Here is a 72,089-nt window from a genome sequence, read left to right as displayed (position 1 = left end):
TGAAAGAATTACTAACAGTCAAATTGTTTATTATCTCTAGGTATTTGTGAATCCTGGGAAGGGAAATTTCTCTCTGGTCAATAAGGCCACTGTAAGATATTATATCATAAAATTTAAAAACATAACCAATACTTTTTGAGCACCTGCCATTCTTTCAGACAAATATACATCAAAGTATTGCTTCCCTGATTCTGCTAGACCTAGGTGTTTGCTAGAGTACTTGCCCTTAGACATGACTTGAACCCAAACCACCAGCTATGATTTGGGTCCTGATGTTGAGTAGGCAGGGAGGTAGGAGAGATAAAGGCTTGGAACCCGGGGTATTGAGAAGAGATGGAAACCATTGGGAGGTGGGACATGGTAGAAGGTACCGGCATAGTTGAGAACTCAGCTCTCTTCTTTTTGCTTCCTGGTTTATGATATAGGTGGATTTTACATAATCATGAACTCAAAAGAATAAGGACTTCTAAACTATAAGCTGAAGTGAACCTTTGTTGTTGGTTTTATTTTTAATATGTATATGTATATGTAATGTTGGTTGTAGCAATTGGAGTTTACCAACACTACCTGCCATGGTTAGCTATATCAACTCCACCTAGCATCACTGGGAAGAGTTTTAAAGAGAGATTTTCTGCACTGGGTTGGAGTGGCGGCTCTAGGAGGAGTTCGTCTTCAGGAGTACCCTGCCCACTGTGGGCAGCACCATTCCTTTGGCAAGGGGTCTCAAACTGTATAACCTGGATAAACGCAGCTGAGCGCAAGCAAACAAGTGAGCATACTGCATGTATTTGCTCTCCCCTTGACTGTGTGTGTTTGGAGGCCCTGCCTTGATTTCCCCAAATGATAGGCTAAACCTAGAACTGTTAGGTGAAATAAGCCACTCAATCCCCTAATTTGCTTTTTGACAGGGCATTTTACCACAGCAGCAGGAACGAAACTAGGCTACGACACCACCTGCTTTCCAACAAACCAGCAGGCTAAGTGCCCAGACTGCTATGCCCCTGCTTTTACGGTTAGAAGTCTTCCTGGCTCAGCCTACACTTGCTGCCAAGGTGCTCTGAAAAAAATCATCATGTACTGCTTTGCAGATTCAAGGAAATGCTATTAGGAATTCCTTAAAAAATAAAAAGTAAATTCGATTTTTTTTTTCCATTGTGAGTTACAGAAACCACTCGTGGCAGTAAAAGCAAAAAAGGAGAATTTACTATAAGGCTGAAGAGGTGTCCCAGGAGGGCTGGGGACAAGGCAGGTGCAGTGGTTAAAGTGACTGCTACACAAGGTTGGAAATCAGAGTTTGGATTCCCAGAGTGCACAGAAATGCCAGGTGGACATAGCAGCCCACCTATAATCTCAGCGTCAGAAGGAAATAGAGGAGGATTCCCAGCATCGACCTCTGGGCCTCTGCATGCATTTATAAGCACATATGTGTGCCCATATACAGGTAAACACACACGCGTGTGCATATACACATCACACACACCACTCAGGAATACATGGGCGGCTGACCCAAAGAACAAATTGTATCAGGGTGACCATAGAAATACTTTCCGCTACTCCTCTTCATTCACCTGCTCGTCTTGTTTCCAACACAGCCTGATAATTCTTTGCTGTTTCAGTCAACATGGGAGTCAGATGCCAAAGATACACCACTTGAATGGATCAGCAGCGTCTGGGTGAAGTACCACTCTCTAGTCTAATCAACCGTTGGTAGACAATGAGTCATATCCAAGATGGCTCTTAAATGCCCTCTCCTGAAGGCAGAGAGACAGTGGGCAGTGTAGTGGCGAAGTCATCATGAGTCAGCCAACAAGACCAGTGCTTAGTCAGTTTGGAAGACAGATATGCTGGTTAAACTAAGTCAAGCAGGACCTTGCAGATCACAAAGTGTCCACCGGACATCTTTAAGAGAGCCGTATAATATGTTATATTAATCAAACTTTCTCAATTCAAACTTCTTTTTCTCAAAGATGTATTTTATATTATAAAATTAATGTCTTTCAAGTGACCAGAGATTATGACTGATTTTTTTTTTCCAAACTGCTTGTTCATGTGGCTGAGATTCAACAAACTAGGTCTGTGGACATTTTGAGTATCTTATGAAATGAGGGGGCATATGGGGACATCGGTGATTGTGTCATAGGAGATACACAAGGGAGAAATAAAGACTGTGACGTCCCCTCCTCTTATCTAACTGTCTCATTTTTTGAAGGCCCAGGAAAGCTGAGTGGCTGGTCCAAGGTCCCACAGCAAGTTGGACGTGAAGCTGAGGTCAGAATCCTGGTGTGTTAAGTACATGCAGGAATGGCGGAACGAGCTTGGATGCATTGGATGCAGAGATTGGATTTTCCAAATCCTTGCCAACCCTGCTTTGGGCTAACTGGCACGCGAGTACTGCAGAAGTGCCTGGATTTTATAATAAGGGGAGCAAGGATTTTGCATTACAGGTTCAGCAACTGAATCTGTGTTCACAGCCCAAGCAAGCTATGCCTTGAGAGACTCTGAGTTCACAGTCACTGCTGCCAGTGACAGCCGCAGACGCCTAAGCGCCAGCACTGAGTGTGTTCACACTGGGAAACTTGTGGAGTGTTTAATCCTTAATTTAAATCCTAATGATTATCCAGCCTATTTGAGAGTTTAACTCAGTCATCAAAGGTTAAACTGCCTCGGGGTTCTGCATTAAACAAGGCAGGAAATGAGTTCCTTAGCTCTGAATGCCAGTGGAAATCCACAAGGGTAAGGGAGAAACTGACTACCTTTGCTCAAGATCCCAAATCGGCGCTCCAAAGAAAGCCACATACGCTGGCAGCTCCAAGCCAAGAAAGGTCATCCCTGATGCCCAGGGAGAGAAAGCCATTCCATGAGGTCACAGGAAGTTCATGGGTGGATGGCAAATGCCTTTTGCCACCTGCCATCCCAACCCCAGTGCCTGTTTTGCCATCCAGTGCAGACAGGGGGAATGAACAGAGACCCCATCTTTGGCCCAAGTACAGCAAATGGCTTCCAGCATGAAGATATCACATGGTTCAAAACCTGTACCAAGGCCAATGTTTAAAGCCACCTTCATCTGGATGGTTTCTGTTGCCCAGTGGGAGGGGATCATTTAATGGAAAACACTCATCAAAATGATGAAATAGAGAACACTTTACCAAACATCAGCCTCCCAGTTCATGGACCCACGCAAGCAAAGAAGGAATGATTGCAGGAGATGAAAGATGTTGGCTGATAAAAAAGCTGCAACAGGAAGACTGTGCCCACAACCCCTTGAAATACTAAGTTCTGAAACAGCCTTAGAAAGCCTTAGAAGGAAAAGGAGTTTCTCAGGAGAGATGAGCGAGGATAAGGGAAGTGTACAAAAATGATCAAAATTCATTATATATAAATGTATGCAATTGTCTCAGAAGAGTCAATCTCCTTGATTCAGAATATCAGGCTCCCACCTCTATTGTCACTTTCTCCCATTGTTAGTCCTACCCTGTCCTATGAAGACCTTTGTCAGTCACTTTGCTCATTATCAGATATGGGAAAACTGGAGAAGATGGGATGAGCTTTGCTCGTGAATGATTAATAAGGCATTAGTAAGAAAACATGTCAGGTGCCCCAGAACTGACGGAGAATTCTGCACCATGTTCCGCTCTGCACCCAGCCCCTTAGGAGGGAAGAAGGCGGGTCCAGAAATGTCCCCTTCTCCCATCCCTCCTGAAATTGTATTACCAGGTACACTTGCTCTGTTGGAAAACTTTAAGTCAGTCTGTGAGGGTTTCATCTTTTTTTATTTATAAGTACTGCATGAGGCCACCACTATCACTATCTGGTGTGAAGTGTCAAGACCACCCCAAGCCAACAGCTGGGCCAGCTGAGGCAAGAGGACCCTCGTCCTTATTCTCCCTACACCTCCACCGCCGGCGGGTTTGATGGAGGAGGCAAACAGAATTAGCTTTGATCTTGCTTGATTTTAATTATACATTAAAAGAAAAAAAAATGATCCTTTCAAGGTTGTGGGGAAGGACAAGAAATACAGAAAGGAATCCCTCCTGGAAATTTCATCATAATTCTACCAAAAATTAAATAATTATCAGAGAGCCTTTCCTTCAGCCTCCTTACTATGAGCATCTTTACATGCATAGGTAACTGAGAGCTAACATTTGCTGAAGGCGACAGTGTACCCCAGACTCTGCCAATGATTCCCTTGTAATATTTCATTTTTTTTCTGGCCACAGCTCTAGTAATAAACATTGCTTATAATCTCCATATGTATTAAGGTATACGGTATAAATATAGTTCTATTTGCTGGGCTTTTCTTTCTTTTATTATTGAAACATTAGCATTTTCCAGTTTACTAAATTTTTTATGGGTGTCATCTTCACGGGCCGATGTTTAATTTCATTGTAAATTGTGAGTTTAATATGTGTGCAGTTTCAAATGCCTTTATTAAGGAATTATTTCCATTTTGTTTCGATGCATGCCCCATTTCCAAGTTCTTTTTAAAAAGATTTATTCCCCCTCCCCCTTCCTCTGTGTGTGTGTGTGTGTGTGTGTGTGTGTGTGTGTGTATTCACACACAACTGCCCCAGAGGCTAGAAGAGGGCCTCAGATTCTCTGGAGCTGGAGTTACAGATGGTTGTGATCTTCTTAACTTGGTTGCTGAGAGCCCTCTACAAGAGCAGCAGCCGCTCTTACCCACTGAGCCATCTCTAGCCCCTCCTGGTATTCGAAATTGTTATGCCATGACCTCGTATGGGCTCACATACCTGAATGTGGAGATCTTTCAACATATGACAACAGTAAAAAGTTTTAAGTGTGCAATGATGAAAAAGAAGTTCATAACCAAGCCGAGGAGTCCGTGGCAGCAGCCACACATTTTGTATCACGCAACTTCATGGCATCCTTGGTTCTGAGCTCAGAGCACGCATACCTTGTACTGCCACACAATGCCAAGCAATACGGACTGCGACACATGGGTGCGGAGGTGAGACGACAGTCTGTCTTTGCTGTTAAAACAGTTTTCTGCTCTTCTAGAAACAAAATGGCTTCATTATGGCAAAGACAATATTTCCTTACCGTCATTCCTAGGCACATAAATATCAAATTAGTATATCTTTGGGTGTTGGATCAGAATGTTTGATTTTAAAAATTTTCTGTGATAGTTGCTGATTTGAGGTTCACTCAAAGGTATCATTAAGTGAATTTTGGTTTGAAATTAAAAGAGAATTTCCAAAGATTTCTGAAATGGCCCTAAACATACTTCTGCCAGTTTTTTGGTACCACATATTTATAGAAAGCTTTGTTCTCAACATTTATGTTTATAAAATCAAAATATCAATTAATGTAGAAAATATTGAAGATGCTGTGGATGCTACAGTATCAAACATTTAGCCAAGATTCAATTATGTAAAAATAAACAAGTGTATCTTTCTCATTACTATGCAAATTTGCCTTTGTCTTTAACAGATGGCAAAATCATATGCATGCCAAAGAATTGTTTTATAATAAACTTCCTTAGGATTTATTATCAGGAAATGTTTGATTTATAAACCTATTTTAAAAACTTTTATATCTAGGGTCATGTAAAATTTTCTTGAAAAGGGGAGACATAAGTGGCAGCCCTGTTCTGTTTCACTTAGAACAGTATAGGATCGCAGTTCTCAGGGTCTGGCCACAGTGGTGTCTTTGGTCCATTTCCAATAAGCTAATTGCTTGATTTACAAGGACGACTCAACCCTGTGTTCAAGCATAGAACTAGAAATCACTCCCTAGTGGTGTGAGACCTTGAAGCCCGTAGTTCCAGAAAAGAGAGACATGGGTTGTGTGCACAGACATTTATGCCGCCTTTCAATCACCCAGCACACAGTATGGGTTCTGTCATCATCATCATCATCATCATCATCATCATCATCATCATCATCTCCTTCTCCTCCTTCTCCTCCTTCTCCTCTCCCTCCTCATTCTTCTCCTTTTTCTCCTCTTCATTCTCATCTTTGTCTTTCTTCTCCTCCTTGTTCTCCTCTTTCTCCTCCACTTCTTTCTTTTTCCTCTGCCTCCTCTTTTTTTAGATAGTCTATTTAAAACATGCCAGTAGGTATAAGTTGAGGTCCATACACCAGAGAATCTTTTGGGTACATAATTATCAGGCTAGGTGCTGTCCTGCCTCCACTGGAGACAAAGCAGGTGCTACCCAGCTCTGCTTTCTGGATGGAAAAGTCCAGGATCTGCATGGTGTCTGTGATGTCGGCCGGGCATGGGGTCTTTCACGATCTGAGCCGACTCGTTTTTAAGAAGGCTTGTGGAGAGAAAAGCTGTGGAAAGGCGTAACAAGTTGAATCATTGTCATAAACACGCTGTAACAGTTCAGCCACACCTGACTTTTGCTGGGCAGGAGGATGGAAGTAATGGGGGGAAACAAGAGAGCCAGAGAACATGGGCAGGGGAACGTGGGTCAGGACATCAAAAGGGAGAAAGAGAACTAACAAGAAGAACATAGAGTAGAAGGTGGGTTAGAAAGGAGAAGGGGAGCCAGGCGATGGTGGCCCACGCCTTTAATCCCAGCACTCGGGAGGCAGAGGCAGGCGGATCTCTGTGAGTTCGAGACCAGCCTGGTCTACAAGAGCTAGTTCCAGGACAGGCTCTAAAGCCACAGAGAAACTCTGTCTCGAAAAACCAAAAAAAAAAAAAAAAAAAAAAAAGGAGAAGGGGAAAGATACAGAAATGGAGACATAGAGATAGGAGCAAGGAAACAGAGGATGAGCATGCAAAAGGCAGACAGAGACTACAAGTCACAAAGTAGGGAAAAAAGAGTGACTGGGGCAGCTGGCACTGTGGTCACAATCCCAGTACTTAGGAGACAGAAGAAGGAATTTGAAAGCAGCCTGGGATGCACGCATCCAAGGCTATCCTGGGGTATATAGTGTTCCCTCTCTCTCACATCCCTCTTCTCTCTCACACACACAGACCCTAAAGCTGCACAAGGATGGAAGATGAGAACAAAGCCACAGAGAATAAGAAAACCACAGAAAGAAAAGCAAAGAAGTACAAAGAACAAACCAGGGAGATAAAAAGATAAAGGAAGTGGGAAGGGGATGCAGAAAGCAAATGGTAAAAGAGAAACAGAAGCAGAGGGAAATGCGGGGGGTAGGGGAGGAGTGCTCATATTTTCCATCATAGGTAAGGCCTCTGCGGGCACTTCCATGTGAAGCTGTTTCCTGCATGTAACATTTATCTGAGGTGTTTTCTCAGAAAATGCCAGTGCAAGTTGGAACAAATTTTAACGGGTTTATCCAGCTGTTTGCAGAACTGATCCTTGCAACTCAAGGCATTTTCACCTCCCTTAAAAAGCAGAAGACCCATCACTGTCAGGAGTTACTAACTATATTACCCCGCTGAGGTTAACATGGCATTTAAAAGTTTTAAAATTCTAATGACCTTTCACCCAGAATTTTCACCCATACCTAAAGGCTGTTTAACATGAGCCACCAAAACCTTTTTCAAAGTCTGCTATTGCAGCGCGAGCTGTTTGTGGATTGTGTGGTTCATCTTCACTGTCAACTTGGCTGGATTTACAACCCTCATGGAAACACACTCTGGCCGCATCTGTGAAGGTGTTTTCGGAAATGTTTGACTAAGGAGAGAAGACCCACCCTGAATGTGGGTGGCATCATTTCATGGGTGGGGGGTCCAAGATTGTGCAAAGAGGAGAAATAATCTGAGCATCAGTCTCCATCCCTTCTGGTTCCTGACTGTGGATGCAACATGAACGACTGATGTCCCCCTGCCTGTCTGCCATGTTGTCTCTACCATGACCGACTGTAGCTCTGAAATGTGACCCAAAATAAACCCTCCCTTCCTTCAGCCACTTTTGTGGTTTTTTTTCCAGAGGAACAAGGGATGTCAGTAACCGTTAAAGGTTGGTTGGTAAATTCAGAAAACATAAAGAGTTTAAAGTTGATTCATAATTCTACTAGCACCCACAGCTGCTGATTTCAATACATTAATAGCTTTCTTCCATTTATAAACTGATAATGATTACAAAGATAGTTGATAGATCAATGCTAGATAAGTACAGTTGGTGGCGGATAGAGACTAGATAGATGCAGCACTGGTTGATAGGTGGTAGATATAAATAGATCATTCAATCCATTTTATATGCAGATTCCCTGAATATAGTATATTGTATAAACCCTCCTGAAATGGGTCTCATTCTTCTACACAACACAGGCTCAAAAGATTTAGAGCAATAAATATGTCCCTTGGCCTTAGCTGAGTATTTCCAATGCTACAACACATAATGTTCTCGGCAGGTCTGAAGAGAAACTGAAATGTAGGGATGGTTCCTCTCTGCAACAGCTCAGATAGCAAATAGAGCAAGGTTGTCTGGTGTATTGGCTGGGCACCCACTCTCATAGTAAACACAATCCCTACCAGTTCTCCACTTACCTGGGGAAGGCTACAGATCTCTCAAATATGCATCTTTGAGCTGAGAAGGATCCTTCTTGCTGAAAAAAAGCAGACTCCAGGACTGTCAAGCCAGACAAGAGGACTGTGCATAGAGGTATTTTTAGAATCCTCATCCAGATGAGAGAAGGTGGAAGGGACTAGTTTTATACTTGGGTCCAGTGACAAGAAATGTATCCTATTGGAATCATCTTCTGCCCTGAGGTCTGGGGAGGAGACCTCATATTGATTGCAGGGCACTCCCTCAGCCACAGAAGTGTCTGTCACAGCTCACAGAAAGCAGCAGTTCAGGCTGTCATTCTTGCTCAGTGGAGCTGAAGCTCCCAGCATCATCCAGAGAGGAGGCCAGCACCTTGCACCATAGCCTAGCCTGCTTGCCATGGGTGCTTAAGAAGTTTTATGGGTGGAACGAGAATTAGAGCACTCTATGGAAGATCCCCACCCAGTGGTTCTCAGTGTGAGAAACGCTTCACAATCTCTTACCTCCTGTATGAATTAGAACCCGTGCTATCAGCCCCAACCTGGACCAACTAAATGGAATCTCTAGGTTGAGCCATTGAACCTTGTTAAGTTCCTTAAGACAGCTATGCTCTCACAAAATGAGCCATAACACCGGTCATTGTCCAAGGTGGTTACCCAGCTTCAGGGGATTGATTTTAGAACTCTCCCCCAATATAAAATTGACAGGTGTTCAAAAGCCTTGTACAAAACGGCAAAGCATTTGCATGTAACCTGAGTCACCTCCTATAGGCTTTACATATTCTCTGATTACTCATAATACATCAAGATAAACACTTTGTCTATAGCTGCCATGGTACATTGTTTAGGGGACAATACCTTTCAAAAGTCTCTTTAAACTGAATAAAGACATGACATTTTTCTGGATACATATTTGCATTTTACTGAAATACAATTTGTAGGTACGAAGAATAGTCTGCTCGGGATTCCCCCTTGGTGATTTATTCTGGTTTGAGATCTCCTCTTTCCTCACCTTGTAGAGAGAAGAAATGTCTTTGGTGATTTAAAATGCAGAGAGGGAACTGGGGATGTAGCTTAGTGATGTGGCAGCTGCCTAGATGTTCAAGCCCTTGAGTTCTATCCCCAACATTCAATAGAAGATAAAAATAAATGCAGGGAAAGAGGAGAGAGGGGACTCTGTCACAAAGGTTTCAAAGATTCCTTTCAGTTTAGGCTTCCAGTAGTCTGAGACTAACATTTAGGAAGAGAAGAATCACTTCTTGGTAGGCACTTGGTATTTCTGAACACTCCTCGTAACAGAATTCTACCCAAACAATGCATTCCAGTTCCTCTATTTGGAGTGCCCAAACACCAGGACGTCAACACCCCTGGAAAAATAGTTCCTGAATTTAGTCTGATGACTTGAAATCCAGGGGATTTTAGGGGACCCACAGTTTGACAGCACAGTAGGGGAGAATGTAGCTAGGAGGACATCACTAACAGGCGCACACCAGCAGACAGTGGCAACATTAAAACATTTAGCTACACAGGGGCTAAGTGCTTCCCAACACTCTGTCTGCTTTTATCTCCCTAAGGTCTCCCTCCTGGGCCACTCCCATACCAGCTGCTAAATTATTCTAGCCAACACAGTCATTCCCCCTAAGAAACATTTTCTTTGCCTGAAACTGGGAGGAATTCCATCAAGGAAGCAGGAGCTGTGTTCATTAAGCTGGGCTTTCTCTTTGCCGTGTTTCCAAGGGAAATGCCCCCTTGAGTTTCCCTCTTGTATACGCAGGCAGCTCCGGTGACCATTGCTAGGCAACGTGTCAGCATAAATATTTCATCAGTGAAAGAAAGCCAGGTTCCGAGAAGCCATCCTCCAGCTCCCCTAGCGCTTCTGCTCTCCCTTACAAAAGAAACGGGGTGGAAGAGGACAGAAACTGACTAGCCCTGTGTTCCCTGACATCTATGACAAGGCATTGATGACAAAGGAACCGAGTGGGGGGAAAAATCAAAATCCAGACAACAGCAATAGCTGAATCAGAAAGTAGACGGAATTAGGATGACGCCGGGTTGCTCTGATGAAGTAACTTTGACTGCGTGGCTGAAAGAATGACTATTCGTTGCTTAGTTTTGAAGACTGAGAAACCCAAGATCAAAGTGCCAAGGTTTATTTCTTAGCAGAAACTTTCTCCTGCCTGGCAGATGGCCACATGCTTGGTAGAGGAAAAACATGGGTGTCTCTCCTTTTCCTAATGAACACAGTAATCTAATCGCAGGGGCTGTATCCTTACGAGCCCATCCAAGTCTAATTACCTCCCCCAGAGGACTCATTTTCTAATGCCACCACATTGGGAGTCGGGGGCCACAACATGCATTTCAGGGCATAAACAGTCAATAACAAGAATTAACGGAAGATTTCAAATGATGTTTATCAGTAGTTTGTTCTAAAACATAGCCAAGTATACTACAATGGAAATAGAAAATTTAGTGCTGTTAAGCACTGTTATCTCAACTATTTTTTTAAAGACCTATCAAAGTATGTGACTGACAGAAATCTGGATCATAAGCAAAAAGATCAAGAGTCACTTTTTTCTTTTCAGAGAAATTAGGACCATAATAGACAGAATTCTAAGACGGGCCCTTTGGTTCCCATTCCTGTGCGCATGTACGGGCAGATCTTCTCTGAGAAGTGTGGGCAGGAGCTACAAATAAATGTGTATCCCTCCTGTGGTTCCAGTTTACATTTTGTTATATTGTATATATTACATTGCAAAAGAAATTGGATCAAATGGATGGAGCTAGAAAAAACTCGTTCTGAGTGAGGTAACCCAGACCCAGAAAGCCAAACATGGTGTGTACTCTCTCATAAGTGGGTATTAGGAGTAAAGTACAGGATAGCCAACCTACGATCCACAGCCCCAGAGAAGCAAGATAACAAAGAGGGCCCAAAGAGGGGTGCATGGATTTTCCTGAAAGGGGGAAATAGAAGAGATCTCCTCAGTAAACTGGGGACAGGGAACTTGAGGGAGCGGGTTGGGTGGGACAGAGGGAGAGAGTAACACACGAGACATCTTGATGGGTGGAACCATTCCAGGGTTAGGGAGAAACCTGTTGCCAAGAAAACTCTCAGGAGTTCACAAGGATGACCTTAGTTAAGACTCCTATCAATAGTGGAGAGTGTGCCTGAACTGGACATCTTCTGTAATCAGATTGGTGACTACCCTAATTGTCATCAGAGAGCCTTTATCCAGTAACTGACGGAAGCACATGCAGAGAACCACAGCCAAGAACTGGACAGAGCTCTGGGAGTCCTCCTGGAAAAAGGGAGGAGGGATTGTATGAGCCAGAGGAGTCAAGGTCATGATGGGGGAACCCACAGAGACAGCTGACCTGATCTCATGGGAGTACAAGGACTCAGAACAAATAGTTAAAGAACACATAAGCCCTCTGTATGTGTGTGCACTTGTGTAGCTTGGTCTGTTTGTGAGGCTCCTGGCAGTGAGATCAGGACCTGTCTGTTCCAGTGCTTAGCTGGATTTTGGGGACCTGTTCCCCATGCTGAATTACCTTGCCCAGCCTTGATGCAGGGGGAGGAGTGGTCCCACCTCAACTTGATGTGCCAGGCTTTGTTCAAGTCCATGGGAGGCCTGTCCCTTTCTGAATGGAGATAAAGGAGGAGTGGATGGAGAGAGGGAATAAATAGGAAGGGAGGGAACTCCTGGGAGGACAGGAGGGAGGGGGAACTGTGGTTGGTATGTAAAATAAATGAAAAAAGTTAATCAAATAAAATTTAAATATTAAATAAGTATAATTAAGGTATTTTAAAACACCAAAAAAGGTTGAAATGATAAAAAAATTTAAAAGAAAGAAATTGTGTCATTAAGACCTCTGATGAGGTGAGATGCTCAAATATAAATAAGACTATTCTGGTGGGCTTTACCCCATCAGGTGAGCTCTGAAAAAGGTTTAGAGGTTGAAGATGAAGGAAATCAGAGTATCCATGCTGGCTTGGAAGAAATCAGGACATCTGACTAGAGGAGACAGCTAAGGTGAGGCTGTGATGACTCACAGAAACTGAGAAAGTAAGATTTCATTGTTTTTAAGCTATGCTTATAATAATTAGTTACATGGTATAACTGTTACCTCTTTCATTTTCATCAAAAATTAAAGGCAAAATTGAAATTCCATTTTGAATAATAGGTAATTACATACATGCATACATACACATATACATAGACACATGGGTAGATATACACATATATAATATATCCACATGCACATATACATATTATGTTGTGTAAATTCCATCATTATCATCCTTAGATAAAGGAAACTTGTCCTTTTCCTAGCTTCTGATTCTCACAAATGTTTTTTCCAACCCTTGCCAAATAAGAGTTTTATCATGACATTAACTCTATTCCGAAAGAAGCACACCTAAAGAATGGAGCTTCCCCTGGAGACAGGCCAAGAAAGGAGATTGCAGTATCCTAAAGAATAGTTTAAAAAGTACGACGAGATGGATATGATTGTGTGTCCATCATTGCTTAGCTTGCATAGAACACATAACACTCATAACGGCCTAGTAACTGAAGACAGATTAAACTGCGGTTCACATAGGGAATACCATGTATTAACTTTAATTAATACAGTTCCATGTTTATCAATATGGTAAGATGTTTGTAGCATCATGTTATGAGTAAAAATGATCTTTAATCACTTAGAATGCAATCTCAGCTTGCTTAAAAAGCTAGGTGGGAATACACATGTGAGGACCCAGAGAAGGATCCAAGAGAAGACATGAGGATGAACGCCGATGTGAGAAGCACGTCTCTGTGCACCAGCACCTTCCTTATGGCTTATCTGAAATGCCTATTGTTTCTCCAATGACAACTGATGATATGTGCAAATGTTTTAAATGCAGAACAAAGAATTAACTGTCCGTTTAATTAAAGACACAGAAGACCCACCAGGTTGCTCATTAAAGAGAGATTTGGGTTTCTGTTTAACTACTCCATAATCCTTTGACTTTTTTTGAGTTTTGCTTACTGGTGGTAAGATTCCTGCTTCTATCCAGATGTTAGCAATGCTACATCTATTGGTTCATATTAGGAGAGGGTTCATTTCCAGAATGTGCAAGTCAGCCATCTTTTCCTTAACACTGACAGCATATTTTCTGAGCGTAAACCTCCGGTTGTCAGTAACTGTGGTTGCCACAAAGCAAGTAAGAAAAGCATAGAGATGCCCATCCATGCTTCCCTCACTACACTCCAAGGAGAAGAAAGCCATTCCCACTGATGTAGGGATCCCTCCAGTGATCTTCTTTAGATCTTGAACTGATACATTTGTAATAATCTCCCTCTTCGGGTTCCAAATCTTCCACCTACAGTCAAAGACATCAGATGAACAAGCATTGAAAGTCATAAAATTATTGAGTATGTTGTTCACCAAGGATCCTCATGGTGAGGTAAACCTACGGTTAGAAGAAAACACATCTGTGTGTGATTCTTGGGGCAGGAAGGTGTCTACTGTGATGGTCTGAATGTTTTGCCACCAGCTAGATGGTTTCTACCAGAGATTCTCTACTTGGGATGCTTTGGGTGTCTGGAAAACATTTGCAGTGTCTAGAGAGATCTGGGGTTGAGGGCATCCTACAGATGTTATGGTTAGAGGCCATGAATGATGCTAAAGTTTACAACTCTACTTTCCAGCCCCAACTTTTGATTAGTGTTGAACTTGACAAACTCAAACCAAAAAGTCACACCCATACAAGACTGGTGGTGTCAAGGGCTTGATGAGGTGCAAGCATGGCTTCCTGACAAGCTCCTAACACCCATACACAGAGCAGCAGGGAGGGCCAGAGCCACCAGGTGCAGACTTATTCTCCTGCCTCCTAACGCTAGGAAATAAAACTGATCAGACCGGACAACAGGCAGCTGAGAACAGCTCACTGAGGTGGGCGAGCCTGGTGGTTGTTGCAGCCTGTTCCTTGGGAAGGGAAGAGATTTTCAAGCAGAGCCACTTGGGGAGATAGAGGGCAAGATTCATCAAGGCCATAGAAAGTAGAACCTGAGGAGGCTAGGACAAAGCTGCACAGCACGTCCCGAGTCTGACATTTTACTGGTCCACACATGTAAGGAAGAAATACATAACAAAGGAGAAAGAGCTATCAGCAGGGAGTGCACAGGCCATATTCCAGGGAAGCAACAGAGGTGTAGTATATATCCCATCAGGGCTGAAAGAACTATTTATGCATGTGACACTAGGTAAGGGCCTCAGAAGCACACAGATTTAACCAAAACTGCTTCAGACTAGGCCTAACAAAAGTTCATAGCAAACCTAAAAAGTATCAACTTACTACACATAAAACAAAGTCCTACTTGAAGTAACACAAAGTAATTTAGCTACCAATGCATAAAAATGAGACTATCTATGACCTAATCAAAACTTACCAGACGTGCAAGGAAGCAGGAAAGTATGGCCTGAAACTACCAGAAGAAACACCAGGCAATAGAAAAGGATCCAGAAGTCACGGAGGTGACAAACATGGGAGATAAGGACATTAAAACTGTAGTGTGAATCGGCGGGGCTGCGTCCCGCCACCCGCCGCTGGCTAGCTTTACACCCGAAATAATTACACGGAAACTGTATTCTTTTAAATACTGCCTGGCCCATTATCTGTAGCCTCTTATTGGCTAATTTTTACATCTTTCTTTAACCCATATTTAGTAATCTGTGTAGCACCATGAGGTGTGGCTTACCAGGAGAGATCTTAACCTGCGTCTATCTCGGAGAGGAGAAGCATGGAGACTCACTATGGCGACTGCCTGAAACATCTCCCCAACTCTCCCAGAATTCTGTTCTGTCTATTCCGCCCACCTAATTTTCTGTTCTCTTAAAGGGCCAAGGCAGTTTTCTTTATTAATAATGAAAGTAACACATAAACACTCCTCCATCATAAAACAGTTTTTATAAGTATGTTCTATACGTTCGAGCAAGTAGAGCAGAATTTGACTGTGTTGGCAGTTTTGCATCACACTGACACAGTACGAACAGCAAACAACTTAAAGAGAGGAAAGATGGATCTGGGGTCACGGTTTCAGGGGTTCCATGCCACTGTCACTTTGCCCTTTGTCTTTGGGTCTGCAGAGAGGCTGCGGGGGAGGAATACATGTCAGAGAAAAGCTGCTCACCTCCTTCCAGCCAGAAAGGAGAGATGAGTGAGGAGGAGAGGAGTCAGGGTACCATTATCCCATCAAAGATAGACCTCCATTGAATTACTTCTGGCGAGACCGCATCCCTTGGTCTCCACCATCCCCTGTAATGTCATCAGCTGTGGCCCAAGCCTTCAACACATGAGTTTTTAGAGGATCTATAAGACCCAAACAATAATAATTACCAATACTAAGAATGCTAATAAGGCATACAAACCAAGAAGGCCATTTATTTATTTTGAATGTGCTGGGGATGGGGCATAGACATGCCATAGCATGAGTATAGACGTCAGTAGACAACTTGGGGGTTCTCTCTTTCCACCACGTAGGTGCCAGGGATTGAACTAAAGGTTTAAACAAAGCTGCCTTTGCCCACTGAGCCATTTTGCCAGCATGAAGAGTGCCATTTTATTTCCTCTTATGAACATGGCATCTGCCTGCCAAGATTACAATAAAAGAACACCATAGCCTATCTCTCTTGCAGCTCTCGTTCAGCAGACAAGAGGATGGAGAAATAATGGAATATGATAGACTATGAGGGATGTCCATTGGGATTTTAGTCAGAGTGTCAGCGGAACAAAAAGGTCAGGGGTGGCACCTAGGGCAGGGATTACATTAAGGAGTTTATCCATGGGGCTAATAAAATATTTCATTAAAAAAAAAAACTTCTTTAAGTCTCAGGTATTTATTCTATGCCAAGAACTCTTAAGAGCTTTGGAACCAAATGTATAAAAATATACAACAATGAGCACACCCCCTCCCTGGTTCTTGGAGGTAACATTCATTAACTGTTTAAAACGTTACACCATTTTGCTCTTACCACACGTCTGCAGTTGCTACTTTCACACATAGTTATAGAACACAGCAATTCCCTCTTTTTAGCCCTGTCTGTGCCCCTTCTTTTTGACAAATGACTAGAGCTCTTTGCCCTGAAGCATCAGAATATATTTCCTTGACCCAGTTTTAAAACCTGACCACATGACTTGCTTTTAGCGTCTTGGGGTTACAATGGTTGTAATAAAACACCAGAACCAAAAGCAGGTTGGGGAGTTAAGGGTTTATTGGACTTACACTTCCACACTGAAGGAAGTCAGGACAGAAAAACAGGGCAGGAACCTAGAGGCAGGAGCTAATGCAGAGGCCATGGAGGAGTGCTGCCTGTTGGCTTGCTCCCGCTGGCTTGCTCAGCCTGCTTTCTAATAGAACCGAGGACCCCCTGCCCAGGGATGGCACCATTCACAATAAGCTATTCCCTCTTCCTGTCAATTACTAATTTAGAAAAATGCCTTACAGCTGGACCTTATAGAGGCATTTTCTCAACTGAGGGTCCCTCCTTTCAGGAAACTCTAGCTTCTGTCATTGACATAGAACTAGCCAGCACACTTGGCCGATGAAAGGTTAACATACACGTGACTGGAGTCTTGCAAAATGCTTAAGCTCATTTTCCTGTAAGCCAGAAGCGGGAGCAAGACAAATGGCACAGCAGCATCCCTCCTGACCCATAGACGTTGATAAGAAGAGTTACCAAACTGAACTCTCTCCAGATCTGCTGGACCCCACCCAATCCTGACGAGAAGGCCCCCAACTTCTCAGGTTTTTTCTATTACAGTGACATGAAGAGCAATACACATTCAATCGAAATTTGTTTTGGATTTTGGATCATGACTTTTCCTGGACGAGCAATATTCAACACAGTTCTTTTGAAAGATCTTTGGCAGAGGCAGCATACTGTCTTGCCAAGCTACCAAGTTTAGCAGTTTAGGAGTGCTTAATGCATCTTTTAAAAACATTGTTTATTTGTGTGTGTGTGTGTGTGTGTGTGTGTGTGTGTGTATGTTTGTGTATGTGTGTGTGTGTGTGTGTGTGAGAGAGAGAGAGAGAGAGAGAGAGAGAGAGAGAGAGAGAGAGAGAGAGAGGGAGGGAGGGAGGGACGGAGGGAGGGAGGGAGGGAGAGATATTAAGTGTATGTATGTGTACCTCATGCATGCAGATGTTCATGGAGGCCAGAAAAGGGCATCAGATCCCCTGAAAGTAGACTTATAGGCAGTTGCAAACTGTCTGGTGTGGGTACCGGAAACTGAACCTATGTCTTTACCACTGAGCCATCCCTCCAGTTCCTCATCGTAAGCCGAGAAGCACATATTAAGGTTGATATTGCGCGCTATTTTGTATTTCCAGTTTGTTAGGCAGCAATGCCTGACTGATACTGATCATGAGATACAGAGGTGGAAGACAAGCAACAGAGCTAGAGTAGGGCCCTCAATAAACAGAACAAGGACTTGTGCTTCTATCTACCGGAATCAAGAGCTCTCATTGTCTACATTACTGCTTTCCTGTATTTCATTCCAACATGAAGCTGGTCTGTTGGCACACCCTTGTGCTCTTAACTGCTTGGAAGTATGGATCGGGAAAATTACTTGAGCCCAGAAGTTACAGACTAGTCTGGGTTTTCCATAAGGCAGTCATTTCTGGAAAGATCATATATACAGTATAGTAGAATTTTTTAATAACAAAAAAATAAATAAAAATGCCCTTTAGTTCCTAAAGTAAAGAAAGCAACGTGCCATCTGGAGGAAATAACTTATGATTATTAAAGCAATAATTATGAAAACTATGGCAGAGAGGTCAGCATTAGAATGTTAACCTTTCAAACTGAAAAATACTTTGTATGTCATTCCAAAGTAAAACTGTATGCAAATATATGTATGTGTTTGCCCAACTACAGGCATGCGAACAGACCAAGGAAAACATATATAAAATGAAATCAATTTCATACAGTTGCAAGACTGGGAATGTGTCTTAGTATTTAAAATTGCCATCAGTTATAACACAAAGAGTGGCTAAGCGGACATACAGTCAGCTCTGGAGTTGCACTTAATCCACTCAAAGGACTTACGCAGCCACCCACCACCACCTTATCCTCCCTCCCCGGGCTCCAGGCCATCTGGATATTGTAAAGATTCACTTCCCCAATCCAGTTAGCAATGGACATCAGAGGGTGGCATGACCCTTAAAAGCTCCAACAAAGGGCTGCCAAGGCTTAGACTCGCCCTTAGGATAAAGCTGTAAAGAGAAGACCCCATTACCCAAGCTACATTTGACAATTAGGACAGAGTTTACCATGAATACATTCTCAGATCAAACCCACAGCTAATCTAGCCTCTCATTGTAAACCCAATTAGAGAAGGGAAGGGGGACTGAGTGTGGGACTCTGGCCTCTTCTACCTTTCCAGAAGTCATAAATAACAGTGTCAAGACATGCCATACACGTTATCTCATTTTCTCAAGACATGTCATTGTCCCATTTTCTATGTGGTAGAGCCAAGCTTCCGGGAAGATATTTGCACTATTAATTGACCTTGGTGGCAATATTGGACTAATTGGGAAAGCAAGCAGATACTTACTGCTGCCCCACCCCCTGCCCCAGGCAATTATATACAATTCCCCAGTGTACCTGCAGGTGTATTGAAAAAGAAAACAAACAAAAACAAAAAACCACTGATTCAAGGGTATATGGAAGTGACGTTAGTTGTAGCTTTTGTTGGTGTAACAGAATTTCTAAAACTTGACATTTTTATAATAGAGGGGATTTGGGGGAGTTATAGTTCCAGAGGCTGGGATATTCAGGGATGTGACTCTGCATCTGCTTGACAGAAGGGCAATTAAGTTCTTGCAGGAGAAGGAACACGCAGGATGACCTTACTTTTAAGACTGCAATCTATTTGTAACTCATCCAGCCTCAAGACAGCGAGGACTTACCTGTGAGCCCGTGGGCATGACATTAGTCTGTCCGTGAGAAGCTCTCTCCCATGACCTAAACATTCTCTCCTGCTAACACCACCTCATGTCATCTGAGATCCTATTCCAACATGAAGCCGGCCCAGCTACTTAGGACAATGAAGAGGGAGGGTTGCTTGAAGTCAGGAATTCCAGGTCAGCTAAAACAAAACAAACAAACAAACAAACATCCAACATGAAGAAGCAATTCATAGTCACTCCATGGTAGCCTGGTACCCAAGACAGACCATAGCGAGCTCTTCCTTAAGCCACAGTCGCAGCAGCTTTGCTACCTCCCCCCTTCAACTCCACCTCTCCGGAGCAAGCGTGGATCCCTTAAAGGCATGTCTGAGCATGGAGGTCCTGCCAAGCCTTCATGGAAACATTGGCACAAGGCATAGGTCTTTACATGTTTCCTTTGCACTGTTCCCAACCCCCGACACCGCTAGAAGAGCTTAAAGTTTACCCTGTAGCTACCCAGGGCTGCTTCCAGATGCCCTGGTGTTAAAATTCCTTTTCTGAAAGAAATATAAATGTTTACCCCTCCTTCTAAGGTCCCAGCCACAAACCTAGACTCCACTGAAGTTCACCCAAGGAGAACCAATGATTTTATTAGAATGAAGGGGTTATGAGCAGGAGCATAGCTGACCTTAAAGTAGCCACAGTAGATGGTTTGCACCCAGCAGGGATGATGGTTACTCATAGCTGCATACACTTAATCCCCTTCTCTCATTCTCCCACACCCCCCCCCCCACGTCTAGCCCCTCTCCCAATACCATGTGCAATCAGGCCAGAACCATGTTCCATTGTTTGGAAGGGGAGGTTGAATCCTCAGATGGAGGTCCTGTGGCTCCCCCTCCCACTCCTATGAGGGAAGAGAAACTGTCAATAGGACCAGCTTTGATGGTCTTTTGTGAGCAGGCCCGGCAGAAATCCTGAAGATGAGGGCTGGCTGACTTGGAGGATAGTCCTGCAGAACTTCCCTACACACAGCTCAGGTTCCAAACTTTCCATGAGCTCAATGCCCCTCCTCTCGGTGCCCTGGGGAAGCAAGCTCCTTTCCATTTTTCCAATGACACATATTGGTTAGGCACTGGAGAAAGCAGGATAAAAATTCTCTCCGTGTGCACTGTAAACTTTGGCAGGACATGCTGTCATGTCAGTCTTTGGCTGTTTACATTCAGTCTCCCCTACTTTGTTGTTATTTCTTTGGAGAGCAAGGACATTTTCCCTTGGAGTCATATTCGTTCCTTCTAGCAACTACGCTTGCACAATACAGGGTTAGAGCTCACCGAATGAGGTTTCTAAATGGACCTTAATAATAAGCCCTAGACAAAACGGCTAAAGAAACCTGACCATTCATGAAGTGCCCACTAAATGCCAGGTGTCGGGCTAGGCACGTTACCTCATGGCCACTTCTGTTATTTCATTTAATTGCTATGGTAATTATATAAGTCACGTGCGATCGACCTTCTTTGCAGACAATGATGAGGTTCAGGTAGAGTCAGTGACTTGCCCGTGATTTGTGGAACCAGCACCCTGCACAATAAGAGTCCCTTCCTCTGTCGGTGCGACTCAAAAGTCGGCCCTCAGGTCCTCTCTCTGAACCATGCTGGTCTCCGTGTTGCAAAGGGCTACACATTCCTGCATGCTTTGGTTGAGGCAAGACCCTTCAGTTTTCACCCAAAGCATGGGTTACCACCACCTATGTCCTGATCTCCATTCTGCCTTGTACACATGTACAAAAAAGTGCTTGCTAAGTCACAGAGAACGTACGGGAGCCTCCTGTAAGATGACTCCCGGTGCTATTGTATGAATTCACATATTTTCTGTCTTCACCTTCTCTCAGCAAGCACTGCTAATCAGCCATCCTGGCTGGGCCTCATGCTAGCTGAGGTCCCACAAGTCCTGGAAGACAGGACCTCTGATGTGAGGGATGGTGACCGGCCTAAGGAAAAAGTGCCTGAGCTTAGGCCAAGGACAGCTTTTATTAGTCGAGAAGAATAACTCGGGCTGACAAACTACAGATTCGAATGAGTGGGAGAGGGAAAGCCATTAAAGACCAGGAATTTTAGAAAATGAAGTGATAAGATTTCTGAAGCCAGCCTTTTAGATGTTTCTAAGCACTCTATAAAATAAGTCACAGCAATTCTTATCTATTTGTTTGACTTTAATGATAGAATATATTGCCTTTTTCTTCACTTTAGGAGTAGCGTGAGCTTCTGGTCACTGAAAACTGAGATCCTTGCCTGTAGTCTGTGAGTCTACTCCATTACCCCGCAGTCCTGTTCTCTGAGAATGGATCCCAGGTCTCAGCTGCAGCTTGTAGTGCTTAAGAGGGAAGAGGAAGCCTGAGAGGAGCCGAGGAAAGGAGCCGGGCCTAACATGGAGGGTTCAAGGAGAAGGTTCCATTTCATCCCTCAGTCAAAGAGAACTGGAGCCCCAGGCAGGAGGTGTGAGGAGGAGAGAATCCAATCCTAACAAGCAGCTTTGCAACCATGCTCTAGTACTGCGAGAATAAGGCTTGCTGCCCCTTAAAACCTTCTGCTGAGTAAGAGCAGCTCAGAAAGCAAATCCCTGGCACCCTACGAGCTTCAAAAGGCACCCTATAAAAACAGGAAGGACTTAGAATGGGCAGCGGGAGGGAGAGAGGGGATGGAAAGCGAGCAGAGCGTGGTAGCAAGAGCAGGTAGGGTCTAACAGCAGGGGGAGGCAAGAACAACTCAATTCCTGACCCACAGGGCATAATTCACAAAACTATCTGAAGTCCAGATAAGAAACAAAGTATGTCAGCCCCACAGAGGAACTTCTGCCAGTAAACTACTCTGTAGGTGGCTTCTTACACTCAGCTTCGGGTAAGTGGCTGTGGTTTGCCGTGCCCTAGGTAGCTTTAAAACCCTGGAGTAGCCCTGATGGAGCAAGAGTGCACACAGCAGGCATACAGATGGGTGGATCTGACAGCCTAAAATTTAGTAGTCTGTCACATTAAAAGAAAAACGACGGTATAAAATAAAAGGTAAAATCAGAAGGAAAATTTGGTTCACAAAGCTGTCGTTAATATTTTCACTTATTCTTACAAAAAAAACTGGAGACAACCCAATAATGCAACAATAAAATTTTTAGATTAATTTTTAAAATTTAATTTTAATTATAAATTAATTGTAAAATATAAGTGTGTTATCTTCCCCATTCCTTTTCCTCCCCATAACCCTTCCAATGTACATTCTTTACTCTCTCTCTCTCTCAAATTCGTGGCTTTTTCTTAAATTATTGTTTTATATATATATGTGATATTTATGTGTATCTATACACATAATAGATAGATGATAGATAGATAGATAGATAGATAGATAGATAGATAGATAGATAGATAGATAGATAGACAGTCATATGTGTGTGTGTCTTTAAATCTATAAATACAGCCTGCTCAGTCTGTATGTACTAACAGGTGTATGTTTGTATGTTTTCAGGGTTGACCACTTGATACTGGGCAACCAACTGGGGGCTATTCCTTGAAGACTATTTATTTCTATTTCTTCTGCTCTCAGCATTTGTTGGCTGCCTGAAGTTCTTTGTCTAGGGTTAAAGCCTCATGAGATTGCTCCCTTCCATGACAGCAATCTCTTGGTGTTCAAACTTCCCGTTCCTCTGGCTCTTACAACATTTCCATCTCCTCTTCCCTCACTAGACCCCTGAGCCTTAGCTACAAGAGTTATGTTGTAGATCTATCAGTTGGACTGAGCACTGCGCAGCACCTTGTGCTCTGTATTTTGATTGGATGTGTTATTTTTGTAATGGTTTCTGTCTGCTGCAGAGACACTGAGAATAATAGATTTTGAATAGGTAGCTATAAAGAGACTGATAAATGTCCATAAATGCATAAATAAGGGCAGGGGAGCAGACTATGGCATTTTGAAAATCATGATCTGATTTTGCCTATGTGATTATAAAAATACTATGCATGGAAACATCTGGTGTGGGTGGAGGGGACCTGTCTTTCATTATCCCCTTGGGCAAAGGTTCTCACCCCAAAGCCAAAGAAAACACTTTCCTACATCAGCGAGCAATGTTCCTGATGGAACTCACCTGGACATGCTTTGTCTTGCCTTCAGCCAGGCCCAGGAATAAGTTTGTCTTTCTGGGGCAAGTTGGGGTGGAGGTACTGTTTTTCTTTTTGAAGTCCGATAATAGATGCAGCTGCTACAAGCTCCCAACTGGAAATCCCCAAATGACACAGGCTCTGCTCAGCTGTTTTCTCCCTTCTCTGGAACCTGCTGTGGTCCTAAGTTCTGCCCTGTGTGGGAGGTGTGGCTAACATGGGCGTAGAAGAGGCAACACTGTGCCTGCCGAGAAAGTTCCCTGAAGTTTTCTGAAGAGACTCAGACTGGCCTTGGGCAATCTCTGTCCTCATGAGGGTATAACACAAAGCAGACATTCCACAAATGTGACTTAAATTATATTAAAATCATAAGCAACTTTTATGTATCACCGCCTTCTGTGTATCCCAAATCAATGCCACATAGGAGCCAGAGTCTGTTCCAAAGACCAAGAAAGAAAAAACACTCCATTCAACTCTTCTTTGCCTTTCTGGGAGGGAAACACCAACCAGTTGTCAAACACTTGTGCAATATATTCTTTCTAGTGCAGGACACCCCCCCCCCTTGCACCAAGAGCATATCTTTCTGGGTCAATGGCATCATTACATGCTAGAAGGTGGGGGATGGGAGGTGACCATATGTGCACCAGCCTGTGAGAACTGTAAACACACAAGACAGTCACATCCTAACAGCCTATGAACCCAGAATAAACAGGGTGGTGAGGACAAACTACTTAGGCCACAGGGAGAGGCTGAAGAACCACAGGAGGCAAAGCTCTCAATGGAGCTAGTTAGAAATGCAAGTAGGCACACTTCCTTCCTAAAGGAGTCTTACGCTGTGCAGAAAGATACATCCATGTGTTTACAAACAGTTCCTCCACTGATTCTGGTCCTGACATGAGCAGGGCAGGCATAAAAGCTATTAAATGAGACACGAAGAAGAGTCTTGCATCTCGGTCTCAGGCACACTTTAGAATCCACAGAATCTTTCGTGCATCCCAACTCCCACCCTGACTATCAAATTGGGGCCATGCATTTGGGAACTCCTACTCTTCTGGGTTGCTATTGACACCAATTAGCATGTTGCTTTGAGGACCCAAAACCATGCTCTATTCTTGCTAAGAACCAAGAGAGGCATTTTACCGTCCTCCATGCAAGGAGAATATGCGTTGCAGATTCCTTGGAAGGGAGGCACTATATACAAAGTGCTCCAGGGACTGCACAATGACTGGAGCCCCATGGCCTGTAATTATATCACCAAGAGCTCAGATAAACCAAACCTGGAAGGTCATGGCCTGCGATGCCCTAGCCTCCCAATATGCCCCCGTGTAGCTGCTTGCAAACACTGCAGTAACTATCAATCTAGTCCATAAAACTCGGGTTTGCAAGAAATGTAGTTTTATTTTACCACAACTCAGCACATATTCTGTTTGAAACCTCATTCCGCTTGAAGGCAGAAAATGCAATTTTAGTCGATTTGGGGGGCGAACTTAACATGTCAAGTTTCGAGGCAGACATTTCCACTTTCCTCCCTGCCTTCTCCCAGGAGTGGCATCACAGTCTGGGGAGCCTTGTGCAGCATCTCAGAGATGGCCCTGGATGAAAGGAAGGAATTCGTTCTCTCTCCGTCCCCGTTTGGAAGTGGAGAAGCATTTGCTGAGCCAGTGTGATGCACCAGGCCTCTCTCGCGGAGGAGCTTCAATCATTTATCTAAGAGAAGGATCCAGCCCTGCTGGCTTTAGAAGCTCCACAGAAAGCACCTGCTCCCCAGCCCCCTCCTCAGGAAAGAGGACCGCTAGCCTCTTCCTTCTCTGATTTCTTTATCCATGGAGCCCACGTGTGTAGCGTTTGAGCCCCTTGATGGCCCTGTGCTCTGCCTCAGTTGCACGTCGCACCTCTCTGTCGCCGAGACAGTCAGACTTAGGACTGATGGATTTCTGTGATGCTTTAACAAGTTAGGTGGCAGGCAGATGATGCCATTGATTAGCCCCCTCCGTCCTCATGAGTGATGCCTGAGAAGTCACAGGCAGTTGTGAGCTGCCTGGCCTGGGTGCTGAGGACCAAACTCATGTTTTCTGCGAGAGCAGTCAATGACTGAACCACAGAGCATCTTCCCAGTCTCGGAATCTACTCTTATAGGGACAATAATCACTGGATTGGGGATGATATTAACTCAGCATGACTCATTTCAACTTGATTGCAAAGACCCAGTTTCCAGAAATAGTCACATTCCTGGGTACTAGGAACTAAGACTTCTATGTATCTTTGTAGGAGATATAAGTCAATTTACCACCCTGCCTTGAAGATAGATGATAGATAGATAGATAGATAGATAGACAGATAGATAGATATTATATATAATAAATATGAATTAATCACCATCTCTTCCCTCTCTTCCTCACTCACTCTCTTCCTCCCATTATTCTTTATTCTACAGACCAAAACTATTTGTAACTCTAGCGGGGTGGGGGGAGGAGCTTTGGTAGCTAATCTGCTACAACTTCTCTTCATTGTATGTAATCCATGGTTATTATTCATCGCTGTGATGCCTTTGTCTCTTGGTTTCAGGACTGTCCCTCCACAGAAGTCATGGAGGTCACCACTTTAGGGGCAGGAAAAGAGGGGGGTCCTGAGGAAATGTATAGAGAGAACCGCACATCGCTCAATATCCTCCTGATGCATATAATTTTCATCCAGAATATTTTTGCTGAGTCTTCCTGGGTTTTCACTAGTACTTTGGCTTTTTGTCTGGAGGTCCTTTGACTTTGGGAATTCCCATAAAGAGAAAGGATACAATATGAAAGGCTATGTGTTTAGAAAAGACTCCCAGCCCAGTAGAGGTGGGGGAAGCCAGAATACCATAGCTCAATCTAAAGACAAAGGTGTCCCCCCTCATGGTGTTCCCAGGCATGAGAGAATCACTATGACTACAGATCACCCAGGGAGAGCCTGTGGTCCTATCTGGAGGCCTACTTCAAGGGATGTGGCTCAGGTCTCCAAGATGCTTTTAAAATACAGGCATCAATGTGAGCCACATAAATCATCATCATAGCCATTTCAGCCTTTCCAGCAGTTGTAAATACAAGCTCTCTCTTGACAAATATAAAAATCGCATGGCCTTTAGACTTACTTGAAATTTCAAAGTAGCTAAACTATGCTGAAAGGCGGTTTTGACACACAGAGAGGTCCGTCCAGCTTAGGTAGGCTCCGCTCCTGATCTGCTTTACGACGGCGCAGAATTAGCCAGATAACATGCCACCCTGTAAAAGCAAGGCTGAGGCTAGGACTTTCCACCCCTTCCCAGGCTACAAAGAGGGAGTTGCTTCTTCTCAGGCTCTGCCGCTTGACTCGATGGTGGGAGTAAGCCAGAGCTCCCAGTGATCCTGTCGTCAGGAGGACACAGTGTCGCAAGCTGTGGCACTCATGTACCATGTGTGGAGTTTTTAGACATAGCATCCTCATCAACGGAGGAACGTCTGTAAACTCTTGACCCTGTCCATCATCCATCATGAGTCTCCCCTCCCCTCCGTCCCCTCCCCTCCCCTGTCGTCCCCTCCCCTCCCCTCTCCTCCCCTCCCCACCAAATTCAGTTCTCTCTCTCTCTCTCTCTCTCTCTCTCTCTCTCTCTCTCTCTCTCTCTCTCTCTCTCTCTCTCTCTCCTACATCTGAGGATTCTAACCTTCCCCACCAGGGGGCGTGTGCTCTCTTCCTGTCCGGTGATGCGCATTCTCTTGGGCCTATAAAGAAGTCTGAGAGAAAGGGTCCTAGGGGGATATGTTTGGAAGCTAGTGATAGGGGCACAGGAGATGAATGGAAGAGGATCTGACAAGAAAGAACAGAGTTTTGCAAAGGACCTCGGGAGAGATGTCAGCAGCATGAAAATTCACTGAGTGTTGAAGAGGCCCTGGGCAGATTATGTCTAAGGGAGATAGGAGAAAACACCAGACATGTCAAAGACATGATCCAAGCCTTGGGTCTGCTGCTGACCCATGGGATTAGTCAAATCATCCAACGAAAGCAAACCTCAGTGTCGTCATATGTAGTAGGAGCCAGACCACTAAGAAGTAAAATGGGGTTGGGGGAGATACTTCCATGTGAGCATGCTCACCCAGGGCTGACTTCCTCTCCATTCTTTCCTTTCTTTGCACAGTAACCTGTTAATAGTAATCAATCCACTCACACTTGGGATAGAGAAACCAGGCTGAATCCAGTTAAGAAAGAATCTCATTTCTCTGTTGTTTCTTCCCCCAGCCTTTCCTGCGGGTGACTCTGAGGTATTCTTGTCCCAAAGCCAGACCGACTACTCCCAAACATCTTTGACCTTGGGGATCTCCACCCATGAACTTGTAGTTAACCGGTGGGGTTGATGAGATCCCGGTGAAAAGGACCACTCGGGATGGATGTGGCAGCTGTTCTGTCTCTGAAAGCATCTTGACTGCACATAGCTTCGGAGGGGGTTGCGGATGCTGAGCCCGATCCAAAGCTCCATCCAGAAGATGACAGATTGCTGCTGAGCTTCCTCCACCCCAGCCAAGTAGATGAAGTCGGTTCCATCACAGAGGGAGGGAAAGATGTTCCCTTGGGAGACTCATTACAAATACAGTTCTGGGTGAATGAAGGAGTTAAGCCTGCTGTTAACCTTTAGAAGCAGGAAAAAAAAAGAAAAGAAAAGAAAAGAAATATGGTTGAGGTCTCCAGTTAGGAGTTTCTTTTTAAAAAAAAAAAAAAATCTGTCAGATTTAATTAAATCATCAAAAGTGCCTTTTAAAGGGCTCTGTGTGGCTGTCCTGCATGGTCGAAGGAACTCGATCCAAAAGGCAGGCAGGACTTTGGGGGCAAGCCAACTTCTGTCTTTCCCAGGCAGAGAACACACGTCAGCCCAGCGATACTCATCATCATGAGGCCCCAGAAGGCCATCAGCTGCAGAGTTGGCCACAGGTTCTGAGGCTCAGTAGGGTGTGGGAATTCTGCCAAAAAATCCAATACCCGTATTTCTCTCCCATGAACTGGCCTAGACTTGGTCTACATTGTTATCTCTGCATTGTGTTGATGGAGTTCCTAAGCTCCAGCCTCCCTTCCTTTCTTAGTCCCTCACAGCACACCAGCAAAACAACAGACCAGGCCTCAAATTCCATTGTCTGACTCCAAAGGCACCTATTTAATGAGACGTCTCTCTTGTCAAAAAATAAACTCTCAGATACCTATTATTATGTTTCCTTTATGTATATCTATTATTTCACAATAATACATGCATGTAAAATCATCATAATAAATACTTATTTGTGAGCCTGGCACTGTTATAAGCACTTTGCGCATCTCCAAAATATAAAACAGATAAAAATATTAATAAAAACTCAGTGTGAAACCACATCCATCACATCCAACATGCCACTTCCCAGACAGTCCTGCATCCCTCTAGTCTAAGCACGCGGTTGGACCTCTGGGGTTCCACTGTGGTTGCGAGGGGCTGTGTGATTCATTCTGACTGTTTTACAGGATTAGCCTCCAAGCTGACTTGCTACCCTCTTCATCAGATCAATTGTAACCACTTGCAAAAGACAATCACAAATGGGCCTGTTGACTGTTGACCTTCCTTCCTTCCGAGGAGGGTCTGGGAGGGTCATGAGATCCTAACCCAAGTATCCAGCCACTTCTGCCAATAATCTGTATGCAATTCTGCTTCAGCTGCAGATAACTTTAGAGAGGAGCTAGAGTATATAGGCTGGGAAGGACTGGGGTGGGGACAAGGTGCAAGTGGCCAAGGGGGAGTTAGCATCCACTTCTCTGTAAGGAAGCCTAATAAACTCATTGGTTCTCCAGGGTGAACTTTGGTGGAATCATACCTTGGTTTGTTGTTACGACCATTGGAAGAGAGAGTTGATATTTACATCTCCCTCAAGGAAGAACACTGGCCAGTGAGTTTTGAGCTTAAGAGATAGACATTATCAAAGGCTGGGCTGTTTTGTTGCTGATACAGACCTTCCAGCGAGCTCCCCTGTAATAGTTCATTGGCATGAGTACACGATCAGGCACATTCATTTTTTATTGTAAGCAATATTGCTTGAGTTATCAGCTACTACAGCCTATTTTAGTCTCTTTTACTACATCAATATACTCATAGGCTAGCTCCAAAAGCATCTCCATTCTGTGCTACCAGAATGTTTCAGTCAACAGCCCACATAAACAGTGATGGTCCCTTAAGATTGTACTACCTGGGATGTAGCCATTTTAGCTGGCGTAAGAGCACTCTCTGATGTCTTCACAATGGTGAAATCACCTAACAATGCATATTCAGGACATGCCCCCATCACTAAGCAGTAGATGACTAGACAATTATAGTAGAATAAGGCATGAATGTGATTTTAGAATTTTCATTCTGTTTCTTTTGTATTATGTATTTTATTTCGTATAACCCTCTTTTCACAGAAGTTCAGACAAATAAATACACAAAAGAAATTTATAACACTATGAGAAAAGCATCATAATTAGAACAGCATATTTAAATCAATTCTGTTTTCCCATTTAAACCCCTGCTATGCCAATTCTTCGGCTTTTTCTTTGTTCTGCTGTATCTTGCTTAGACAGTTCCTCTCTCCAGCCACACCTTACAGTGTTCCTCTTACATTCAGAACCAGAGAGGCAAAGAGAATGGCACAGCATCCATCTAGCCAAACAAGAGAGATCTGATGAAGGAAGCCTCTCCATGACTGCTATTGATGCTTAGTTAGAGGAGGACTTGGGAAAGGTAATAGTGACAGTTGGGACCTCTTAGCTAACTACATGAACAAGTAGCCACACAGTTCTGTCACAAGGGCTGCAACTACATGGCTACTGTATGTAAACCTGAAGCAAGATATGTCCTGAAAAAGTTACTATGGAAAATGAACCCGTGGAGCAGCCCTTATGTTGGGGGGGGACAGAACCAGCGTATCAGCTAAGGTTCATCATTCAGCTACACAAATGCAACTAAGGCTTAGCCAAATAGAGAGCTATTGCCCCAACACACACACACACACACACACACACACACACACACACACACACACACACCAAGGTTTCCAGAAGGGAGACACCAGGCATAGTTTCATCATCATATCTTATTCTTATAATTAGTAAAATAGGAACAATGCGCACTTTCTAGAACCACCATTAGAGCTCAGTGGCAAGGTACTTTGAGTCACATCTTGTCCATAGTAAATGAATACAGTAAGTGTTTGCTAGATAAATATGAAACCAACCCTTTTGCAAGAAATCTGGGAAGGTGGGTATATTTCAGCTGGGTAAATTGCCATGTAGAACAAATCAGATTTCTAATAATAAGGATGAAAGATACTGGTTAGGGGCATCATAAGTCTGCCACAGCTAGTAACGTGGGTAGGGGCCAGAGGTTGAGGAGGATGGGTGAGGTAACAAGAGAGGAAAGAGTCAGAGGGCTATCTCGGACAAAATCCTTAGAGTTGGATGTACTTAGGAAATAAAGACCATTGCATCACCCAAAGTCTTGGTCTGAAAGGGACCAAGCAGGTGCGGGAGGAGAAAAATACAACACAACAGATAATAAGAACTCCAGCAGAGTAAATAGTTCTACTCTACTGGCCAAGTACTTGATGGACTAGCTTACTTAGCGTTCATATGAACCTTGGAAATATGACATAACTCCTTCCATGTGACAGATGATAAAATTGAGATTTAGAACTCAGTAAATTGCTCCAACCCATGACCTATAACACAACCACTGGATGTGAACCTAAAGCAAACTGTGTCCTGGAAAAGCAACCGAAGCTGTGTGGCAATCCTCATTTGAGGGGATCAAACCCAGTATATCAGGTAAGGTTCATCATTCAACTACAGAAATTCAAACTAAGGTTTAACCAAATAGGGGGTTATTCCCCATAACAAAGACACCAGAAGAGAGGGGTAGCCAATGATGCCATCACCGCCACGGGTCTTGCTGTTAGCCCCTACTCCTCTCAGGTTTCCTTCAACTGTGTTAGCAAAGGATCCCTCTTTACCATAGAGTGAACATCTGCAGGTACTCGAGGTCCTCTTTGTAACACAACAGCTGTCCTCACTACGAGATGCTTAGATGCTGGGGGCACCTGCATTCTGGCGGCTGCCAGCTAATGGTATTGGAAGAAGGTGCAGACGTAGGCGGGGCTTGGATGAGGTACATCATCGACAAGAAATCGACCAGGTGACCCAAGGTTGGTGTTTAGAGGCCTAGTGAGGGAGCCTATGCTCCTCAGTGTGTTGACTAGCTGAAGTTCTATGCTGGATCCGTACCAGGAACTGAAGCTGTACTGGGAAAAGAGACGACATGGCTATGAAATTCAAGGCTAGATCACAGCTGTGGTGTAGAATAGAGAACCAGGTGTAGTTCAGAGATGCCAGCGAAAATTAGGGGAGTTGGGAGCAAGGGTCAGGGCCCTGGAACAAAGGTGGCTCCCATCCTTCTGGGAAGGGAACAAGAGGGCATGGAGGAAGCTCTCAGGAAGGAGGTCTGGCCTGGCTTACCTTCCTTCCTAGTTGACATTCAAACTACGAAACTGGACTGGGAGCCTGGAACACCCTGTACTGAGTTTTTAGTTGTTCTATCCAAAGGTGGAAGCCATGACAGCTGGGGCACTTAAGCAGCAGTAGCAATTTTCCAATTTCTAGGAAAGCCATTCAGTATCTTAACAACTATCTTTACAAGTGCTTCTGGGGAAATGTCAGCCTGAATACAAGCTAGATTTCACACACACACACACAAACACACACACACACACACACACACACACACCAAAAGGACCCTGCCCTGCTCAGGAAGGTGCAGGAAAGGCATTTTGAGAGTCACCTAAGAAGGCGAAAGCTCAGGGGCTTCTCAGAGTTTCCTCTTCCCTTCTTGCTCCCAGGGAGGCAGGAGGCAGTTCTGACGCGGTTGCAAGGTACCTGGGGACAGTGACACGAGTTGATTCATCTCCATCATGCTCTGTTTTCCAAGATTCCTGTTCATGAGTACACATGAGCATGTGTGTGCACATGTGTCTGTGTGTGTACCCATATGTATGTACACTTGTGTGCGTATATGTCGAGGTCAGAGAATGATGTCAAGTGCCCTCCTCAAACACCCTCTACTTTATTTGCTGTGACAGGGTCTGATTCTTGAGCTCACTAATCCTGCTAGACTGCCTGGCAAACAAGCCCAGGGATCTTCCTGTCTCTACCTCCCCAGAACCGGGATTACAGGCTCAGACCGCCGTACACAACTTTTTATGTGGGTGCTGGAGATCTGAGTTCAGGTGCTTGCTTGCACGGCAAGCGCTTTGCCAAGTCATCTCAGTACCCTATTTGTTTCCATTGCTAGCTCATAGAGAGTCAGAGTTGTCTGGATTTGTGTCTGCTTGCCTGTTGCTGTCCTCTTAGCTTTCCATTTCCAGATATTTAGGGAAACCAGGCAATTGTTCGGGAACTGAAAGACAGACGCAGGTGAGCACTGGAGCCCCCGCCTTCCTGGAACAGGTACTTAGAAGTTACATCTCTTATCCTCTGCTAATTGCCCCATTTCATTAAACCTTGGGGCTTTTTATAAAGCCCCAACTCTGTTTCTGCCCTGGCATCTTCATTTCCACCTCCACAAGCCCCTTTTCCACCAACAGCAATTTCAAAATTGATCTTTTCAATGATTCTGCACTTAAATCAGCTTCTGAACTCTAAAGGGTGAGAACATGTCTCTTACTCAGACTAAAATAATGCACCCGTTGACCATGCTAGAGGCATGCAAAGTCTACAGCCTGGATGTTATCCATCAACTTCCTCTGGTGTTCTCCCACTTGCCTGCAGCTTCATCCTCTGTGCATCAGGAAAAGTCTAACACAACACCGTCCTGATATTTCCTTTTTTCCAAAAGACTAACAACTCTCCACCAGAGTAGTGACCTAACTTTGGTCTCTGCTTTAACCTTTCCATCATTCACCCTGTGACTCTTTCACTCTTGACCTTGGAACTCCAGTTCAGTCATGGGAGAATACCACAACTTTATCTTGTCTATTTTGCCCTCCTGTCTGGAGAGAGCTCACTCCATCTCCATCTGTCAAATCCTATTTGTCCTTCATGAGGATGGAGTATCTAAATCTCACCCTCTGCAAACATCTCTCCAAGTCCTCCGGATGGCAGGTTTAGCCTCCCGGTTCTTCTTTCACAATGTGCCACTAGCCCAGCTTGTTTCCTCCCACATGGCTACTCTTTGCTGTTTCTTAAAAGCAACTTGCTCTGTTGTGTTTTAGCAACCCTGTATATGCTTATTTCTGGATTATTTTTATCTCTGATCTGTTCCAACAACTCAAACTCGTTGTCAGGAATGGGTCTCGATCGTCATGGTTTGGATATGGGATGCCCTGTGCCTGCTCATGTGGTAAGCATCTGGCCTGCAGATGTTGCTCCTGATTGGGGAGACTATAGAACCTCTTAGAGGTTAGAACCTCACTGGAAAGGGGCCTTGAGACTGATAGCCCAGCTCCAGTTCCTTTCCACACACTGCATCCACATGTTCCCATTTCCACAGAGTCATTTGACCTTGTGCCTTCTCCGCCATGATGGATTGGATCCTCCCAAACCATGAGCCAAAATAAATCCTCCCTCCCTCTAGTTGGCTTGTCAATTACTTGGTCACAGTGATGAGAGGATTGATGGATATATTGACTTTGGCTGCATGTTACAATCCACTGGGCTATGTTCAAGAAGCTCAGTATCGCACACCACAGTCTCTGGGTATGGGAATCCAGACATCTGTACTTTTTAAATCACCTAAATGATATCAATGTACCACCGTGGTTAATACCTTGCTCCAGAGACACTTCAGGCTCTCAGCCTATCCCACCCAGGGTATTGATATTTGTATCTCCCGGACTTAGTATCATGCCTATAATTAAATGGCTATTTGTTGGATGGATGAATAGATGAATGAATGGACAGACACATTGTTGGAAGAGGAGATGGGAGGAAGGAAAGAAGAATGGAAAAAAGGTGAAGGGAGGAAGGAAGGGACAGAGGCACAGACAGAGTGATGAAGGAATGTGGAGGAAAGAACTATAGTTAGCTGCTCTTAGAATCGGTCATGGCTGTTTGTACTTCTAGACTTACTCAGGAAGGAAGGTGTTCATTGTGCCCCTCTAGGGAAGCAGCTCCTTTACAGCCGGTAGTGCTGGGGTGAATATCTGGACAAACAGACCCGGAGCTTCACTCAGCCCTCTGTCTCTCTCCTGGGGAAACTCTCCAACTCTGTGCATAAAGAGCAGCTTGATGTAGACCCAATGAATCACTAATAAAAATGGAGTTAGTCAGGACAGGCTCTAGAAACTACAGGGAAACCCTGTCTCGAAAAACCAAAAAAAAAAAATGGAGTTAGTGGCAATGGATAGCCTCCTAATTTTCAGAGGAATTTGAATACTCTGTTTTCAGCTTTGCTTCTACAAATCTTAAAATCTGAATCTCTACTACAACCATTTTTCTTATAAATATTGTTAAATCAATTTAATAATTAAGCATAACAACAAACTAATAGAGAAAACCTTTAGAATATGTGAAGGCAGTGTCTGGAGATTGCGTCTTTGGGTTATATTGATGGTTATATTGATTCCTTTTACCTCTCTCTCTCTCTCTCTCTCTTCCATTCTTTCTCCTTCTCTTCTTCCCTCCTCTTGTCCACAAATATTTATTTGTCATATATTCCATGCCAGACATTGTAAAAGCGTAAAGGCAAAATATAGAGTCTATATTACAGAGACAGTCTTTTCCCACGTGAAATTTACTGGGACAATTTGAATATTTCATTATTTGTATAAAGTATTAGACATACCATGGCTTCCAGAAATCCTGCTTCACCTACAAGGTTAAGAAGATTGACATACTAAAAATTTTCACCCAGGCTCATGAAAACAATAGATGCCCTGAAGTCTCCCGGGAAGTTGCTTGGGGCTGGTGAGCGAGCTCAGATAGATAAGACAGGCCCAGCTAGGTCCTGCTAGAATGGTCCTTCTTGGGGACTTACTTTGCCTTTGGGAATCAGCCAGGGTGATTGTGAAGATCCCACAGCCCCAGAAGTCAGGCCTCCAGGTCATTAGACCTCTCTGGCCTCCCTGGGGTTGGACTTCCCACCATCACAGCATCCAGGCACCTCAGAGGTCCCACCTCCCTTTCTGTGCCCATGACTCACATACTTCATAAATTACAGTATGTTTTTCTGAATATGCATGCCGCCTCCAGGGTTCCTATGTTGAAATCCCTGTTCCCAATGATTACTGGGAGGTGGGATCTGTGGAAAAGGGATGGGTCTTGAGGATGGAGCCCTAATGAATGCCAGTTTATTAGGCAGATATAATAGAGGGACAGACAGAATAGAGTAGCACAGAGCAGAAATAATGGGATTTGTTGGATTCACTCACACAGTTGGAGCTGGGCAGCTGAGCATTAACTGTCCGAAGGCTGCAGAGACAGAGAGCTCAGTAGCTGTTCAGTCTCAAAAGCCTGGTGCCTTACTACCTCCACTCCAGCACTGAAGGTCTGGAAGGCCCTGGGGGGTCGGAACTATTCAGTCTGTGTTTAAAGCCTGGGGCATCTGGTGTTCACAGGTGGCAGGAAGCAAGGGAGCTTCCAGACACATGCAGCATGGGTCCTTTCTTCTGAGGGCCTCCACCCTAGTGCATGGTGCTGATCACCCGCAGGTGGGTCTGTCCACTTCAGTTCCATGGCAGATGTCAGTCCTCTCTGAAAACACTTGCAGATGCATGCAGAGGTTCCCTTCACAGAATAGGTATCTCTGAGACCCATCAAGTTGGCCATCAAGACCGAACATCACGGTGACTTTAGAAGAGACCTCAAAGGGCCTTTTTGTCCCTTCCACCATGAGGGGACACTGTGGGAGGGCCCCATCTGTGAACCTGAAAGTGGACCTTCTTCAATCTGCTGATACCTTGATCTTAGAGCTATCGATTTTCAGAACCATAAAAAAATAAATGTCTATTGTTTTAAACCTTCAACATGCGTGTTATGTTATAGCATCCTAAATGGACAAAGACACAAAAATCATTATTCCATGAGAGTACAAGCAAGAGAGAGAGAGAGAGAGAGAGGGAGGGAGGGAGGGAGGGAGGGAGAGATACTGAGAGAGAGAGAAAATATAGAAAACAAACCCAGAGAAAGCACAAGACAATCAGGCATGCAAGATAGACAAAGTCTCAGCCCAGATTTGTAAATATACCACTCACCAGCCCAAGCGGAAGTAGTCACTCATTTCTGGTATGAAGCAGGCCTCATCCAAACCTGTTTCCCATCAGAATCAAGGCCCAGACCTGAACTCCAGGCTTTAGAAATTCTGGCATTTCTATTTAGCTGTTCCTCTATCTGGCTTTTCTGTCCTAAAATCTATTTGATTCCAAAAAGCCCAGCACTGGACTTCCAGATATCTGGAGCTATTTTGAAAGTCCTCCCTACTTCTGAGATACGTGTAGTGTCGGTTAGAGGGGGCGTGGGACAGCCCCTTCCTCATCAGAACCTTATGGCCAATATCTCTGAATTGTATCAACTCTTCCGCAGCCACACTCCGACCTCAAACAAGACTGGAATTTTTTAACTTAGGGATTTTCTCAAGCCTCGGTTGCTTCCTTCTCTGTTTGAGGAAGTGTTCATGATGGTAGCTCTCTTTCCCAAAGACTCCTCACCATATCCTCATGGGGAGTCTTTCCTGATCTTGGAGTCCAGACTTCAGTGTAATTCACCTGCCAATTCCCTATAGTACAAAAAGACCACTTCTAACTTCCAACTGCAATGCAAAGCAAGAAAGCAGTCTTTCTCAGATGACACTACAGTCAGGTCATTCGTGGAAGACCCATCATTCAAGTCCATGAAGGAGTGGAATCTTCCAGAGGCCACTTAATTGCATTCTTATAGACTATGACATTTTAAACATTAATACACTCATAAAAAGAAGCTAGAAGAAATTTGGATTAATCAAAGGTTGGATCCCAGAAAGAGGACACGTTATGGAGATGGATGGCTTAGGTTAGGTAATCACGGAGAGATATGCATTCAATCAAGAAGGTAATTTTTTTCTTTTATAATATATTGATTCTTTGGGAATTTCACATTATGCACCCCAATCACATTCACCTCTGAGTCCCTCCATATCCTCACCTCACCCCTGCAGCATCCTCCCACCCCACCCTCCAAAAAAATCAATTGAAAGCAAAACAAAACAACAACACCAACAACAAAAACCCACCTTACTCATCCATCTTTCCAACACCTCTTCATTCATCCTACTGGCATTGGGAGCTGCGGTGTGTCACATAGTACACCCTTTTGTCCCATCAGCTCCACCCACACAGTGTTCATTGCAATGAGTTATTGATCTGGCTCAAGGCCTATGATGCACCATCATTACCGGATCCTCCCCCCAAAGTCCTCTCTCATATCCTGCTTTTGCCCTGAGTCATGGGCATCCTGTGGTTATTGTCCCACACGACCAGTCCAAGAAGGTGATTTTTAATCTCCAGCCCTGGAGAGAGACTCTAAAACACTAGAATCCCATGGGAATGCTGCAGGGCAACAGAAATTCTATAAAAGTTTGCCTCATAAATTAGTCTACATATTCTATTGTTTCTCATATACATTCAAGATTATGTTCTCCAGAGCACCGGACTGAGCTCCCAAAGTTCTGATGAGGAGCAGAAGAAGAGAGATCATGAGAAAGAAAGTCAGAACCATGAGGGATGCGTTCACCCACTGAGACGGCAGGACAGAACTAATGGGAGACCACCAAGTCCACTTGGAATGGGACTGATGGAACATGCGACCAAATCGGACTCTCTGAAAGTGGCTGATGGTGGAGGCTGACCAAGGAGCCAAGGACAATGGCGATGGGCTTGGTCTCTACGACAAGGATGGGCTCTGTGTGAGCCTTGTCAGTTTGGTTGCTCACCTTCCTGGACCTGGAGGGAGTTGGGAGGACCTTGGACTCAACATAGTGTAGAGAACCCTGATGGCTCTTTGGCCTGGAGAGGGAGGGAGTGGGGGTATGGGTGGAGGGGAGGGGAGGGATGAGAGAGGAGGAGGGGAGGAGATGGCAATTTTTAATAAAAAATAAATAAACTGGAAACAAAAAAAAAAAGATTATGTTCTCCAAATGTTGCTAGTATCAGAGTCTGCTAGTACACTATATGCTAACTGATCAATTTCATATAATAATTAAATTGTGCATTCACCTGTGTTAAAGCACAGAGATGCACATACAATGGAGGATATCAATAATAAATTAGAAAAATGTTTCAATTTTTCATTTTACTTTCTTTAGTATTAGCCTCAGATTCCTGGTAGGTAGGGAATTGTATCTCTCTGTGTTTCCTTGCCAGTCCCTCCCCCATGTTTATATTATTTATATTCATTTATGAATTGGACTCCTTTTCCCTCACAGTTCATCAGTAATATGGCTGTCATGTGCATCTCTAACACCCACTCTTCCCAACTGACCTTTCTTCAATCCTCCTGCTGGCGAAGCGGGTCTGAGAGGACATGCTGTTGACTTCCTTTGACCCTTGGCTCTCTGCTGGCTAGGCCAATGTGAACCTCTGGTTGGAGGACTAGGGAACGGGAAAGATGAAGTCAGGATCCCTAGCAGGATGCCTGGACCACTGAAAGCCACTACAGTTCTCCTGGCATATGACTCAGTAACTAGCTAACGGCTCCCAGTCTCCAGGGCTGGGGAAGGTGAAATCACAGCTACACCTCTAACCCTGGTTTCTGTGCCACCTCTCTGCACCCACACCTTTGTAAATGTCCTTTTCTTGAATGATCTTCCTCTCAGTGTGCCAGCTTTTCTGTGGCTGCTATAAGTCCCTCCTTGCCCATTTCCCACAATGCATACCAATCCTCTGAGCTTCTTATGTATTTCTTGCAAAATGGTGCTGTTTAGTATGCATCTATTTGAATTTTCCCACAAATGCTACTGAGTTTCATTTGGCTTCTTACCTTTTTTCCTTATTGCAGTTTCTTAAAAGGTTCATGCCTGTAACTATGGCTACAGCTAATCTGTTGTTTTACACGGATACTCCATATGCCGCCGCCTGCACATCGACTTATCTAGTGGCTCAGAAGATAACACCCACTTGGTCCCTGTTATACCCAAATCCGCGAAGTCCCCCGAAAGCCAACAAGGAGACCGTGTCTTATATGTAAAAGCAAAGAGCCTTTATTTTATGCAAGTTTGCAAACTCGGTCTCTCTGCATGTCCAACATATTGGAATAAACAGGGAGTCCCAAGCTCAGGTAGAGTTGGGTTTTTATAGTAGTAAAGGTGGGGGTGAGCGATTTCTGAGCTTCAGGACCCCTGATTGCTGACATTTGTCTAGGAGTGTCCTGGTGAGTGTGTGCTGGCAGGTGATCCTATCTACAGTGGTTGGAACATTGGGCAATTCCTTTGGATGGCCTGTTCTTGGGTGGTATTTGGGTAATCTCAGTTTGTGGTTCTTCCTGCAACCAGGTATTTTCTTCAGGGTAAACTACTGAGACTCGGGCCTCTATTAAAGTTATTGATTGCTGAGTCCTACACTGGCAGGTGATAATGGTTGGAAGTAATCATTCCTTTGGGTGATCTGTTTATATTTAGCTTATAATGGCTGGCATGATACAGCCCCCAGTTTCTTAGCACTATAGCCAAAGCCAAAATGAATATATGCCTCCTGGAGAGCTGTGGAAGGAATATCTGTGGATGCCACAGCAGGGTACAGAAATGCTGAGTCATGCTGCATACAACTACTTCACTACAGAGAACCCTTTGAGTTCTGCAGAACACCCGCACTTGCCAGAAGTCTCCAACGTTCCCATCTTGGCATCTTCACCAACACCGGACCTTTCCAGAATTTCTGTCTTTTTAAACCTACTTAGATAGGAAGTGTCACATTGGTTTGTAATTTGCTTTTCTTTGATTATTCATAATTTTGACTATCTCCTGAGATTCTGTTGGCTTTCTCTTCCACAAATTATATGTTCACATCCTCTGAATTGTCTTTTTCTTGGGTTGCAGTCTTTCTTACGTGCCCACATGCAGTTTCCTATGTATTTTTATATACACTGTTGGCATCAGTTAGCTAATATTTTATATGAAGCATAGGTGCTAAAAGTAAATTAATTTGTTGGTGAGTTACAGGGGTTTGTTTGATTTTGTTTTGGGCTTGTTTGTTTTTTTGAGACCATGTCTCCAGCCCAGGCTGGCTTTGAACTCTCCACGTAGCCAAGGATCACCTTGAACTTCCAAAATTCCTACCTCCACCTACCAAGTGCAGAGATTACAAGCACGTGCCACCATAATTGGTTTCACACAGTGCTGGGGTTTGAACCCAGGGCTTCGGGCATCCTAGGCAAGTTCTTTATCAGCTGAGCTACAGCTCCAGTTCCTAAAGACTTTTCAGTCAACGTATCCACAAAACGATTTTGGAAAAGGCAGATAACTTCCATCTTCTCATCTCTATCATAAAGATATCAGTGATAAAACCATGCCCTAGATTTGTGACTAGAATTAAATAGAACACTGTCCCTACAGTGTCCATGATGGCCGATCTTTACAGATGAAGGTCACCTTAAGGACAATCTCCAGCTTAGTTAAAAAAACAGACATCCTGCTGGTTGGGCTGCTGCTTCAATTTGGAGGTAATTCATGGGTTCTCAGAATGTGCCTGCATTGAAGCAGAGCTCCAACAGGGCTCTCCCTAACTTCCAGGAACCCCAGCTCTGATTAGCATGTGACAGGGCCCTAATTACAGAGGAACTCAGAGGGACAGGGAGAGAGTCTCCTGGAGTCTGTGGGCAAGCTCTCCCCGCATCCATTTTGTCTCTACTGATTAGTGTATGAATGGGGCATTGATTATCAGGCCATGCCATTGTGTGGCCTTTCAATGGAGTGGCCCCATGCAGGGACTTATTAGCAATTAAGCCTTGAATAAATGTTTTGCAAATGGAGTCTTTCCAGATGAATAGAAAGGGCTTTGGGAATTGAGAAACACTCACTATGTAGGGGCCATCAAGGCCACGTGCTTTTCCACTTCCACATAATTGTGTGCTTGTCCATTTCAAGGCCGTCAGGGTCCCATTTGGTGGAGAAAAACCAGTTACAAAGCTTGCCTGCCATGAGTTGTCTCCTTTCCTGGAGGAAGATGGATAACTTCTGGATTGTCTTGAGCATTACCCATCCCGGATGCATACCCTCGCTCAGATTCTGCTTCACAGGCAGGGTGGAAGGCATGGGCCCCCAATTTCTCACACATGCTGCTTCTGTATGCTGGGAGGTTCCTTCAGGTTTTACTTAGATTTGATCTGGGTAACAGTTCGTGGTGGGGAGGGGTCTTCTTCTCACCCGTGGCAGGACTTGAAACTGTAGCCCTATGGATAGAATCTTCAAGTCAGGTCCTTCTTTGCTGTGGAAGGCTGCCCTGGTGATTGCTGGATGTTGAGCGAAATCCATGGCTTCTCCTCATTTGATGCCAACCAAAAATACGTGTAGCTTCTGCCAAGTGTCCCTGTGGGACTCAATTCAATTGCCCCTGTTGAGAACTGCGCAACCAAAATCCTGAGCCTCCTGGTGATCAAAGATGCCAGCTGCTTCCTAAGACAGATTTCATTCAGTCTTGTGACATTAGTGTACACAATTATATGGCTTTTCCACAGACATGTTGAACATGTAACACTCATTTACTAAACAGCCAGTGTAAGCCAGGTCTCAGACTAGCCCATGCACATACAATATTTTAATTAATCTGCACAGTATATTAAGGAACTTGTTCTATTGACCCTGTTTTACAGATAAAATGTTACCTATTGGTGGCATTTCAATAGTCCTAGCTACAAAGCTGAATTTTCAGCTTTGAATTCAGGTATCTTTGACTCCCAAAGTTCAGACTTTGAACTGAAAGACCCCCATTCAATAATAGCAGCAGTAACGCCATTTTGCAAGGCATGAAATTTTACCAGCACAAAGGACAGGGAAGATTAGTTAAAGTTCAGTTCAGAGAAACAAGGGCAATGAGGGGCCAAGCAGGATATCTGTGGTTGGACATCTGGGCCCTAGCCCGGGGACAGAGACAGTTGGTACCCGAGATATGGCTAAGTCAGCACTAACATCTGGTTACTTGGAACGCCCCGTAGCTGTTTCCAGACTCCCCCACAACTGTCTCCAGGTGCCCCGACTTGAACCCCCGCCCCATTCAAACTAACCAATCAACGCTGCTTCTCGCTTCTGTACCCGCGCTTTTGCTCACCGACCCTATAAAAACCCACTGCTCCAGCCTAAAGGCGCGCTAGTCCTCCGAGAGACTAAGTCGCCCCAGGTACCTGTGTATCTGAATAAAGCCTCTTGCTTGTTGCATCCAAAGAGTGGTCTCGCTGTTCCTTGGGAGGGTCTTCTCAGACTGGAAGACAACCCAATTCGGGGGTCTTTCATTTGGGGGCCCGTCCGGGATTTGAAGACCCCTGCCCAGGGACCACCGACTCACCACCGGGAGGTAAGCTGGCCAGCGATCGCTTTGTGTGACTGTCTGTACTATGTTTTTATGTTTGCGCCTGCGTCCGAACTAGTTAGCTAACTAGATCTGTATCTGGCGGACCCGCGGAGGAACTGACGAGTTCGTACTCCCGACCGCAGCCCTGGGAGACGTCCCGGGGGCATCTGGGGTCCAATTCGGGACCCGTCTGTTTTCTGTGAACCCTACCCGGATCGGACTGTTTGGAGCTCCTCCGCAGTCAGAAGGGTATGTGGTTCTTCTGGGAGTAGAGAGATCCGGACTCTCGCTATCTCCAACTCAGGCTTTGCTTTCGGTTTTACGCCGAAGCCGCGCTGCGCGATTTTGGTGTTTTGTCATTGGTTTTTTGTTTTTTTGTCTGGTATTGTCTGTGTCCGTGTTTGAAAATATGGGACAGTCCTTAACTACCCCTTTGAGTCTGACTTTACAGCACTGGAGGGACGTCCAGGACATTGCGAACAACCAGTCTGTGGAAGTCCGGAAGAAGCGTTGGGTTACTTTCTGTTCATCTGAATGGCCCACATTTAATGTGGGCTGGCCAAGGGATGGTACATTCGACCTTAATATTATCTCGCAGGTCAAAGCCAAAGTGATGGACCCCGGCCCTCATGGGCACCCAGACCAGGTGGCCTATATCGTGACCTGGGAGGCAATGGCTTACGATCCACCACCCTGGGCTAAGCCTTTTGTCCCTCCCAAACCCCTACTTCCTCCATCTGCTCCCACCTTACCCCCTCCAGTCTCCTCCTCTCCAGCAGGACCCCCAATCCGCTCGTCTCTATATCCAACCCTTACTGACCCTTCAAAAACCAAACCTCCCCCTCCGCAGGTTCTGCCCGCGGGGGATGACCTATTGGTAGACCTCCTCACGGAGGACCCCCCTCCCTACCGAGAACAGGCCCTCCCGCCTCAGGTGGCCGACTCGACCGATGAAAACGAGGGGCCTGCCGCGCCATCTCCCGCTGCCCCGTCCCCCATGGCAGCCCGCTTAAGGGGACGGCGAGACCAGCAGCTGGCCGCGGATTCTACTTCCTCTCAGGCATTCCCTCTCCGGACCGGAGGAAATGGCCAACTACAATACTGGCCGTTCTCCTCCTCCGACCTATATAACTGGAAAAATAACAATCCCTCTTTTTCTGAAGACCCAGTTAGGCTGACTGCTCTAATTGAGTCGGTCCTGATTACTCATCAGCCCACCTGGGATGATTGCCAACAATTACTGCAGACTTTGCTGACTTCGGAGGAGAAGCAGAGAGTCCTCCTGGAGGCTCGAAAGGCGGTTCGGGGAGCAGACGGACGTCCCACCCAGCTGCCTAATGAGATAGACGCCGCCTTTCCCCTCGAACGTCCCAATTGGGACTTCACCACACAGGAAGGTAGGAATCACCTAATCCTCTATCGCCAGTTGCTCATAGCGGGTCTCCATGGGGCGGGCCGACGCCCCACCAATTTGGCGAAAGTTAAACAGGTACTGCAGGGACCGGGAGAAACTCCCTCAGCGTTCTTAGAGCGGCTCAAAGAAGCCTATCGTAGATACACCCCGTATGACCCAGAAGATCCAGGGCAAGAAACTAGCGTAGCTATGTCTTTCATTTGGCAATCTGCTCCAGATATCAAACGCAGACTCGAGCGCCTAGAAAACTTAAGGGAGAGTTCGCTCAGGGACCTACTAAAGGAGGCAGAAAGAATCTTTAATAAACGAGAGACTCCAGAAGAGAGGGAGGATCGTCTTAGAAAGGAGGCAGAGGAAAGAGAGGACCGTCGCAGAACGGAAGCTGAGGAAAAAGAAAAAGAAAGGGACCGCAAGAGACATAAGGAAATGAGCAAACTCTTGGCCACCGTAGTTTCCAGTCAAAGACAGGGTAGACAGGAGGGAGACCGAAGGGGGCCCCAGGTAGAGAAAGATCAATGTGCATACTGCAAGGAGAAAGGACATTGGGTCAAAGACTGCCCCAAAAGACCGAAGGGGCCCCGGAAGCCACGACCCCAGACCTCCCTCCTAACCTTGGAAGACTAGGGGGGTCAGGGTCAGGAGCCCCCCCCTGAGCCCAGGATAACTCTTGACGTCGGGGGGGGGCAGCCAGTCACCTTCCTGGTGGACACTGGGGCTCAACACTCTGTGTTGACCCAAAACCCCGGACCCCTGAGCGATAAATCCGCTTGGGTCCAGGGGGCTACCGGGGGAAGAAGATATCGATGGACAACCGACCGCAAGGTACATCTGGCTACTGGTAAGGTGACTCATTCTTTTCTCCATGTCCCGGATTGCCCATACCCATTACTGGGAAGAGACCTGCTGACTAAATTAAAGGCCCAAATATACTTTGAAAATTCGGGGGTGCGAATTGTGGGGCCACAAGGACAGCCCCTGCATGTGTTAACCCTAAATTTGGAAGATGAATATCGGCTCCATGAGCCACCTAGAGACCCCAAAACCGCACTAGAGACTTTTTGGCTGTCTAAATTTCCCCAAGCATGGGCAGAGACTGGGGGTATGGGATTGGCCACTCAACAAGCCCCCTTGATTATATCGCTAAAAGCGACTGCTACCCCTGTCTCAATCAAACAATATCCCATGTCGCTTGAAGCTAAGACGGGAATCAGACCCCACATACGGAGACTCCTGGACCAAGGGATACTAACACCCTGTCAGTCCCCCTGGAATACTCCCCTATTACCTGTCAAAAAGCCGGGAACTGGGGACTATCGGCCAGTCCAGGACCTCAGAGAAGTTAACAAACGGGTAGAAGACATACATCCCACCGTGCCTAACCCCTACAATTTGTTAAATGGGCTTTCCCCGTCTCATAATTGGTACTCAGTATTGGACTTAAAAGATGCATTCTTTTGCCTGAGACTTCACCCAGAAAGTCAGCCTATATTTGCCTTCGAATGGAAGGACCCAGAATTGGGGATTTCGGGACAACTAACTTGGACCCGGCTCCCACAAGGGTTCAAAAACAGCCCTACCCTGTTCGATGAGGCGCTGCATAGGGATCTGGCCGATTTCAGGATTCAACACCCTACCCTGATTTTGCTCCAATATGTGGATGACCTCCTACTGGCGGCTACCTCAGAACAGGAATGTAAAGAAGGCACCAAGGCCTTACTATTGACCCTAGGGAACCTGGGCTATAAAGCCTCCGCCAAAAAGGCTCAAATTTGCCAAAAGCAGGTCACTTATCTGGGGTACCAAATCAAAGAAGGGCAAAGATGGCTGACTGAGGCCAGGAAAGCGACAGTTATGAACATGCCTGTACCTGGGACCCCTCGGCAGCTGAGGGAGTTCCTGGGGACAGCAGGGTTCTGTCGCCTATGGATTCCAGGATTTGCTGAAATAGCAGCCCCTTTATACCCACTCACCAAATCAGGGACTCTGTTCAGGTGGGGCGAGGACCAACAGAAGGCATATCAGGAAATAAAGCGGGCCTTACTCACCGCTCCCGCATTGGGACTCCCAGACCTAACTAAGCCATTTGAACTGTTTGTGGACGAAAAACAGGGTTACGCAAAAGGGGTCCTAACTCAAAAACTGGGTCCTTGGAGACGTCCTGTAGCTTATCTCTCGAAGAAGCTCGACCCAGTGGCTTCAGGATGGCCGCCCTGCCTGCGAATGGTAGCGGCGATTGCAGTCCTCACCAAGGACGCGGGAAAATTAACTCTGGGCCAGCCATTGACCATCCTGGCACCACATGCGGTGGAGGCCTTGGTTAAGCAGCCTCCAGACCGTTGGCTCTCTAATGCCCGCATGACCCACTACCAAGCCATGCTCCTGGATACGGACCGGGTGCACTTCGGACCTGTGGTAACCCTAAACCCTGCAACCCTGCTCCCTTTGCCGGAGGGAGGGGCGAAACACGATTGCCTCGAGATCCTTGCGGAAATGCACGGGACCAGACCGGACCTGACGGATCAACCCCTCCAGAACGCTGACTTCACCTGGTATACAGACGGGAGCAGTTTTCTGCAGGATGGTCAGCGGAGAGCTGGGGCTGCAGTAACCACCGAGACCGAGGTAATCTGGGCAGAAACCCTTCCAACCGGGACCTCGGCCCAGCGGGCTGAACTCATAGCACTCACCCAGGCGCTCAGGCTGGCAGAAGGTAAGAAGCTTAATGTCTATACCGATAGCCGGTACGCTTTTGCCACCGCCCATATCCACGGGGAAATTTATCGGAGGCGGGGACTGCTAACATCCGAGGGCAAAGAAATTAAAAACAGGAACGAGATTTTGGCCTTACTAAAAGCCCTGTTTTTACCCCAAAGACTCAGTATAATCCACTGCCCAGGACACCAGAAAGGGGATAGCCCCGAGGCCCGAGGCAACCGAATGGCTGACAGGGCCGCACGGGAGGCTGCCATGGGCATACCGCCGGGTACCTCACAAATCCTCACGATTGCCCCAGAAGATACCAAGGCCCCTCCTTTACACTGCCCCTTCCATTATACTAGAGAGGACACGGAGATACTAAAAAGACTGGGGGCTTCTCAGGATTCGGTCAAAGGGCATTGGGTCTTCCAAGGCAAATCTGTGGTGCCCACAAAACAGACCTTCGAACTGATAGACTATTTACACAAGCTAACTCACCTTGGCCCTCGGAAAATGAAGACTCTCCTAGATAGAGAAGAAAGCTTCCATTATTTGCTAGGCAGAGACAAAATCCTACAGCAGGTAGCAGACGCCTGTAAGGCATGCGCTCAGGTCAATGCCGGAAAATCTAAATTCGGGACAGGAATCCGGATGCGAGGACACCGACCAGGTACCCATTGGGAAATTGACTTTACTGAAATAAAGCCTGGGCAATATGGATACAAATATCTGTTGGTGTTTGTGGACACCTTCTCCGGATGGGTAGAAGCCTTCCCGACTAAATATGAAACAGCCAAGATAGTGACCAAAAAGCTGCTGGAAGAGATTTTCCCCAGGTACGGCATGCCCCAGGCACTGGGAACCGATAATGGGCCCGCCTTCGTCTCCCAGGTAAGTCAGTTGGTGGCCAAGCTCTTGGGGATTAATTGGAAATTACATTGCACTTACCGACCCCAGAGTTCAGGACAGGTAGAAAGGATGAATAGAACAATTAAGGAGACTTTGACTAAATTAACGCTTGCAACTGGCACTAGAGATTGGGTACTCCTACTACCCCTAGCCCTCTACCGTGCCCGCAACACTCCAGGACCACATGGACTTACTCCCTTTGAGATAATATATGGGGCGCCCCCGCCCCTCATTAATTTTTTTGACTCCAATATTTCAGACTTTACTAACAGTCCCTCTCTGCAAGCTCACTTACAGGCACTCCAGGCCGTACAGAGGGAAGTTTGGAAACCACTGGCTGCCGCTTACAGAGACCAGCTGGACAGACCAGTGATACCCCACAACTACCAAATTGGTGACGCAGTCTGGGTCCGCCGGCATCAGACAAAGAACTTGGAACCCCGCTGGAAGGGACCCTACACCGTACTGCTGACCACTCCCACTGCTCTCAAGGTCGACGGCATTGCGGCTTGGGTCCACGCCTCCCACGTAAAAGCAGCCCGATCGGACGAGGAAACATCAACATCATCATGGAAGGTTCAGCGTTCTCAAAACCCTCTAAAGATAAGACTCACTCGGGAGCCCCGCTAATCATCTTATGGGCCCTGCTAGGACTAGAAAAAGGGGGGATGGCCAGGAGCCCTCATACTATTTATAATATAACTTGGAAAGTCACTAACCTTATGACAGGGCAGGTTGTCAATTCCACCTCCATGTTGGGGACTACAAAGGATGCTTTCCCAACCCTATACTTTGACCTCTGTGACCTAGTGGGGGACTCATGGAATCCATCAGACCAGGAGCCATTCCCCGGGTATGGCTGCCACCACCCCGGGGGACGGCATGGGACAAGAGCCAGGGATTTCTATGTGTGCCCAGGTCAAAATTTTAGGAAGGAATGCGGGGGGCCCGCAGATGGGTACTGTGCCCAATGGGGCTGCGAAACCACAGGAGATGCCTATTGGAAGCCGTCCTCATCCTGGGACCTAATCACCCTCAAGCGAGGAACCACCCCTGGTTTTACGGGTGCAGGACCTTGGGTATGCACGTCTACCGATGGCAAACCCAAGGACTGGTGTGGCCCCTGTTATGACTCCTCGTCTAAAAAGGTTCCAGGGGCCACCCTAGGGGGCAGATGCAATCCTCTAGTTCTCGATTTTACCGCCCAAGGTAAAGCAGCAATCTGGGATGGTCCCAAGTCCTGGGGACTGCGCCTCTATCGCTCGGGATATGACCCCATCACTATGTTCTCCCTAACGAGGCAAGTGACCTCTGCCTCACCAACAGTACTTGTCGGGCCAAACCCGGTCGTGTCAGAACAGAAGCCCCCTTCTCAGCCGGCACCCCCTCCCAGACCCAGACCAGCTCCTGCCCACAATCCCTCCACCACCATGGTCCCACCCACGCACAATGACACCCCAGCAGGACCAACTCCTCCGGGTACAGGGGACAGACTCCTCAATCTAATCCAGGGGGCATATTCGACCCTTAACTACACCAGCCCGAACTTAACCGAAGAATGCTGGTTATGTCTGGTTTCCAGGCCCCCATACTATGAGGGAGTGGCTATAATTGGCAATTATACCAACCAAACTGAGGCCACGACCTATTGTGCATCCCCTTCCCAACATAAACTTACCCTGTCAGAGGTGTCGGGTCGAGGGACCTGTATAGGAACGGTCCCTCAAACTCATAAGTCACTGTGCAATGGTACCCATCCACTTCAGACTAACTCCACTGGATATCTGGTGGCACCCAACGGGACCTACTGGGCATGCAGTACGGGTCTCACTCCCTGTGTTTCCCTTACGGTCCTTAATGCAGCTTCTGATTATTGCGTGTTAATAGAGCTATGGCCCAGAGTGACCTATCATACCCCCTCATATGTTTATGAGCAATTTGAAGAGAGACCACGAATTAAACGAGAGCCAGTGTCCCTCACACTGGCCCTCATGCTGGGAGGACTAACCGTGGGGGGAATAGCTGCGGGAGTAGGAACAGGGGCCGCTGCGCTGGTTGAGACCCAACAGTTCCAGCAATTACAGGCAGTCATGCACACCGATATCAGGGCTTTGGAAGAATCAGTCAGTGCCTTAGAAAAGTCCTTGACCTCCTTATCCGAAGTGGTCCTTCAGAACAGACGGGGGTTGGATGTTCTATTCCTACAGCAGGGGGGGCTTTGCGCAGCCCTAAAAGAGGAATGTTGCTTCTATGCTGATCACACAGGTGTTGTCAGGGACAATATGGCAAAACTCAGGGAACGAATCAAGCAAAGACAGCAGTTATTTGAATCACAACAAGGTTGGTTCGAGGGTTGGTTCAATAGATCTCCATGGTTAACCACCCTAGTCTCGTCCATAATGGGACCCCTCATGATTATACTATTAATCTTGCTGTTTGGGCCTTGTATCCTCAACCGTTTGGTTCAGTTCATGAAGGACAGGATGGCAGTCATACAAGCCTTGGTCTTGACCCAACAATACCACCAACTTAAGCAATTCGACCCTGAAAATGCAGGAAACCGAGTCAGCTAAATAAAAGATTTTATTCAGTTCAAAGAAAAAGGGGGGAATGAAAGACCCCCATTCAATAATAGCAGCAGTAACGCCATTTTGCAAGGCATGAAATTTTACCAGCACAAAGGACAGGGAAGATTAGTTAAAGTTCAGTTCAGAGAAACAAGGGCAATGAGGGGCCAAGCAGGATATCTGTGGTTGGACATCTGGGCCCTAGCCCGGGGACAGAGACAGTTGGTACCCGAGATATGGCTAAGTCAGCACTAACATCTGGTTACTTGGAACGCCCCGTAGCTGTTTCCAGACTCCCCCACAACTGTCTCCAGGTGCCCCGACTTGAACCCCCGCCCCATTCAAACTAACCAATCAACGCTGCTTCTCGCTTCTGTACCCGCGCTTTTGCTCACCGACCCTATAAAAACCCACTGCTCCAGCCTAAAGGCGCGCTAGTCCTCCGAGAGACTAAGTCGCCCCAGGTACCTGTGTATCTGAATAAAGCCTCTTGCTTGTTGCATCCGAAGAGTGGTCTCGCTGTTCCTTGGGAGGGTCTTCTCAGACTGGAAGACAACCCAATTCGGGGGTCTTTCAGAACTACTTAATGAAAACGGGAATATAAAGACTTAAAAAACATCCTTTAATATTTGATGATGTCCTAGTGATGAAACACCCTGACCAAAGAAACTTATGGAGAAAAGAGTTTGTTTGGCTTACACTGCCATGTCATGATCCTTCATTGAAGGAACTTGGAACAGGAACTCAAATAGGACAGAGAACATGGAGGCAGAAGCTAACGCAGAGACCATGGAAGGGTGCTGCTTACTGGCTTGCTGAGTCTGCTTTCTTACAGAACCCAAGATCATCAACCCAGGGGTGACTCGGCCCACAATGGGCTGGGTCCTCCCACATTAATCATGAATTAAGAAAATGTCCTATAGATGGGTCTTATGCGGGCATTTTCTCAATTGAGATCCCCTCCCTTAAGATGACACTAGTCTGTGTCAAGTAGACATGAAACTAGGCAGCACAAAGGGTGAGCCATTCAGATAGGCTATCCTCTGTAAAGACAAACAAATAAGAAGAGTCCACTTTGTCTGTTTCATAACCTTCTCATGGAAAGGGAAGCCTCCTGAGAAGATTGGATTTAATTGTCATCTTGATCCGCTCTAGAATCGCATAAGAATAGAGGGCCAATGAGGAATTGCATCTCTTGTACTTGGTAGTCTTCACAGAACCTATAAAACTTAGAACTAGCTTGCTCTTCAAAAGCAATTGGCAAATAGAGACAAGATTTGAATCAATAGCCAATCACGGAGCTGGAGAAAGAGCTGTCAGTGAAGTGCTTGCCATAAAAGCGTGCATACAAATACACACACACACACACACACACACATACACACACACACACACACACACACACACACATGAACACATATACATGAATACCCCACACATACATAAACACAAGTCAAGCAAACATAAATTCTATCCTGTGGGTTCCAGTAGTCCCTGGAATGTCTTTGCGGACATAGAGTTGCCTGTGTGTATTATAGCTTTCCTGAATGAGCTTCACGCTGATTCAAATAATTTCCTACAAGGATTAAAATACCAGATCAGGCCCATTTCCTGAGTGGCCTCATTCAGCGTGGTTTTGTAGCTTTCCCAGAGCCCTGGACCCAGTTATCTGGAGCGGCCATCATCTGAGGACAACCATTACCGCAGGTCAAGGCTAGCGTTTCAGAAAATGTGGTGCTATCTCTCAGAGGCAGGAGGTGGCACACATTTTTGTTCTCATTACAGGGACAGTAACATTCTCCTTCAGAGAAGGCTCTGCCAGGAGACAGCATGAGGAACATAGGGCTGGCCCTTGCTGATTGTGGAGAGAGGAGGAGAGACAGGCAGGGCTATTTTGAGCCGTAAAATGTAGGGTTCTTTTCCTCTGCATGGATGGTGACTCGCCATAGCAAATTAGACAAAAACAGAGTATTTTGTGGTGACTGGGTGAACTCTACCCCTCTGATGTGATCCCAGGCTAATGCCAAGATCTGAAATTCTAGAAGGTAGGCTGTAATGCACGCTCCTCAATTGACTGTCCCAAACATCTGAGGATGAGAGTTCACAGGGGTCTTGGCTTTCCTGTGACCTCACTTGAATTACGTGTTCAGTTTTGAGTCATGCTGTCCTAAATGAGAAAGAGAACCAAGCCCCACTTGCCCGAAACCCTGGCATTAGCAGGAGCTCCATCTGTGACAAGTAGACAGATCCCTCACCATGGGCAGAGACAATGTGTAAGAGGAATTCTGTGAAGCCGTGGGTGCCGTGGACAGGAGGAGGCCTTTGGCTTTGTTCACTCAGCATCTTGTGAATCTATACTGAGCTCTTACTGCAGGCCAGGCTCTAGGGTGGTGACAGGAACTCAGTGGTGAGAGACACCTGGATCCAGCCCACAGAACCTCTCTACTGTATCTGTGACTGAAAGTAGCAAGATAAGCAATCGTGTTCTCCCCTTTAGAGGGCCCATTGCTGAACTGCCTTCAATCATACAGTCTGCCAAAAGATGAGAGGCAAGGGGACTTGGGAGACAGGCCCACAAGAAGCCTAGGCCTCCTGCTCTAGACCAAGGCCTAGATGACCAGATCTACCTCCAGGCCCTGCAGTGGCCTCTTTCCTTTCCATCAAATCCAAAAACAGATGTGGAGTTTTGACATGCCAGGCACCTGTACATGGATGGAGAACAATGTGAGTAGTTGCCTATATGCCTGTGTCTACACTTGCCTGGCCCTCCCCCCTGTGCATACTATTCTTATCAGCACTGCAAAAGGCTGAGGGGTATTCATGAACCTACTTTGTTTAAATTACAGTGGATGTGGGCATTCTGGTGATTGTTAAGGGAACCGCCTAAGAGTAAACCTGTCTCAAGCTAGCTCACACACAGAAGGTTTGAGTTTTAGGAGTTAATCTCTTCCCCCTTACTAGTTAAACCAGTTTAAACTGGATTTTGTTTGTTTATTAAAATGTCTCTGACTGGTGGTGGTGGCACAGGCCTTTGATCCCAGTACGCTGGAGGCACGGACAGGCAGATCTCTGTGAGTTCGAGGCCAGCCTGGTCAAAAGAGAGAGTTCCAGGACAGCCAAGGCAACACAAAGACACCCTGTCCTAAAAATCAAAACAAACCAAAACAAAAACATAAAGTGTCCTGTAGTGCAGAGGTTCTCTGTCTTCTGATACTGTAAGTATTTAATACAGTTCATGTTATAGTGACCTTCAACCACAAAATTATTTCATTTTTACTTCATAACTGTAATTCTGCTACTGTTATAAATCATAATATAAATATCTGATATATAGGCTACCTGATATGTGACTCCCTAAAGGGGTCCTGATCCACAGGTTGAGAGATGCTGCTTTAGGGTTTGAACCCCACTCACCTCAGTGATCAGCTAGTCTGTGGTAAGAAGGTGAATTAGCCTCCTTTCAAAAAAAGCCTGCCATGCAGTGAGGGGACAGCCCACTGTTGCTGGGGGGTGGGAAGAAGGAAACCATTGATGGGGAAAATACCCACCAAGGTCTCATGCAGAAGATAACTCAGTGTCTTAGTTAGGGTTTCTATTGTTGTGAAGAGACACCCGGACCATGGCAAACACTTATAAAGAAAACAGTTCATTGGGGCGGGATTACAGATTCAGAGCTTCAATCCATCATGCCAGTGAGCAAGGCAGCATGCAGGCAGACACAGTACTGGAGTGAAAGCCGGGAGGGCTACATCTCGCAGGCAACAGGAACAGACTGAGACACGGGATGGTATCCTGAGCGTAGGAAACCTCAAAGTCCACCACCACAGGGACACACTTCCTCCAGCAAGGCCATACCCACTCCAACAAGGCCACATCTCCTAATAGCGCCATTCTTTATGGAATTATGGGAGCCAATTCCATTCAAACTACCACACCTAGTAAATGTTTCTTCTACTTTGAACCGTGTGGTCCCTAAAACCCTAGCGTAGTTTTGGGGCGGGGAGGACCCTACGTTGCATCTAATAAGCACCAAGCTCTACCTCAGAGACCGAAGATTCAAAGATGCTAAGTCTGGAGCCTTTGTCCTTAGAGACAGAAGAGAGACATATCCCCAGTCTCGTCGGTGTGGGGTGTCATTTGCTAATGAACCAATTATATGAGAAAGACATGATACAAGCCAGACCTAAAACACAAGCTGGATGAATATTTAAATGGAATATTTGCACACATCTGAAGTTAAAAAAACACTTATGCTCCTTGTCACAAAAATGTAATTTCTGTGGCCTGTACAGATGAGGATTTCTTTAGAAGTCAGATGTTCGAGGCCACTATGTTGGCTCCATGCATACTAGGAACCTGGGCCTTTTCTGCTTCTCTTGAGTAATGCTTCCCCATGAAAGCTAACTAACTCACAGTCTCCAAAGGCTGTATTAGTGTCGTCCACTACATCTGTATTCTGGGAAGCCATCAGCAGGAAGAGGGAGCAGCAAAAAGACAGAATGTAACTAGGTTCCTCTAGTTACAGAGGGAAAGGAATCGTCAAGTGGGCACAAATGCCATCTTTATAACATAGATCTACCAGCCAAAAGGAAGAGGGTGGAGCTTGATGGACAACCAATTACAACAGACAAGTGCCCTGTGGCCACAAGTATCCTGAGGTGGAATTAGTTGGTGGGGGTGGTGATGAAGAAATCTTAGGTCAAGATTGAAGTAGGTCAGGATTTAGGATAAGGTGAATGTTAGCCAAGATCAGAAGTACCCATAGGGCTTATTCCCACACACACCGATGGATGCCATACACATTCAGTAGTAAACAGCTGGAGCCCTCAAATTTTTGCATTTCTCATCCGTTCCCAAGTGGCGATGATGGCGATGGCGATAATATCTGAGCAATCATGCTAGAGAAACACTTTTGGATAAAGTTGTAATTTTATTCACAGAAAATCCATTCTCTAAGCAACAGGGGCACCCTGAAAGCTGGGAAGAAGCAGATGACCTGGTTTAGGAAGGCCGACCTGCAGGATGGACAGGAATGGGTAGAGGGATGGTGGTAGTGGCTAAGGGGGGGGGGGGGGGGGGGAGAAGGAACCACTAAAGTCAGAATTCCAGCTATTTGGAGGTGCTTAATTGTCCAATTATAACAATTCCATGAAGATTCTGACCTCTGAGCCCCAATTTTATCAGCTGGGAACAAACCAATCAAGCTGTCTGCCTTATGCCTGTAGAAATTCTGGTCCTGTAAGCATGGGTGCCAAGCAGTTTAAACAAACAAAGCCTCAAAAGTTTTCCTAGAGCTCAGAGCTATTTTTTGTTTGGCTGGCTTTGTCCATTATCAGCATAGCAAGAAGCATGGAGGCATACAGGCAGACACTGTGCTGGAGAGGTAGCTGAGAGTTCTACATTCAGATTGGCAGGCAGCAGGAAGACAGCGTGGCATTGGGCCTGGCTTGAGCTTCTGAAACCTCAGAGTCCACCCCCACAGTGACACATTTCCCCAATAAGACCACACCTACTCCAACAAGGCCACACCTCCTAATAATGGGGTCCATTTTCATTCAAACCACCTCACTAGGGTCATCAGGGAACCTATAGGACTGCCCTGTAGGCAAGTCTATGGAGGCATTTCTTGACTAATGATTGATGTGTAGGTCCAACTCAGTGTCGGTTGTGCTAGCCCTGGACCGTGGTTCTGTATGGTTTAAGAAAGCAGGCTGAGCAAGCCATGAGCCAGCAAGTCAGTCAGCAACACTACTCTATGCCCTCTGCATCAGCTCCAGGTTCCAGCTCCAGTCACATTTCTGCCCTGACTTCTCTCAATGATGTGGAACTGTAAGCTAAAATAAACCCTTTTCTCCACAACTTGCTTTTGGTCATGGTATCAGAGCATAGAAACGTACAACTCTTAGTATGCTAAACTGGAGGGCTGGCAAGTCCCAGGGATCCAACTGTCTCCGCCTTCCCACCACTGGGATTATGAGAATTTGCCACCATGCTTAGCTTTTCCCCCCCCATAGGCTTTGAGGATTGAACTGAGATTCTCAAGCATCCCTTATAAGTCTGTCACCATACTGAACTGTCTCCTCGGACCATGGCCCAACGTTTCTACTGAGAAGCAGGCAGCAACTGCAGAGACCCACAGAGAATCCCTCTAGATTCAAAGAGTTAAGATGCTAGGGATGAAATGGTCCCCTGGGCACAGCCTGTTTGCTCAAGAGCACGGACAGTCTTGTTTGGTCAAGAGCCATCTTGCAGGGCACAGCTGGTAGGAAGCGGAGATGTGGTCCTTACTGTGAGCAGCAACTTGGTTGGGAGCCCCGAGTGTTTTGTTTTGTTTTGTTTTGTTTTGTTTTGTTTTTTCAGATGGAACAGCAGACATTGGCCCCTGTAGATCTGGAATAGACCAAAAGAAACCATCCCTCCAAAGGGCCTCTTTGCATGTCAGCTTTCTCCAGATCTCTTTTTGAATCAGTGAGGGGAGCCCGAAGGGTTCAGTCTAGTAAGCTGCCAGGGAATTGTAGCTCCCTTGAATCCTGGCACTGAAGGCCCTACTTGGCATTTACGGTGTCTGCTGCCTCCCCACAGCAGCTCATTGTTTGGCATGAGGACCCAGGGCCTGGCTGCCCCTGAGAAGCAAGCCCAGCAAATGGATACCAACTGAGCTCCTGCGGTCAGCAGATTAGCCCTGTAATACTGCCAGCTTCAGGGGGTCACTGGGGCCTCTGATGGCCAGCCTAAAATCCAAGTGAGTCCCTTTTCATTAATTTCCTAAGCTCCGAGACTGCTGGGCTAAGGTTCTGCCAGGTGCAGGGCCATCTCTGAAGTACTTTTTTTGTGTGTCATCCAGTCCTTTGTAGGGTCCCTGGGCTTCCAGCTCAGGTGCTGGAGGGGTGAGGGGGGCAGAGGTGGCATCTCAGCAAGCCCCGTAGGTGCGAAGCAGGCAACATGGAGAGCTCTCACTGCTGATGACTCTTTTTCCGAGGGCCTAGCCAAGAGGCTGGAGTGCCAAATCCCAATTAAACCACAGAAGAAGTGGGAGCATCGGGAGGACAAGCAGGGAGGCTGGGAGGAGGAGAGCCTCTGTTAGATTCTCCCAGGACCACTCACCTCACTTGCCTGAGGCTTTTCCAACCTAGATAGATGAGATTTTTTTTTTCTCTCTTTTTACTCCTTCCTTTATTGGAGCAGATTAATGTTGAGCAGCAATTATCTGCTGGGCTTTAGGTCAGCTGTAAGCAATCCAAAGATGAATGGATCCAGTGAGCAAGTTCACAGTTTAATGGTGATGGACCAGCAAGCAGGCACTGGTCAGGTCATCTGGCAAGTGCTCTTCTGGGTGGGGAGAGAACGCGGTGATGAGAAAGTGTGCGAAGGAAGAAATTACTAACCGCCAGCTGCGATGGGAGACGCTTTAGGGCAGAAGATGCACTGGACCTGCTTCTTCAAGAGTGGGTGGGAATTTACAGAGAAGGTGGCATGCCCAGGAGAGGAGCCATGCATGGTAATGAGTCCTAAAAAGCAGTGTAGAGGAGGGACGTAGAGGGAAGGGAAGTCAGTGAAATAAAGAGCTGGACTCAGAAGATCTTCCTGGTTGATGGCGTTAGTCAGGAGTAAAGGAAGGGGAAAATTTGTAGATGCAATTAATGAAGGGAAACCATCAAACCCCTCTGCTCTGACGTACACACAGGTACAGGCACTCCCTATTATGTGTGTACTCTCGAGCACACACACACACATACACACACATCACATTACCCTGCCTATTTTGTAAGCCTGGGGTCAGCAGAATGCAAGACTATGAAGTTCCAGGAATTGGAGAGTTGACATCTATCCAGCTTCCAGCAGAGAATAAGAACTAGACTCTGAGATCCTCTCAGATCAATGGGGAAGACAAGGAACTAGGATGGGAGGTAAAAAACCAGAAGGGCTTTCGACTGAGAGTTTCTCCAGAAGAGCTCCAGTATCACAGTTCTGCCGCATTCATTGGTCTTCTGCACTTCTATCAAGTTCTAGGTCTACACATGAGTTCAGGCGTAGGGGTGCACACCCACTATCTCAGCACTGGTAGCTGAGACAGGAGGATTACAAGTTCAAGGCCGTATTGAGCATCATAGAAAAATCCTGTCTCAAAACACAAGGCCTAGTCGATGGCTCAGTGGGCAAAGTGCTCACCTCAGAAGCATGATGAACTGAGTTTGGATTCCTAGGATCCATGTGGGGCAGATGCAGTAACAGCCATCTGTAATCCCAGCACACCTCTGGGGAGGCAGGATGAGCCAGCAAGCCTGATATACACAGCAGCAAACAAAAGACACTTACTCAAACCAAGAGGAAATCAAAGGCTGACATCCAAAATTGTACTCTCATCTCTACTCTGTAAGCTTCACATGTGAATACACACATATCATCCACACATCTGGGCACATGGGACATAGTAGAAGGAAGGATGAGGGGTGAGAGGGTCTGGAACCCTCATCATGTTTTCTACAGGGTTATTGTCCTATGATCTACCAATTAGGTAGACTGGTCCCCTTCTCCTTACCCATAACTGGGATTCACTTGTTATGAAACACCATATGATCTGTGTACTGTTACATCCATGCAAGTGTTGATATCCAGAAATACATTAGCAAGGAGCTCCAAGGAGAATAATGCTTGGGTCTTGTTGAGATGGTATCATTTGAGTTTATAGCTGTAGTTCTGTAGACTCCAGCCCTGCTCAAGGGCGTGGGATAAGTAGGGGAACCAGAGCAAGGATATTATAGCAGATGCAAGATAGTTCTCCAGCCCGGCAGGGAAAACCAGCATTATGCCCACTTGGCTTCTGACAGAGAACACCCAGGGGAGCCCTGTCGGTGATGTGGAGAAATGTGTACCTGAGCCTCTGCAAACAGGACTGATTTTCTGTTGTGTTCTGGTGTTGTCTAAATGATCAGAATGGTGGCTCTGGGCCCTGAAGGGCAATGAGCTGTAGAAAAGTCTGTTGTAGTCAACCCAATAAATACAGCTTGATCCCTAGTCTGAGTTATGCTCTGTATTCAGTGTTGAATAAGAAGTAATAGAAAGGCCTATATATAATTACATATTTATTATACTAAATATTATATGTATAGTGGTCTGTTGATATATGCTGTATTGATATATGTGTTATAGAATTAGTTTATATTATACATTTGATTCCTGTTCTGGAGTTCCTAAAATCCATATAAATAAGAGAAATAGGAGAATTTTTTTTCTTTAAATATTTGGTTCCCAAGCCGGGCGGTGGTGGCGCATGCCTTTAATCCCAGCACTCGGGAGGCAGAGGCAGGCGGATCTCTGTGAGTTCGAGACCAGCCTGGTCTACAAGAGCTAGTTCCAGGACAGGCTCTAAAGCTGCAGAGAAACCCTGTCTCGAAAAACCAAAAAAAAAAAAATATTTGGTTCCCCACAAAGAGCTCACAAGACCTTTGTCATTTCCTAAGTGATCCTGGCACCTTTGGTCCTCATGAGGTGACTCTTGGTGGGTTCCTGGATGGCCTCAGAATCAAGACTTCTTACCAGGGAAACAACCATGTGAATGGAGGACTAGATTTTTCATACCTGGTGTGGGATTTCCCTCTGTGTGCTGTGATTAACATTGATAAATAAAGTAACTGCTTTGGGCCTATAGCAGAGCTATAGGGGAACAGAGCTAGGTGGGGAGAACTAAGCTGAATGGCTGGAAGAAACAAGGAGGAGTTAGGGAGAAGCCATGTAGCCCTGCTCAAGACAGACTCCAGAACTTCAACAGGTAAGCCACAGCCACATGGTGATACACAGATTAACATAAATGGGTTAAATTAAGATGTAAGAGTTAGCCAATAAAAGCTAGAGCTAAGGGGCCAAGCAGTGATTTAAATAATACAGTGTCTGTGTGGTTATTTCAGGGCTAAAGGGCTGGGAACTAACTAGCGGCCTCGTTACTACACATACCTAGAACCAGGGACCAAGAAGGGAGTGAATTTTATGTTGAGCATTAGTGGACAATGATGTCATCAATCCTACCTATAGCTGGGCGGTGGTGGCGCACGCCTTTAATCCCAGCACTTGGGAGGCAGAGGCAGGCGGATCTCTGTGAGTTCGAGGCCAGCCTGGTCTACAAGAGCTAGTTCCAGGACAGGCTCTAAAAAAGCTGCAGAGAAACCCTGTCTTGAAAAAAACAAACAAAAAAAAAATCCTACCTATACCATGAAGCCTCACTAAGAACCTCAAAAGGCTGAGTTCATGGGGTGTCTGGATGGCTGAAGGCATGCAGGTACCCGCAGGATACCATGTGTAGAAACTTGCTCCCTTGCCCTGTGAACCTCTCCCTGCCCTTGTTCACCTGCATCCTCTATGCCAACCTTAAGAGTAAGTGGTGGGGCTGGAGAGATGGCTCAGAGGTTAAGAGCACTGTCTGCTCTTCCAAAGGTCCTGAGTTCAATTCCCAGCAACCACATGGTGGCTCACAACCATCTGTAATGGGGTCTGGTGCCCTCTTCTGGCCTGCAGACACACACACAAACAGAATATTGTATACATAATAAATAAATAAATATTTAAAAAAAGAGTAAGTGGTAAGCCTACATATTTCCTTATGTTCTACAATCCTTTCTAGCAAATTCACCAGACCTGAGGACAAAGGGACTGCAGCACGGATATCCAGTCTGTTGGTCAATGCATAGGCCACACTATTTGGAATGTGAAGTGTGTGGGCAGGAACTCTTATGGGACTGAACTCCTTGCCTCTGGGGTCTCCCTCGAACCCCAGGGCAGCCAGGACATAACTGAAATAGGATATGTAGCACCCAGCCAGTGCCTGCTGCAGTCTTCACTGGGAAAATTCACCACCGCCCACACTTTGGTGACCAGTGGTAATGCCTGGAATGTGAGCTTGAGAACACAGAGAAAAACATTTGCTTTTATTTCCAAATACCAACACAGCCTGGCTCTCCTGAAGCTTGCCATCCAGTTGGGAAATAGAAAATTAAACCTCAGTTACGACTGACCTGTGGCCAGGCCTGCCATTGTGCAAGCATAGGTAGCCATGGAAACCTATCCCAGAGACCAAGGGAGGGCCTTGCAAGGGTATGAAGGATGCTCCAAACAGAAACAGTGTACACCGGGGAAACGAGGTCACAGAGACTGGCGTGTATGGGCATGGGGGTGTCACGCTGTTGTAAAAGGCAGGGTGTGTAGAGCGGTGGCTCCAGGCAGGAAAGGAACTCCCAATGCTGCAGTCAGGTGAATGGCAGCGTGTGAAACCCAGACAGCCATCACAAGACATAAAGCAGTGGGATCGTTTTGGGGAAAGGTTAGAGTCCTGGCTATTTCTCTGTTGCTGTGATTAAATTGTGACTAAGGTAATTTGGGGAATGTCTTCATTAAGGTTTCTATTGCGGCAACGAAACACCAAGACTGAAAAGCAAGTTGGGGAAAAAGGGTTTATTTGGCTGACACTTCCATAGTGCTGTTCAGTATTGCAGGAAGTCGGGTCAGGAACTCAAACAGGGCAGGAAGCTGGAAGCAGGAGCTGATGCAGAAGCCATCAATTGCTTCTCCTGGCTTTCTCAGCTAGAACCCAGGACCACCAACCTGGCGGTGGCACCACCCACAATTGTGTGGGCCCTTCCCCATTGATCAATCCAGAAAATGTCTTACAGCTGGATCTCACCGGGGCATTTCCTCAACTGAGGCTCCAGCCTCTCTGATGACTCTAGCTTGTGTCAAGTTGACACAAAACCAGCTAGAACAGGGAAGAAAGGGTGTGTTTCAGCTTACAAGTTACAGTCCATTGAGGGGATTTGTCTTAGTAAGGGTTGTTATTGCTGTGATTAAAATGCCATGACAATTCGGGGAGCAAAGGGTTTTTATTCAACTTACACTTCCATATCGGAGTCCATCGTTGAAGGAACTCAAAGAGGGCAGGAACCTGGAGGCAGGAGCAAATGCAGAGGCCATCGAGGGGTTCTTCTTGCTGGCTTGATCCTCGTGGCTTGCTCAGCCCGCCTTCTTATAGAACCCAGGACCAGCAGGCCAGGAATGGCATCACCCACCATTGGCTGGGTCCTCCCCCATGAATCATTAATTAAGAAAATGCCTTACAGACTTGCCTAAGGCTGGATCTTATGGAGGCATTTTTCTCAACTGAGGCTCCTTCCTCTACGATGAGTGTAGATTGTGTCCAAGTTAACATAAAACTAGCCAAGCCAAGACAGGAACTTAAGCAGGAACCTGGAAGCAGGAACTCAAACAGAGTCCATAGAGGGATGCTGGTTACTGGCTTGCTCATGGATAGCTTGCTCATCTTATTTTCTCAGGGCCACTTGCCCATCTCCCACATAAATCATTAAGCAAGGAAATGACCTACACACATGCTTACAAGTCAGCTGGACTAAGATAATGCTTCAACTGAGGTTCTCTCTCTCCAAGTGACTCAAGTTTTTGTTGAGTCGACAAAAATTAAGCAGCACAGTTAGTGAGACAGGAAAGGATGGCACCAGCTGAAGGATCACTGCTTGTGGAAGGCCAGAGTTTTGGCCACGGTACCTAGCTGGGCACATCAGTGAACCCAGTGTTCAATCACAGACATAGAGGACTCTGTCACCAATAAGCTGCAAACAGCTAATAGTTAAGCTGTGTGTAACCAGTTGACCTGTCAATTGACTAAGATGTGGACAAGTAAGTTGTTTTCTATGCTTCATTTTTATTTCTCTAGAAAGGCTGCAAGATCACTTGGCTGAAGTTCTCAGCGCTTTCTAAGGCTCTGGGAGCTATGGCTCTAGGAGCTTCCCAGTTCACAAATCATCTTCATTTTGATATGCTTCCCTCAAATAAATAACTACTAAATTGAGTTAGTCTAAGACATTTTCCTTTTAACACCGAGGAGTTCAGGCAGGAGACAATGGAATAGAAATCTGAATATAGCAAAGAAGTCCAGGGCTCCAGAGTGATTTAGGAACTACTGTTTGCATATTAATAGTAGATGGTGAATGGGGATGAAGGATCTCATGTTAAGGCTGAATAATGTCCCTCAAAGATATCAAGCCCTAAGGCCATGGCCTTTATATATTATTGATATTTATAGATGGAGATTATCACGGAGTATCTAGGCAAGCCTGAGAAACAATTGCAAATACCTTCATAAAAGAGAAACAGATTTTACCACCCACAGGTGGAGAAAACAAATGAATATAGAGCAGAGATTCTAGCGATGTTACTACAAGCCAAGGAATTCTGGCTGAGGCTGGAAGAGACAGCTTACTTCCCAAGAATCCCCAGATGGAGAACCTCTCTGTTACGGTAAAATGCTGCAGGTCCCCAAGTGGCGGCAGTGGGCAGCAGGCCCAAGACCAAGGGCCACAAAAGCAGCCAGTCCCGGACAGGGAACCATGTGAAGGGTGAGAGACAAAGATGCACCATGCAGAGAAAGCGGATATTTATTTAGTGGATTATGGAGGGGAAAGGGGAAAGGGAAGAAGGGAGAAGAGCAGAGAGAGAGGCAGAAAGAGAGAAACAGAGAGATAGAGGGGGGAAGGGGAAAAGTGGGTAGAAGGGAAAGAGGCATCTCTGCCTCTTCAGGAGAGAAATGGAAAGCAAGAAGGTCTCAGGCTGGAAGAGGAAGGAAGATCAGCTTGCCTCAGTGGAAATGGGGGGAGTGGGCGGGGTTTAGATCCACTTGCCTGGGGAAGTGGGCGGGGCTTGTCTGTTAAAGGGACAGAACAGGCCGTTACACACTCTATTGGCATTTTTATTTCAGACTCATTCCTCTGAGACAGTGAAAACAATTTCTCTATTATTTTAAGTTACGATCTTATAAAACGTTGCTACAGGAGCCATAAGGAATGAATGCTGAGCTGGAACAAAATATAAGTCAATTTGGAGAGCAACTAGGTGGGAAAAAAAACCTTTCACCGAGTTGCGAAATGCTAAGGATGATGCAGGATATGGGTTCGAGAGTGGTCTACTGAGTGAAGCCTCTGCACAGCAGATGTCTGGGTGGGTATAGTTGAGTACAAAAGGATGGAGCTGCTGCCCAAAGTCTAGGCTAAAGTCTGAAATTTGTAAGTTATTAACAGTCAGAGGAATAGCAGCCATATTAGCATTTAGAACACTGGGAACAAAGGGCTAGCCTTGGGTTTCTCAGTCCTGGTGGCCTGTTTGTGTCATCTAGGATGCTTTTCCACCCAACAACCGCTGAGTGAGTACCCTTCCCAGAGAGGCTCATTAACTTGGTCCTTGCTGGAGTTTCAAAAGCCTCTAGGTGATATGAAGGGGCGTGGTCGATCGGTAGTTAGAATTAACCTGACTAGCTTAATATAAAATATTCAACTTTAATAAACGGAAGAAAGGAAAACTTACAAAACCAGGGTTCCAGCGATCCAGGAGCGCAGGGAACAAAAGGGCAGAGGCAAGGGCACCTGGATGTTTTATCTGTTTTTCTGTGGCCCCAGGGGGACACACCCTAAACGGAATGTGATTGGCTGAAGTTCCCCATCAATGATATTAATATACAAGTCAGGTCAAGAAACACTGATACAGAGAGCAGGGGAGAGAGTACCACAAATGCCTCTGGCCATGACTACCAAAAAAGAAAGAAAGAAAAAGAAAAGAAAATTTAAAAAGAAAAATGAGAGAGAGAGAGAGAGAGAGAGGGAGAGAGAGAGAGAGAGAGAGTTTTGAAGAGTGACACCCAAGCTCACACAACAGCAACACCTGGAATCATGATAGACTGTCAACCCCAGGCTTCACGCCAGACCAACTAAAAAACCTGAAGTCCAGCCCAAAAGGACGCATGGTCGCAGGCCCTGCAGGGGTGTGGATGCATCTAAAAAGTGCTGGGTTAGAGGGTGGTTAGAGCAGAGCCTCTCCTGAGAAAGGAATAGAAGCGGTCCACAGGGTTCCCAGGGACCCAGGAAAGCATGAAGTTTGCACACAAAGAGGATGGTATTTCTTTGTAATTTTTCTGGTTTTTGGTTGGTTGTTGTTAAGGGAGTAACGCTGCTGCCAGTAGGTCGGACACCACAAAGCCTGACTTTGACAGACAGCTGTACCTTTGAAGCCGCTGCAGGAAAGCACCTCCAGGTCTAGGCATAAGCAGGGACTTCCTGAACAGGACTCCAATCGTTCAGAAAATAATCTTAAGAATTGACAAATGCAATTAAAAAGCTTCTGCAAAGCAAAGGAAACAATTAGCTTAGCCTGCTATACATCTCAAAGGGGATTACTACCTAGAAGGTATAAACAACTCAAAAAAAAAAATTAAAGGCAAAACACCCAATCAATAAATGAGCAAATGAAATGAGCAGACCCTTCTTAAAAGATGAAGTGCAAATGGCCAATAAATATAGGAAACGAATGTTCGGCATCCTTAACCCTCAGGGACATGCAAGTAGAAGCTGCACAGATTCCAATCCCACTCCAGTCAGGATGGCTGTCATTACAAGCAGGAAGTAACAAATGCTGCTAAGGATATGGGCCACGGGGTCTTTATTCCTGGCTGGAACAGGAGAGTAGATTGAGGCAGCCACTGTGGAAATCGGTATGAAATTTCTTTATAAAATTTTGTTTTAAAAAAAACTAACTAAAAATACAACTACAATTGATCCAACTGTCCTACTCCTGGAAAGACACCAAAGGCATCTACGAGATGCCTGTGTATCCATGTTTATTGCACGCTATTTATAGTAGCCATGTTATAGAATCGGCCCAGGTATCCATCAGCAGGTGCGTGTGTAAAGAAGATGTGGTACACATACACAGTGGAATTTTATTCAGTCATACAGAATGAGATTATGACATCTGCAGAAAAATGGATGGAACCGGAGACCATGATGCTAAACTGAATTAAGTTGGACTCAGAAAGATGGGCCTCAGGTTTTCTCTCATATGTGGAACCTACATTTTATAACTATTCATGTACACACATATGATTTGGAAGCAAAAGTGAAGGTATTGAGAAAAAGGACCCATGAGAAGGGAAAGGGGGCTACAGAACAGGGCAATGGTGTGCGAATACAAAGTATATAATATGACTCCGTGAAAATATTATTAATTCATTATTTATACAATGAATATGCAGTAATAAGTATAGCACAGTTAATAAAAACTCAGAGACAGAAATTGGGGTTCAGCCTGAAGGTCAGAAAAGCAAAACAGCCAGCCACTGACTCTTAACCTCTACCTCGGTCTGAAATGGTGATCCTGCCTTCAGGGACCTCAGAATGAGACTATCTGAGAGCTGTCTCCTCCCGTTTTTTTTTTTTAAATATTTATTTATTTATTATGTATACAATATTCTGTCTGTGTGTGTGCCTGCAGGCCAGAAGAGGGCACCAGACCCCATTACAGATGGTTGTGAGCCACCATGTGGTTGCTGGGAATTGAACTCAGGACCTTTGGAAGAGCAGGCAGTGCTCTTAACCTCTGAGCCATCTCTCCAGCCCCATCCTCCCCTTTTATAATTCTCTGTAGTGCTGGGATTAGGAGCGTGCACCACTACCACCCGGTTTCTATGACAAACTAGCGTGGCTATGGGATTAAAGGTGTGTGTGACCACTGCCTGGTTGGTAAGGCTGACCAGTGCGGCTGTTTTACTCTCTGAGCTTCAGGCAAGCTTTCTTCATTAAAATACAAGTGAACTATCACTACAAATGAGTGAGGAAACGGAGGTGTAGCGAGTCACTGGACTGGGAAGGAGGGGAAGGAGGGGAAGGAGGGGAAGGAGGGGAAGGAGGGGAAGGAGGGGAAGGAGGGGATGAGTTGGCAGTCCTAGGCATGGAGCCCAGGGCAGAGGACGTGGACTGGCAGTCATGACTGCTGAGGGGAAGGAGAAGTTGCCAGACCCTGGTACAAGTCTGTAGGACTGTGCAGTCCCCAAGATGTTTGTTTTGATTGCTTTTCTCTGGCGGCCAAGGGTCTTGTCTCCTGCTGAGACTGGATTCGTATTGGCCCAGTCGGTTCAAGTCCCTGTGGACAAAGCAAGACAGGGACCCTCCCAGAGAAAATAGCAGCGCAGGGCATAATTCAGCCCTGCATGGAGATGAACATTGCTATCAGTCCATGTGTGCATCATGGTACCCCTCCCTTTCACCAGAGCAGGGTGGAAGACAGCATCCAGCACTGGAGTTCTACTGGGTGTTGAGAATGCTGGCAAGAGAGCCCTGATGCTGTGGAGAGGCCCTCTGGTCTAAGGTGGAAAGGAAGGCAAGGAGGATGGGGGGTTGTTGATGAAGGGGGGACATGGATAGCTCAGGGGATGGGCTGTACGTGTGAGGATAAAAGAAATTGGTGGCACCTGGGGAAGGAAGCAAGGGTTTCAGAGAACATGAAATACCGTGGCTTCAAAGAGGTATTCTTTTTCCTTTGGGGGAACCCTGGTGGGGCATGAACAGATGTGGATCCTATTAGGGCTTGACCGGAGACAGTCAAAGGCAGTGTGTGGTCAGAGTGAGGGAAAAGAGCATCAGTTAAAGCCACTAATCCCAACAGGTCCAGTTAAAGAGACTGAGGGGAGATAGGAGTGGCCCTCCAGCCCCCAGGACTGTCCTCAGCAAGGCATGATGAGTCTCCGTGTGTGGAAAATGCCAAGAGTTCTCTGTGCTGTGCGCACGCTGTGTTCTCCAGCCTCCTGCACACCCACTGCCAGACCTGAGATTACAGGCCTAAGGAGTCACGCTTGCTTTGTTGTCTGCTACCACTGACAGGCAGTGTGAGCAAACCAGACTTACAGTCTGCCGTGTCCGTACCTCTAGCATCATCAGAACCCTCATTTGAGAGGACATTGCTGTCCTTTAAAGAAGCAGCGGAGGAGGAAATTGCATCATTATTGATTAAAGATAGCAGTCTCTGTGTTCACCAAAATGTTCCATGTCTGGCTCTGTTTTTTACTTTCTCCTTTGACAAGTCCCTCTTCTCTCTTTTCCTTCCCAAGCTGGTATGTGGGAGAAGAGGGGAGCAAAGCCATAGGCTCACTCACTGTCCTCACAGCCTCATGCTGAGGATTCCCTCCCCTTGCCTCCCTGCCAGGGTTTAGGTGTGGAAGGGCGGGCTACCATCTATCTTGGCTACCTTGTAAGACCCAAGGTAAAAATTGGAGCCTTTTTCATGGCTTCCACTAGGAGTTCCCTATAGTGGATACTCTTCATAGCTGCCTTCTTGGAAATGCAAGATTTCTCAGCTTTTGAAATCAACCACGGGGGCATGCAGGAATTTCTGGGGCAGTAGAGGATTTGGATGCTATCTTAGTGCCCAGTGTTCTTAGCTCCGCTCCCTCTGTCTTCCAGACTACTCCATTCTAAGCCAGTGCCAAGATGAATTCTCACAAGCTACATTATGAGACACGAGAAGCAAGCCACATTGTTCTGGAAATGCCCCCCAAATGGTATAGATGTTTCTGTAAATTGTCCTCAGCCTTCCAAAGAATTTGGAGGAGGGAGACAGAGACACATCAAGAACATGTGTTTCCAACCCCCGTCATCCTGTGTGTTCCCTGACTCTTTCTTCCCCACAGAGGAGGAACGCTCACTCCTCTTCCTTTTCCTTTCTGGCAGTAGCTGCCTTCTGCCACATCTTCTTTCTTCCTTAGTACACTGGTCCCCCACCCCACCCTGAGCCCCACAGATGGGACTGAAGGCAGAAAAATCAAAGGAAGAAAACTGGATGAGAGAGAAAGCAACATGAATGAGGAAAACTTGAAATGCTATTTTAAAATAATATTCCAGTTGTACTAATGGCTGGTAACAATGTTAGAGACTTGTGTGCCTCGTTATGAAATACAGTAAAAGCCGGTGAGGTGGAACTGCTAACCATGATACAAGTAAGGAAATCGAGGCCCAGCAAGCCCAGCCACATGCCCAGCATCACAGTTATAAGAAACAGAGGGAAGCCTCAAGTATTGGTCCATGTGACTCAAAATCACAACTGCTGGCTCCTCTATTGCACTAGGTTGATGGGCCCATCTAGCCTGTGTGTGCCTTCAAATCCCAGAAGCCATGGACCTGGCGTTTGCTCTCCCTAACACCTTACATGCCATGTTTCCCCTCCAAAGCAACTGCCTTATATAAAAGAAAATTACCATCCCTGGACTGTACAAGGCATTTAGGAAGAAAGCCGGGCTGATGTTCACCTAGGTTATCTAGATCAGCCAGGGCAACTGTCAAAATATTAAATAACTGAATTGTTGAAATATTTTCATCTGGTTGACAAACACCCTCTGTCTCTAATCCCCCAAATAGTGCCATCCTTTGATGCCTAATCTTGATCGGCTGCTATCCAAGTTATAGTCTCTGATAAGTATCTTAAACACAGTGCCTAGAAGAAAGACAGGGAAGTTTTATCCATATATATTCCCAAATATATATACATAATATACACACACACACATTCAGATGTGTGTGCACACGTGTGTGTGTAAGAGTATGGTTTTCCTAGAATGTTTTCTACATCTTCTATGGTGTGAATGAGGCACCATGTGAATGCATAGAGCATAAAGCCTAGCACATAGCAGGTGTTCACTAAACATTAGCCGAGCTATCATCTAAGCCACGTTGCTGAAAGTCTCTCCCTGGAGGGAGAGTCTGAAGCCCAGCAATTCCCAGAGCTGAGAGAATTAACACATATTCTTTAGAAAGGAAGACTAGGGCAATTTTCATTTAAATCCCCAGCGTGGAGACATGAATCAGCTGTGGCTGGTGCTGGAACATCTGGATAAGCAAGCCAAGGCAATTGCCTGGCTGTTAGAACCGCCGGACATGATTAGGTACTAACTCATTGGCAAAAGCGAAGAGAAATTGAAAGAGATGTGTGCCAATGGCAGAAGCCAATCATACTCCCCACCAAGCCCTCCCCGTGGGCAGATGTTAAATGCTAACATTTGCTGAACGCTATGCCCCCTTTGACTTTTCATGCTCAGTGCAGAAAGATGATAACATTCCCTTTGTGTGTGTGTGTGTGTGTGTGTGTGTGTGTGTGTGTGTGTGTGTGTGTGTGTTGGGAAATAGCTGTAGGGAGGGTCAGTAGCCTGTCCAAGGTCACACAGGCACCAAGACACAAGGTTAGGTATCCCATCTGCCCTTCCTGGTTCTAAAGCCCTTGCTTGCCTCCTCCACCACGTGTGCCCATTCCCTGGGGGAGGAGTAGTAGACTGCTCGTCCAGATGTGCCCACTACTTGCTGCTTTGGTTTGTTTTGACGACTGCTTTGTAAGGAACTCACAAAAGCCATGGTCCAAAGACACATTCCAAATTAGGCCCGCTTTGAGTGAGGCCCACCCACAAGCCAGAGAAGCCTGCTCGGTCTGTGATCATGGAAAGAAAGCGTAATGAGATGTAAAGAAAGAAACAAAACACGCCAGCACAGTTGCCAAGAAAAACAAGAAGTGAGTTCGAGGGATGAGACCAGTGAGCCAAAGGCCTCCCAGTGTGTTAAGTGTTCCCCTGGTGGTGGAGTACTCGGTGGTACAGAGACACACTCTCCCATCAATGACCTCCCAGGTTGCGCTAGCTTAACCTTGGCATGGACAAGAGCTGTGAACCACAGGGGTAATGAATGTTGGCTCCGACCCCTCTGGTTTTCTGGCTGGGTGGGAGTCAATGTTTCTGAACCACACATGTTTACAGCTGGCGTCCATGCAGAGGCTGTGGGTTGGTGTGCTGTCCCTGGAGGGACTTCTGCCTTGAGTCTGCCAGCATCCTTACCCTGGGTCTCTGCAGTCTAGCCCTGGTTAGGGTTCTTTGTAGTCTGCAAACCACTCACTATGAGGGTGCTACTTAAGCCTCAGACCTATCTGCAATGGTATGTTAATCTGTCTGCACTTCTACAACAAAACGCCCCGGCTGGATAATCTATACACAATGGAAAGGTGAGGTTTACCCGCATGGTCAGAGTCAACTAAGGGATATCCTCTACTTCAAGAGAGCACTCGGTCATTGTGTCCTCAAGAGGGGACACAGGTTGTGTTCTCACAACAGATGAAACCGTGGACTTGCCCGCTTCCATCGTGTCTAAGGCATTAATGGCACTCGTGAGGGTGGGGTCCTCATGGATTAATCATCCTCTCAAGTCTCACATCTTAATTCTGTTATTTTGGGTTTAAGTTTCAACCAGAATTTTTGAAACAACACTTTCAGACCTAGCAGATGGAAAAAAAGAGTCGCATCAAGTTTCCACCCACGCCCAGCCCACATCTTTTTGTCTACTTTCTTTTATTCATTTATTGTTGGGACAGGATGCCACTATATGGTTCAGGAGGGTTTCACATGCACTCTGTAGCCCAGTGTGACTGTGAACTTGAGATTCCTCTGTCCCGACCTCCTGAGCGCTGGGATTAGGTGTGTGCTGCAGGGTTTAGCATTTTGTTCTTGCTGTCCACTGTTTTAATCAATAAACAAACCTCCTCCTAGGCATGAGAAAAATGGTGCTCCTTGAATGGGAAGTGAATATTTGTTTTTTGGGGGGGAGCCAAGGAAACAGTATACGATAAGAAAAACTCCTT

The 72,089-nt window shown here is 45.9% G+C and overlaps 2 protein-coding genes across 2 annotated transcripts; both read left to right on the top strand.

Moving 5' to 3' along the window:
- Positions 1-43,422: 43,422 nt before the first annotated feature.
- On the top strand, positions 43,423-48,600 carry LOC119803032 (the record flags this gene model as incomplete). The annotated part of the gene is given in 2 exon segments (XM_038314235.2): positions 43,423-47,137; positions 48,320-48,600. Coding segments are annotated over 2 exon segments (3,996 nt in total), but the record flags the coding sequence as incomplete, so codon positions are not given.
- LOC121676940 (MLV-related proviral Env polyprotein-like) lies at positions 48,036-50,649 on the top strand. Its single transcript, XM_042053996.1, has one exon. It carries the CDS (start codon positions 48,603-48,605, stop codon positions 50,604-50,606), a length of 2,004 nt encoding a protein of 667 aa, XP_041909930.1. The 5' UTR covers positions 48,036-48,602; the 3' UTR covers positions 50,607-50,649.
- The last annotated feature ends 21,440 nt before the right edge of the window (positions 50,650-72,089 follow it).

This window comes from Arvicola amphibius, chromosome 12 (genome assembly GCF_903992535.2).
Source record: "Arvicola amphibius chromosome 12, mArvAmp1.2, whole genome shotgun sequence".
In the NCBI taxonomy this organism is placed as follows: domain Eukaryota; kingdom Metazoa; phylum Chordata; class Mammalia; order Rodentia; family Cricetidae; genus Arvicola; species Arvicola amphibius.
This window is presented reverse-complemented; position numbering and strand designations above follow the sequence as displayed.

What these genes read in the sequence shown, in the direction of transcription:
- LOC121676940 (XM_042053996.1), top strand. Translation starts at nt 48,603, where the DNA reads ATGGAAGGTTCAGCGTTCTCAAAACCCTCTAAAGATAAGACTCACTCG.